This window comes from Phyllobates terribilis, unplaced genomic scaffold (genome assembly GCF_046119375.1).
Source record: "Phyllobates terribilis strain yellow unplaced genomic scaffold, ASM4611937v1 Scaffold_4__5_contigs__length_816908805, whole genome shotgun sequence".
Taxonomy (NCBI): domain Eukaryota; kingdom Metazoa; phylum Chordata; class Amphibia; order Anura; family Dendrobatidae; genus Phyllobates; species Phyllobates terribilis.
In genome coordinates, this window is record NW_027362764.1 from 75,846,409 (window position 1) to 75,918,497 (window position 72,089).

Here is a 72,089-nt window from a genome sequence, read left to right on the forward strand (position 1 = left end):
AGGTCCAGCAGTGGTTTGCAGGAGATCTCAACATTTGGCAATGCAGACAGCTGCCTAGATAGGAGGCTTTCTTTAGGACCCAGCGACTACCTCCCTCTGGCCTGGGTGTATATATACCTGATCTCTCCAGGTTATACTCTTTTCTACTTGGAACTTGACTGAAGCAGCATCACGTCCTCTCTGGAGTCTTTAGGCCGTGTGCCCTGTTGGAGTTTCTTCTATAGCTAAGTTGTTTTCCCCTGTGTTGTCTTCTCCTTTTGTCTTTAGAGTGCTAGCGGAGGTTGACTAGTGTTCATCTTCTTCCACCCCCAGCTGTAACCTTACGACAGGGATAGTAGGGCTAGGCACGTGATCGGCGACAGCTACGGAGGCTGTATAGGGATGTTAGGGGGAGACAGGGTGACGCTAGTCACTTCTTCCTCCTTTCCCTAGTGTCTGGGCTCCCTTTCCCTTCTGTGTTGCACTCACACCTGGCATGACTTTCTATGTTGCACTCAGACCTGGCATGACAGTTATTGAGGCGATTTTCAACCTACAAATAACAGCCTGTCCCCGCCCCAGAACTTCACAGCAGGTCTGCTCATCCCTAGATACGGCCCCTCCCTCCTCTGACCTAAACACTGTTGAGGGCTCTTCTTAAATAGCAGATTTAAAGAGAAGAAAATAGAGTCATCTCTCAGATCGGTGTCTGGGAGGCTGTGGTTGGTGCTGCCAAAAAAGTTGATCATCAACAGATAAAGATACTGACAGACTCCATGAATGGAAGACTTATGACTGTAATTTTTGTACATTTTGAGTTATTTGGTTATAATTCTCACTTTAACAGCTGAAAGTTAACAACTCAGATAGTAAAAATGTACGTTTCTAGTTTATTTGCATAATAATTCTGCACCTAGATATTCTCTTAAGACAAACCCTACCTTTTACTTTCTTAAATATTCAGTTTTCAGGTTTATTAACCCTTTTAGATTCACCAACAGCACTTTAGATGCTCAATAATAATATTAATCATCAAAAATACAAATTGCCTAATAAATGTGCACACACTGCTCATGTATAATAAGCACAGTTATGTCAAAGTACAGGGATAATATAATATATGAGATAGGATAATAATAGGATAATATACAGTGATGACACAGTACAGAGATAATACACACAGTGGTGTCACAGTACAGGGATAATACACACAGTGATGTCACAGTACAGAGATAATAAACACAGTGATGTCACAGTACAGGGATAATAAACACAGTAATGTCACAGTACAGAGAAAATACACAAAGTGATGTCACAGTACAGGGATAATAAACAGAGTGATGGGAAAATAAACACAGTGATGTCACAGCACAGGGATAACAAACACAGTGATGTCACAGTACAGGGATAATAAACACAGTGATGTCACAGTACAGAGATAATAGACACAGTGATGTCACAGTACAGGGATAAAAAACACAGTGATGTCACAGTACAGGGATAACAAACACAGTGATGTCACAGTATACAGATAATAAACACAGTGATGTCACAGCACAGGGATAATAAACACAGTGATGTCACAGTACAGAGATAATAGACACAGTGATGTCTCAGTACAGGGATAATAAACACAGTGATGTCACAGTACAGAGATAATAGACACAGTAATGTTAAAGTACAGGGATAATAAACACAGTGATGTCACAGTACAGGAATAATAAACAGTGATGTCACAGTACAGAGATAATACACACAGTGATGTCACAGTGCAGGGATAATAAACACAGTGATGTCACAGTACAGGGATAACAAACACAGTGATGTCACAGTACAGGGATAATAAACACAGTGATGTCACAGTACAGAGATAATAGACACAGTGATGTCACAGTACAGGGACAATAAACACAGTGATGTCACAGTACAGGGATAACAAACACAGTGATGTCACAGTATAGAGATAATAAACACGGTGATGTCACAGTACAGGGATAATAAACACAGTGATGTCACAGAACAGAGATAATAGACACAGTGATGTCACAGTACAGGGATAATAAACACAGTGATGTCACAGTACAGAGAAAATAGACACAGTGATGTCAAAGTACAGGGATAATAAACACAGTGATGTCACAGTACAGGAATAATAAACAGTGATGTTACAGTACAGAGATAATACACACAGTGATGTCACAGTACATGGAAAATAAACACAGTGATGTCACAGTACAGAGATAATACACACAGTGATGTCACAGTATAGGTATAATAAATACAGTGATGTCACAGTACAGGTATAATAAACACATTGATGTCATAGTACAGAGATAATACACACAGTGATCTCACAGTACAGGGAAAATAAACACAGTGATGTCACAGTACAGTGATAATACACACCGTGATGTCACAGTACAGGTATAATAAATACAGTGATGTCACAGTACAGGTATAATAAATACAGTGATGTCACAGTACAGGGATAATACACACAGTGATGTCACAGTACAGGGATAATAAACACAGCGATGTCACAGTACAGGGATAATAGACACAGTGATGTCACAGTACCGAGATAATATACAGAGTGATATCACGGTACAGGGATAATAAACACAGTGATGTCACAGAACAGAGATAATAAACACAGTGATGTCACAGTACAGGGATAATAAACACAGTCATGTCACAGTACAGAGATAATATAAACAGTGATGTCACAGTACAGGGAAAATATACACAGTAATGTCACTGTAATGCACACAGTGATGACACAGTACAGAGATAATAGACACAGTAATGTCACAGTACAGGGATAATACACACAGTGATGTCACAGTACAGGGATAATATACACAGTGATGTCACAGTACAGGGATAATACACAGTGATGTCACAGTACAGGGAAAATACACACAGTGATGTCACAGTACAGAGATAAAAGACACAGTGATGTCACAGTACAGGGATAATACACACAGTAATGATACAGTACAGAGATAAAAGACACAGTGATGTCACAGTACAGAGATAATACACACAGTGAAGTCACAGTACAGGGATAATACACACAGTAATGTCAGAGTACAGGGATAATATACACAGTAATGTCACAGTACAGGGATAATACACAGTGATGTCACAGTACAGGGATAACACACACAGTGATGTCACAGTACAGGGATAATAGACACAGTGATGTCACAGTACAGGGTAAATAAACACAGTGATGTCACAGTACAGGGATAATAAACACAGTGATGTCACAGTACAGGGATAATAGACACAGTGATGTCACAGTACAGGGATAATACACACAGTGATGTCACAGTGCAGGGATAATATACACAGTGATGTCACAGTACAGCGATAATACACAGTGATATCACAGTACCGGGATAATACACACAGTGATGTCACAGTACAGAGATAATAGACACAATGATGTCACAGTACAGGGATAATAGACACAGTGATGTCACAGTACAGAGATAATAGACACAGTGATGTCACAGTGCAGAGATAATACACACAGTGATGACACAGTACAGGGATAATACACACAGTGATGTCACAGAACAGGGATAATATACACAGTGATGTCACAGTACAGGGATAATACACAGTGATGTCACAGTACAGGGAAAATACACACAGTGATGTCACAGTACAGGGATAATACACACAGTGATGTCACAGTACAGGGTAAATAAACACAGTGATGTCTCAGTACTTGGATAATAAACACAGTGATGTCACAGTACAGGGATAATAGACACAGTGATGTCACAGTACAGGGTAAATAAACACAGTGATGTCACAGTACAGGGATAATAAACACAGTGATGTCACAGTACAGGGATAATAGACACAGTGATGTCACAGTACAGGGATATTATACACAGTGATGTCACCGTACAGGGATAATGCACACAGTGATTTCACAGTACAGAGATAATAGACACAGTGATGTCACTGTACAGGAATAATACACACAGTGATGTCACAGTACAGGGATAATACACACAGTGATGTAACAGTACAGGGATAATACACAGTGATGTCACAGTACAGGGATAATACACACAGTGATGCCACAGTACAGAGATAATACACACAGTGATGTCACAGTACAGGGATAATACACATAGTGATGTCACAGTACTGGGATTTTATACACAGTGATGTCACAGTACAGGGATAATACACAGTGATGTCACAGTACAGGGACAATACACACAGTGATGTCACTGTACAGGGATAATATACACAGTGATGTCACAGTACAGGGATAATACACAGTGATGTCACAGTACAGGAATAATACACACAGTGATGTCACAGTACAGAGATAATAGACACAGTGATGTCACAGTACAGAGATAATACACACAGTGATGGCACAGTACAGGGATAATATACACAGTGATGTCACCGGACAGGGATAATGCACACAGTGATGTCACAGTACTGAGATAATAGACACAGTGATGTCACAGTACAGGGATAATACACACAGTGATGTCACTGTACAGGGATAATATACACAGTGATGTCACAGTATAGGGATAATAAACAGTGATGTCACAGTACAGAGATAATAGACACAGTGATGTGACAGTACAGGGATTATACACACAGTGATGTCACAGTACAGAGATAATAGACACAGTGATGTCACAGTACAGAGATAATACACAGAGTGATGTCACAGTGCAGGGATAATACATACAGTGATGTCACAGTACAGGGATAATAGACACAGTGATGTCACAGTACAGGGTAAATAAACACAGTGATGTCACAGTACAAGTATAATAAACACAGTGATGTCACAGTACAGGAATAATAGACACAGTGATGTCAGAGTACAGGGATAATATAAACAGTGATGTCACAGTACAGGGATAATATACACAGTGATGTCACCGTACTGGGATAATGCACACAGTGATGTCACAGTACAGAGATAATAGACACAGTGATGTCACAGTACAGGGATAATACACACAGCGATGTCACAGTACAGGGATAATATACACAGTGATGTCACAGTACAGGGATAATACACACAGTGATATCACAGTACAGGGATAATATACACAGTGATGTCACAGTACAGGGATAATACACACAGTGATGTCACAGTACAGGGATAATACACACAGTGATGTCACAGTACAGGGATAATATACACAGTGATGTCACAGTACAGGGATAATACACACAGTGATGTCACAGTACAGAGATAATACACACAGTGATGTCACAGTACAGGGATAATACACACAGTGATGTCACTGTACAGGGATAATATACACAGCGATGTCACAGTATAGGGATAATGAACAGTGATGTCACAGTACAGGGATAATACACACAGTGATGTCACAGTACAGAGATAACAGACACAGTGATGTCACAGTACAGGGATAATACACACAGTGATGTCACAGTACAGAGATAATAGACACAGTGATGTCACAGTACAGAGATAATGCACAGAGTGATGTCACAGTACAGGGATAATACACACAGTGATGTCACAGTACAGGGATAATACACACAGTGATGTCACAGTACAGGGATAATAGACACAGTGATGTCACAGTACAGGGTAAATAAACACAGTGATGTCACAGTACAAGGATAATAAACACAGTGATGTCACAGTATAGGGATAATAGACACAGTGATGTCACAGTACAGGGATAATATAAACAGTGATGAAATAGTACAGGGATAATATACACAGTGATGTCACCGTACTGGGATAATGCACACAGTGATGTCACAGTACAGAGATAATAGACACAGTGATGTCAAAGTACAGGGATAATACACACAGTGATGTCACAGTACAGGGATAATATACACAGTGATGTCACAGTACAGGGATAATACACACAGTGATGTCACAGTACAGGGATAATACACACAGTGATGTCACAGAACAGGGATAATACACACAGTGATGTCACAGTACTGAGATAATACACACAGTGATGTCACAGTACAGGGATAATATACACAGTGATGTCATAGTACAGGGATAATATACACAGTGATGTCACAGTACAGGGAAAATACACACAGTAATGTCACAGTACAGAGATAATACACACAGTGATGTCACAGTACAGGGATAATACACACAGTGATGTCACAGATTTAGATGAAGGAATTGAGGGTAAACTGATTAAATTTGCTGATGATACAAAGCTAAGAGGGATAGCTAATACTAGAGAAGAGAGAGAGAGGATTCAAAAAGACCTAAATAAACTGGAGCAGTGGGCAGCAACCAACAGAATGGTTTTTAACAGGGAAAAATGCAAAGTACTACATCTGGGCAATAAAAATGAAAAAAGCATATACAGAATGGGAGGAATAGAGCTAAGCAACAGTACATGTGAAAAAGACTTAGGTATACTAATAGATCATAGACTGAACATGAGTCAACAGTGTGATGCAGCAGCAAAAAAGGCAAATACAATTCTGGGATGTATTAACAGAAGCATACAGTCTAGATCACGTGAAGTCATTATCGGTCTTTACTCCTCTTTGGTCAGACCTCATCTGGAATACTGTGTACAGTTTTGGGCACCACATTTTAAAAAAGACATAGACAAACTGGAGCAAGTTCAGAGAAGAGCGACCAGAATGGTGACTGGTCTGCAAACCATGTCCTATGAGGAACGGTTGCAGGATTTGGGAATGTTTAGCTTGCAAAAAAGAAGACTGAGAGGAGACTTAATAGCTGTCTACAAATATGTCAAGGGCTGTCACATTGTAGAAGGATCATCTTTATTCTCATTTGCACAAGGAAAGACTAGAAGCAATGGGATGAAACTAAATGGGAGGAGACACAGATTAGATATTAGAAAAAACTTTTTGACAGTTAGGGTGATTAATGAGTGGAACAGGCTGCCACGAGAGGTGGTGAGTTCCCCTTCAATGGACGTCTTCAAACAGAGGCTGGACAGACATCTGACTGAGATGATCTAGTGAATCCTGCTTTGAGCAGGGGGTTGGACCAGATGACCCAGGAGGTCCCTTCCAACTCTACCATTCTATGATTCTATGATTCTAGGGATAATACACACAGTGATGTCACAGTACAGGGACAATACACACAGTAATGTCACAGTACAGAGATAATACACACAGTGATGTCACAGTACAGGGATAATACACACAGTGATGTCACAGTACAGGGATAATACACACAGTGATGTCACAGTACAGGGATAATATACACAGTGATGTCACAGTACAGGGATAATATACACAGTGATGTCACAGTACAGGGATAATACACACAGTGATGTCACAGTACAGAGATAATAGACACAGTGATGTCACAGTACAGAGATAATACACACAGTGATGTCACAGTGCAGGGATAATACAAACAGTGATGTCACAGTACATGGAAAATATACAGTGATGTCACAGTACAGGGATAATACACACAGTGATGTCACAGTACAGGGATAATTTACAGTGATGTCACAGTACAGGGATAATACACACAGTGATGTCACAGTACAGGGATAATACACACAGTGATGTCACAGTACAGGGATAATATACACAGTGATGTCACAGTACAGGGATAATACACACAGTGATGTCACAGTACAGGGATAATATACACAGTGATGTCACAGTACAGGAATAATACACACAGTGATGTCACAGTACAGGGATAATACACACAGTGATGTCACAGTACAGGGATAATATACACAGTGATGTCACAGTACAGGGATAATACACACAGTGATGTCACAGTACAGAGATAATACACACAGTGATGTCACAGTACAGGGATAATACACACAGTGATTTCACAGTACAGAGATAATACACACAGTGATGTCACAGTACAGGGATAATACACACAGTGATGTCACAGTACAGGGATAATACACACAGTGATGTCACAGTACAGGGATAATATACACAGTGATGTCACAGTACAGGGATAATCTACACAGTGATGTCACAGTACAGGGATAATACACACAGTGATGTCACAGTACAGAGATAATAGACACAGTGATGTCACAGTACAGAGATAATACACACAGTGATGTCACATTACAGGGATAATACACACAGTGATGTCACAGTACAGGGATAATATACAGTGATGTCACAGTACAGGGATAATACACACAGTGATGTCACAGTACAGGGATAATATACAGTGATGTCACAGCACAGGGATAATACACACAGTGATGTCACAGTACAGAGATAATACACACAGTGATGTCTCAGTACAGGGATAATACACACAGTCATGTCACAGAACAGGGATAATATACACAGTGATGTCACAGTAAAGGGATAATACACAGTGATGTCACAGTACAGGGATAATACACAGTGATGTCCCAGTACAGGAATAATACAAACAGCGATGTCACAGTACAGGGATAATAGACACAGTGATGTCACAGTACAGGGATAATACACACAGTGATGTCACAGTACAGAGATAACAAACACAGTGATGTTACAGGACAGAGATAATAAACACAGTCATGTCACAGTACAGAAAAAATAAACACAGTGATGTCACAGTACTGGGATAATAAGCAGTGATGTCACAGTACAGGGATAATAAACAGTGTTGGCACAGTACAGGGATAATAGACACAGTGGTGTCACAGTACATAGATAATAGACACAGTAGTGTCACAGTACAGAGATAATACACACAGAGATGTCACAGTCCAGGGTTAATACACACAGTGATGTCTCAGTACAGGGATAATATACACAGTGATGTCACAGTACAGGGATAATACACAGTGATGTCAGAGTACAGGGTTAACAAACACAGTGATGTCACATTACTGAGAAAATAGACACAGTGATGTCACATTACTGAGATAATAGACACAGTGATGTCACAGTACAGGGATAATAAACACAGTGATGTTACAGTACAGGGATAGCAAACACAGTAATATCACAGTACAGGGATAATAAACACAGTGATGTCACAGTATAGAGATAATAGACACAGTGATGTCACAGTGCTGGGATAATAAACACAGTGATGTCACAGTACAGGGATAATAAACACCGTTATGTCATAGTACAGAGATAATAGACACAGTGATGTCACAGTACAGGGATAATAAACACAGTGATGTCAGAGTACAGTGATAATAGACACAGTGATGTCACAGTACAGGAAAATAAACACAGTGATGTCACAGTACAGGGATAATAAACACAGTGATGTCACAGTACAGGGACAATACACACAGTGATGTCACAGTATAGGGATAATAAACAAAGTGATGTCACAGTACAGGGATAATAGATACAGTGATGTCACAGTTCAGGGATAAGAGATACAGTGATGTCACAGTATCGAGATAATATACACAGTGATGTCACAGTACAGGAATAATACACACAGTGATGTCACAGTACAGGGATAATAAACAGTGATGTCACAGTACAGGGATAATAAACACAGTGATGTCACAGTACAGGGATAATAGACACAGTGATGTCACAGTACAGGGATAATAGACACAGTGATATCACAGTACAGATATAATATACACAGTTGTATCACAGTACAGGGATAATACACACAGTAATGTCACAGTACAGGGATAATAAACACTGTGATGTCACAGTACAGGGATAGTAAACACAGAGATGTCACAGTATAGAGATAATACATACAGTGATGTCATAGTACATTTATAATATACACAGTGATGTCATAGTAAAGAAATAATACACACAGTGATGTCACAGTACAGGGATAATACACACAGTGATGTCACAGTAAAGGAATAATATACACAGTGATGTCACAGTACTGGGATAATACACAGTGATGTCACAGTGCAGGGATAATACACATAGGGATGTCACAGTACAGGGATAATAGACAAAGCGATGTCATAGAACAGGGATAATAAACACAGCGATGTCACAGTATAGGGATAATAAACACAGTGATGTCACAGTACAGGGATAATGCACAGAGTGATGCCACAGTACAGAGATAATAGACACAGTGATGTCACAATACATGGATAATACACACAGTGATGTCACAGTACAGAGATAATATACACAGTGATGTCACAGTACAGGGATAATACACAGTGATGTCACAGTACAAGGATAATACACACAGTGATGTCACAGTACACAGATAATACACACAGTGATGTCACAGTACAGGGATAATACACACAGTGATGTCACAGTACAGGGATAATATACACAGTGATGTCACAGTACAGGGATAATACACAGTGATGTCACAGTACAGAGATAATAAACACAGTGATATCACAGTACAGGGATAATAAACACAGTGATGTCACTGTACAGAGATAATATAAACAGTGATGTCATAGTACTGGGATAATATGCAGTGATGTCACAGTACAGGGATAATAAACACAGTGATGTCACAGTACAGGGATAATAAACACAGTGACATCACAGTACAGGGATACTAAACACAGTGATGTCACAGTACAGAGATAATATACACAGTGATGTCATAGTACAGGTATAATATACACAGTGATGTCACAGTACAGGGATAATACACAGTGATGTCACAGCACAGGAATAACACACACAGTGATGTCGTAGTACAGGTATAATATACACAGTGATGTCACAGTACAGGGATAACACACAATGATATCACAGCACAGGGATAATACACATTGATGTCACAGTACAGGGATAATAAACACAGTGGTGTCACAGTACAGGGATAATATACACAGTGATGTCACAGTACAGGGATAATAAACACAGTGATGTCACAGTACAGGGATAATAAACACAGTGATGCCACAGTATAGAGATAATAGACACAGTGATGTCACAGTACAGAGATAATAAACACAGTGATGTCACAGTACAGGGATAATAAACACATTGATGTCCCAGTACAGGGATAATAAACACAGGAATGTCACAGTACAGGGATTATACACACAGTAATGTCACAGTACAGAGATAATATACCCAGTGATATCACAGTACAGGGATAATACACAGAGTGATGTCACAGTACAGGGATAATAAACACAGTGAAGTTACAGTACAGAGACAATACACACAGTAATGTCATAATACAGGTATAATATACACAGCGATGTCACAGGACAGGGATAATAAACACAGTGATGTGACAGTACACGGATAATAAACACAGTGATGTCACAGTACAGAGATAATAGACACAGTTATGTCATAATACAGAGATAATAAACAGAGTGATGTCACAGTACAGGGATAATAAGCACAGAGATGTCACAGTACAGGGATAATAAACACAGTGATGTCACAGTACAGGGACAATAAACACAGGAATGTCACAGTACAGGGATAATACACACAGTAATGTCACAGTACAAATATAATATACCCAGTTATGTCACAGTGCAGGGATAATACACAAAGTGATGTCACAGGACAGAGATAATATACACAGTGATGTCATAGTACAGGTATAATATACACAGTGATGTCACAGTACAGGAATAATACACAGTGATGTCACAGCACAGGAATAACACACACAGTGATGTCGTAGTACAGGTATAATATACACAGTGATGTCACAGTACAGGGATAACACACAATGATATCACAGCACAGGGATAATACACATTGACGTCACAGTACTGGGATAATAAACAGTGACGTCACAATACAGGGATAATAAACACAGTGATGTCACAGTACAGGGATAATAAACACAGTGATGTCACAGTACAGGGACAATAAACAGTGATGTCACAGTGCAGGGATAATAAACATTGATGTCACAGTACAGGGATAATTAACACAGTGATGTCACAGTACAGGTTTAATACGCACAGTGATGTCACAGTACAGGGATAATATACACAGTGATGTCACAGTACAGGGATAATACACAGTGATGTAACAGTACAGGGATAATACACACAGTGATGTAACACTACAGGGATAATAGACACAGTGATGTCACAGTACAGGGATAATAAACACAGTGATGTCACAGTACAGGGAAAATACACACAGTGACATCACAGTACAGGGATAATAAACACAGTGATGTCACAGTACAGAGATAATACACACAGTGATGTCATAGTACAGGTATAATATACACAGTGATGTCACAGTACAGGGATAATACACAATGATGTAACAGTACAGGGATAATACACAGTGATGTTACAGTATAGGGATAATACACAGTGATGTCACAGTACAGGTATAATATACACAGTGGTGTCATAGTACAGGGATAATACACACAGTGATGTCACGGTACAGGGATAATAAACACTGTGATGTCACACTACAGGGATAATAAACACAGTGATGTCACAGTACAGAGATAATACACACAGTGATGTCAAAGTGCAGGTATAATATACGCAGTGATGTCACAGTACAGAGATAATAGACACAGTGATGTCACAGTACAGAGATAATAAACACAGTGATGTCACAGTACAGGGATAATAAACACAGTGATGTCACAGTACAGGGATAATAATCACAGGAATGTCACAGTACAGGGATTATAAACACAGTAATGTCATAGTACAGAGATAATATACCCAGTGATGTCAAAGTACAGGGATAATACACACAGTGATGTCACAGTACAGGGATAATAAACACAGTGATGTCACAGTACAGAGATAATACACACAGTGATGTCATAGTACAGGTATAATATACACAGTGATCACAGTACAGGGATAATAAACACAGTGATGTCACAGTACAGGGATAATACACACAGTGATGTCACAGTACAGAGATAATAAACACAGTGATGTCACAGTACAGGGATAATATACCCAGTGATGTCACAGTACAGGGATAATACACACTGATGTCACAGTACTGGGATAATAAGCACTGATGTCACAGTACAGGGATAATAATCACACAAATGTCACAGTACAGGAATTATAAACACAGTAATGTCATAGTACAGAGATAATATACCCAGTGATGTCACAGTACAGGGATAATACACACAGTGATGTCACAGTACAGGGATAATAAACACAGTGATGTCACAGTACAGAGATAATAAACACAGTGATGTCATAGTACAGGTATAATATACACAGTGATGTCACAGTACAGGGAAAATAAACACAGTGATGTCACAGTACAGGGATAATACACAGAGTGATGTCACAGTACAGAGATAATACACACAGTGATGTCACAGTACAGAGATAATAAACACAGTGATGTCACAGTACAGGCATAATAAACACAGTGATGTCACAGTACAGGGATAATAAACACAGTGATGTCACAGTACAGGGATAATATACCCAGTGATGTCACAGTACAGGGATAATACACACTGATGTCACAGTACTAGAGATAATAAACAGTGATGTCACAGTACAGGGATAATCAACACAGTGATGTCACAGTACAGGGACAATAAACACAGGAATGTCACAGTACAGGGATAATACACACAGTAATGTCACAGTACAAATATAATATACCCAGTTATGTCACAGAACAGGGATAATACACACAGCGATGTCACAGGACAGAGATAATAAACAGTGATGTCACAGTACTGGGATAATAAACAGTGATGTCACAGTACAGGGATAATAAACACAGTAATGTCACAGTACAGGGATAATAAACACAGTGATGTCACAGTACAGGGACAATAAACAGTGATGTCACAGTGCAGGGATAATAAACACAGTGATGTCACAGTACAGGTTTAATACGCACAGTGATGTCAGAGTACAGGGATAATATACACAGTGATGTCACAGTACAGGGATAATACACAGTGATGTAACAGTACAGGGATAATAGAATCATAGAATCATAGAATGGTAGAGTTGGAAGGGACCTCTTCGGTCATCTGGTCCAACCCCCTGCTTAAAGCAGGATTCACTAAATCATCTCAGACAGATGTCTGTCCAGCCTCTGTTTGAAGACGTCCATTGAAGGGGAACTCACCACCTCTCGTGGCAGCCTGTTCCACTCATTAATCACCCTAACTGTCAAAAAGTTTTTTCTAATATCTAATCTGTGTCTCCTCCCATTTCTAATATCTAATCTGTGTATATTATCCCTGTACTGTGACATCACTGTGTGTATTATCCCTGTACTGTGACATCACTGTGTGTATTATCCCTGTACTGTGACATCACTGTGTGTATTATCTCTGTACTGTGACATTACTGTGTGTATTGTCCCTGTACTGTGACATCACTGTGTGTATTATCCCTAGAATCATAGAATCATAGAATGGTAGAGTTGGAAGGGACCTCCTGGGTCATCTGGTCCAACCCCCTGCTCAAAGCAGGATTCAATAGATCATCTCAGACAGATGTCTGTCCAGCCTCTGTTTGAAGACGTCCATTGAAGGGGAACTCACCACCTCTCGTGGCAGCCTGTTCCACTCATTAATCACCCTAACTGTCAAAAAGTTTTTTCTAATATCTAATCTGTGTCTCCTCCCATTTAGTTTCATCCCATTGCTTCTAGTCTTTCCTTGTGCAAATGAGAATAAAGATGATCCTTCTACAATGTGACAGCCCTTGACATATTTGTAGACAGCTATTAAGTCTCCTCTCAGTCTTCTTTTTTGCAAGCTAAACATTCCCAAATCCTGCAACCGTTCCTCATAGGACATGGTTTGCAGACCAGTCACCATTCTGGTCGCTCTTCTCTGAACTTGCTCCAGTTTGTCTATGTCTTTTTTAAAATGTGGTGCCCAAAACTGTACACAGTATTCCAGATGAGGTCTGACCAAAGAGGAGTAAAGACCGATAATGACTTCACGTGATCTAGACTGTATGCTTCTGTTAATACATCCCAGAATTGTATTTGCCTTTTTTGCTGCTGCATCACACTGTTGACTCATGTTCAGTCTATGATCTATTAGTATACCTAAGTCTTTTTCACATGTACTGTTGCTTAGCTCTATTCCTCCCATTCTGTATATGCTTTTTTCATTTTTATTGCCCAGATGTAGTACTTTGCATTTTTCCCTGTTAAAAACCATTCTGTTGGTTGCTGCCCACTGCTCCAGTTTATTTAGGTCTTTTTGAATCCTCTCTCTCTCGTCTCTAGTATTAGCTATCCCTCCTAGCTTTGTGTCATCAGCAAATTTAATCAGTTTACCCTCAATTCCTTCATTTAAATCATTGATAAAGATGTTGAACAATACAGGTCCCAGGACAGAGCCCTGTGGTACCCCACTTGAGACATTCATCCAGCTGGATGTGAAGCCATTTACAACCACCCTTTGAGTCCGATCACTAAGCCAGTTATGAATCCACCTAACAGTTGCCTGGTCCATTGCATACTTGGTCATTTTTTCAATAAGGATAGTGTGAGATACTTTGTCAAATGCTTTGCTGAAGTCAAGATATACTATATCTACAGCATTTCCCTGATCCACCCAGTCAGTGATTCTGTCATAGAAGGAAATTAAGTTAGTCTGACATGACTTGTTAGTTACAAACCCACGCTGACTCTGGTTAATCACTTCATTCTTATCCATGTACTTACATACATGTTGTTTAATAATTTGTTCAAAGATCTTTCCTTGTATAGAAGTCAGACTCACCGGCCTATAGTTCCCTGGGTCCACCTTCTTCACCTTTTTGAAGATAGGAACAACATGTGCTCTTCTCCAGTCTTCTGGGACTTCTCCTGTTCTCCAAGAATTTTCAAAGATTATGGAGAGTGGTTCTAAAATTTCTTCTACGATCTCCTTCAGTACTCTGGGGTGTAATTCATCTAGACCTGGAGACTTGAACTCATTTATGTTAGCTAAATATTCCCTCACAATCTTTCTGTTTACAGATAACTTGGATTCTTCTATTCCTTTAAAAGGACAGTGAAGATCAGTTGATGTTACATTTTCTTTCTGAGAGAAAACAGATGCAAAATAGGAATTAAAAAGTTCGGCCTTCTCAACATCCTCTCTTACCATTTCTCCATTTTCATCCTGTAAAAATCCTATAGCATCTTTGACTTTTCTTTTACTTTTGACATACCCCCAAAATCCTTTTTTATAGCTTTTGACATCTCTTGCAAGCCTTAATTCATTGTCAGCTTTAGGTAACCTGATACGTGCCCTGCAGGATCTGCAGACTGCATTATAATCTTCTTTAGATATGCCTCCCTCTTTCCATTTAATAAACATTTCTTTCTTTCTTTTTAGCATGTGTTTAAGTTCTGTGTTCATCCATCCTGGTTTCCTTAAATGCTTCCCATTCTTCCTACTTTTCGGGATTGTTAACGATTGTGCTTTGAGAATCTCATTTTTAAAAATTTCCCATCCTTCCTGGACATTTTTGTCCTTAAGGACATCCAGCCATTGGATCCCTCCTATTCTCTTTCTGAGTCTCTTAAAATCTGCCTTTCTAAAATCTAACCTTGAAGTTTGAGTCTTCACATGTCTTCCTCCTCTAGTTATCCAAAATTCTATAATAGCATGATCGCTGCCTCCTAGGGTCCCAGCCACTTTTACCTCCTCAACCATTTCCTCCCTGTTTATAAGGATTAGATCCAAAGTAGCAGATCCCCTTGTTTTCTCCCCTACCTTTTGGAAGATAAAGTTGTCAGCAAGAGAGGATAAGAATTTGCTTGACCTGTTAGTTTTACTTGAGAGAGATTCCCAACAAATGTCTGGATAGTTGAAATCTCCCATGACCACTACGTCATATTTTTTGGAGAACTTGGTCATTTGATGCATAAAGAGTTCATCCATATCTTCAGCTTGCCCAGGTGGCCTGTAGTAAATGCCTACAATGGTGTCCTTTCCGTTGTTCTCTCCTTGTATTCTTACCCAAACAGTTTCCACAGAACTCCCAGTCTCTGAAGCTTCAATCTCTGTGCAGATATACGCTTTTCTAACATACAATGCGACACCTCCTCCTCGTTTATCAAGTCTGTTTCGTGCAAATAAGTTGTATCCTTTTAGCCTTTTATTCCAATCATGTGTATCGTCCCACCAAGTTTCAGTGATTCCAATGACATCATATTCCTTTTCCTGCATTAGTAGTTCCAATTCTCCTTGTTTGTTGCCCATGCTTTGTGCATTTGTATAAAAACATTTTAGTTTGTGATTGGTTTCTCTTCCTCCCATATTTTTATTATTTAAATTGTTTTGTCTTTGTTCTTCCTTTCCACTTCCAGTAGCAGAGATCTCAATAGTATTTGTCAGCTGTATGGCTTTTTCTGGCCTTTTGCTTCCCTTCCCACATTGTTCTAGTTTAAAGCTCTCCTGATGAGTGTAGCAAGGCGACTTCCAAATACATGTTTTCCAGTCTTCGTAAGGTGCACCCCATCTCTAGCAAGTAGTCCATCGTATAGGTAATTCATTCCGTGATCCAGAAATCCAAATCCTTGTTGACGGCACCATCGACGTAGCCAGTTGTTCACTTGTAGAATCTTATTCCACCTCATTGTTCCATGGCCATCCACTGGGAGGATGGATGAGAAGACCACCTGCGCTCCCAATTCTTTCACTTTCTTGCCTAAGTCTTCAAAGTCACTGCAGATGGTTTCCAGGTCCTTTCTTGCGGTGTCATTTGTCCCCACATGTATTAGCAGGAATGGGTAGTGATCTGTAGGTCTGAAGAGTCTTGATATCCGGTCAGACACATCTTTAATTTTTGCTCCTGGAAGACAGCACATTTCTCTTGAGGTTATGTCTGGTCTGCAGATAGCGGCCTCTGTTCCTCTTAACAGGGAATCCCCCATGACCACCACTCTCCGTTTTTTCTTCACAACATTCTTCTTTCTCCATCCAGGAGGATTCTGAGGGCTTACAAGGTTATTCATTGCTGGCAAAGTCTTATCTTGCTGTATTTCTTCATGGTTCTCCTGCGAGAGAGCCTGGTACTGGTTCCTGAGCAGTATGGGTGCTGACTGCCTCTCGATCCTCCTGCTTCTGTGGGTCACATGCTTCCATTCCTCTGTTTCCTCAGGTGCAGTTCGAATTTCTTCTCTTTCTGAATCATGAAGAGATAATTCTGCTCTGTCTAAGAACTCTTCACCTTCGTTAATGAGTTTCAAGGTAGTTAACCTCTCTTCTAGATTTCGCAACTTTTCCTCCAACAGGGACACAAGCTTGCATTTCTGGCATGTGAAGTTTGGCTTTTCCACTGGCAAGTCTGTGAACATGTAGCAGGATATGCAGCTCACCAAATGGCTCCTGGACTCTTCCATGTTCTTACTGTGAATGCACTGAAAACAGTGAAAAAAGCTTAAAAAAAAGCATCAAAATGCGCGGTTTACCGGTGTCCTCTCTTCAGCTCCAACAGCCAAAATCCAGTGTTCTTTGAGCTCGCGGAGACTCTTCACTTACCCCAAAATGCAGTGGAAATATGCAAATTATCTCCTCAGGACTCCTCCCCTGGTTTGTGTTACACACAGCGATGTAACACTACAGGGATAATAGACACAGTGATGTCACAGTACAGGGATAATAAACACAGTGATGTCACAGTACAGGGAAATACACACAGCGACATCACAGTACAGTGATAATAAACACAGTGATGTCACAGTACAGAGATAATACACACAGTGATGTCATAGTACAGGTATAATATACACAGTGATGTCACAGTACAGGGATAATACACAGTGATGTAACAGTACAGGGATAATACACAGAGATGTTACAGTATAGGGATAATACACAGTGATGTCACAGTACAGTTATAAAATACACAGTGGTGTGACAGTACAGGGATAATACACACAGTGATGTCACAGTACAGGGATAATAAACACTGTGATGTCACAGTACAGTGATAATAAACACAGTGATGTCACAGTACAGAGATAATACACACAGTGATGTCAAAGTGCAGGTATAATATACACAATGATGTCACAGTACAGAGATAATTGACACAGCGATGTCACAGTACAGAGATAATAAACACAGTGATGTCACAGTACAGGGATAATAATCACAGGAATGTCACAGTACAGGGATTATAAACACAGTAATGTCATAGTACAGAGATAAAATACCCAGTGATGTCAAAGTACAGGGATAATACACACAGTGATGTCACAGTACAGGGATAATAAACACAGTGATGTCACAGTACAGAGATAATACACACAGTGATGTCAAAGTACAGGTGTAATATACACAGTGATGTCACAGTACAGGGATAATAAACACAGTGATGTCACAATACAGGGATAATAAACACAGTGATGTCACAATACAGGGATAATACACACTGATGTCACAGTACTGGGATAATAAGCAGTGATGTCACAGTACAGGGATAATAAACACAGTGATGTCACAGTACATTGATAATAAACACAGTGATGTCACGGTACAGGGATAATACACACAGTGATGTCACGGTACAGAGATAATACACACAGTGATGTCACAGTACAGAGATAATAAACACAGTGATGTCACAGTACAGGCATAATAAACACAGTGATGTCACAGTACAGGGATAATAAACACAGTGATGTCACAGTACAGGGATAATATACCCAGTGATGTCACAGTACAGGGATAATACACACTGATATCACAGTACTGGGATAATAAGCAGTGATGTCACAGTACAGGGATAATAAACACAGTGATGTCACAGTACAAGGGTAATGCACACAGTGATGTCACAGTAAAGGGATAATACACACAGTGATGTCACAGTACAGGGATAATACACACAGTGATGTCATAGTACAGTTATAATATACACAGTGATGTCACAGTACAGGGATAATAAACAGTGTTGTTACAGTATAGGGATAATACACAGTGATGTCACAGTACAGGTATAATATACAGTGGTGTCACAGTACAGGGATAATACACACAGTGATATAACAGTACAGGGATAATAAACACAGTGATGTCACAGTACAGAGATAATACACACAGTGATGTCATAGTACAGGTATAATATACACAGTGATGTCACAGTACAGGGATAATAAACAGTGATGTCACAGTACAGGGATAATACACAGTGATGTTACAGCATAGGGATAATACACAGTGGCGTCACAGTACAGGGATAATACACACAGTGATGTCACAGTACAGGGATAATAAACTCTGTGATGTCACAGTACAGGGATAATAAACACAGTGATGTCACAGTACAAAGATAATACCTGTACTTTGACACCACTGTGTGTATTATCTCTGTACTGTGACATCACTGTGTATATTATCCCTGTACTGTGACATCACTGTGTCTATTATCTCTGTACTGTGACATCACTGTGTATATTATACCTGTACTTTGACATCACTGTGTGTATAATATACACAGTGATGTCACAGTACAGAGATAATACACACAGATGTCACAGTACAAGTTTAATACACACAGTGATGTCACAGTACAGGGATAATATACACAGTGATGTCACAGTACAGGGATAATACACAGTGATGTCACAGTACAGGGATAATACACACAGTGATGTAACAGAACAGGGAAAATAGACACAGTGATGTCACAGTACAGGGAGAATAATCACAGGAATGTCACAGTACAGGGATTATAAACACAGTAATGTCATAGTACAGAAATAATATACCAGTGATGTCACAGCACAGGGATAATACACACAGTGATGTCACAGTACAGGGATAATAAACACAGTGATGTCACAGTACAGAGAAAATAAACACAGTGATGTCATAGTACAGGTATAATATACACAGTGATGTCACAGTACTGGGATAATAAACAGTGATATCACAGTACAGGGATAATAAACACAGTGATGTCACAGTACAGGGATAATGCACACAGTGATGTCACAGTACAGGGATAATACACATGCAGATGTCACAGTACAGGTTCAATGCACACAGTGATTTCACAGTATAGGGATAATATACACAGTGATGTCACAGTACAGGGATAATACACACAGTGACGTCACAGTACAGGGATAATAAACACAGTGATGTCAGAGTACAGAGATAATACCCACAGTGATGTCATAGTACAGTTATAATATACACAGTGATGTCACAGTACAGGGATAATAAACAGTGTTGTCACAGTACAGGGATAATACACAGTGATGTCACAGTACAGGTATAATATACAGTGGTGTCACAGTACAGGGATAATACACACAGTGATATAACAGTACAGGGATAATAAACACAGTGATGTCACAGTACAGAGATAATACACAGTGATGTCATAGTACATTTATAATATACACAGTGATGTCACAGTACAGGGATAATAAACAGTGTTGTTACAGCATAGGGATAATACACAGTGATGTCACAGTACAGGTATAATATACAGTGGTGTCACAGTACAGGGATAATACTCACAGTGATATAACAGTACAGGGATGATAAACACAGTGATGTCACAGTACAGAGATAATACACACAGTGATGTCATAGTACAGGTATAATATACACAGTGATGTCACAGTACAGGGATAATAAACAGTGATGTCACAGTACAGGGATAATACACAGTGATGTTACAGCATAGGGATAATACACAGTGGCGTAACAGTACAGGGATAATACACACAGTGATGTCACAGTACAGGGATAAGAAACTCTGTGATGTCACAGTACAGGGATAATAAACACAGTGATGTCACAGTACAAAGATAATACCTGTACTTTGACACCACTGTGTGTATTATCTCTGTACTGTGACATCACTGTGTATATTATCCCTGTACTGTGACATCACTTTGTCTATTATCTCTGTACTGTGACATCACTGTGTATATTATCCCTGTACTGTGACATCACAGTGTTTAGTATCCCTGTACTCTCACATCACTGTGTGTATTATCCCTGTACTGTGACATCACCGTGTCTATTATCTCTGTACTGTGACATCACTGTGTATGTTATACCTGTACTTTGACATCACTGTGTGTATAATATACACAGTGATGTCACAGTACAGAGATAATAAACACAGTGATGTCACAGTACAGAGATAATAAACACAGTGATGTCACAGGACAGGGACAATAAACACAGTGATGTCACAGTACAGGGATAATAATCACAGGAATGTCACAGTACAGGGATTATAAACACAGTAATGTCACACTACAAGGATAATAAACACAGTGATGTCAAAGTACAGGGATAATACACACAGTGATGTCACAGCACAGAGATAAAAAACACAGTGATGTCACAGTGCAGGGATAATAAACACACTGATGTCACAGTACAGGGATAATAAATACAGGAATGTCACAGTACAGGGATAATACACACAGTGATGTCACAGTACAGAGATAATATACCCAGTGATGTCACAGTACAGGGATAATACACACAGTGATGTCACAGTACAGAGATAATAAACAGCGATGTAACAGTAATGGGATAATAATCAGTGTTGTCACAGGACTGGGATAAAAAACAGTGATGTCACAGTACAGGGATAATAAACACAGTGATGTCACAGTACAGAGATAATACACACAGTGATGTTATAGTACAGGTATGATATACACAGTGATGTCAGAGTACAGGGATAATAGACACAGTGATGTCGCAGTACAGGGATAATAAACACAGTGATGTCACAGTACAGGTATAATATACACAGTGATGTCACAGTACAGAGATAATAGACACAGTGATGTCATAGTATAGAGATAATAAACACAGTGATGTCACAGTACAGGGATAATAAACACAGTGATGTCACAGTACAGGGATAATAAACACAGTGATGTCACAGTACAGGGATAATGAGCACAGGAATGTCACAGTACAGGGATAATAAACACAGGCATGTCACAGTACAGAGATAATATGCGCAGTGATGTCACAGTGCAGGGATAATGCACACTGATGTCACAGTACAGGGATAATAAACACAGTGATGTCACAGTACAGAGATAATACACACAGTGATGTTATAGTACAGGTATAATATACACAGTGATGTCACTGTTCAGGGATAATAAACAGTGATGTCACAGTACAGGGATAATACACAGTGATGTCAAAGTACAGGGATAATAAACACAGTGATGTCACAGTACAGGGTAATACACACAGTGATGTCACAGTACAGAGATAATATACCCAGTGATTTCAGAAGTACAGGGATAATACACACAGTGATGTCACAGAACAGAGATAATATACCCAGTGATTTCAGAAGTACAGGGATAATACACACAGTGATGTCACAGTACTGGGATAATAAACAGTGATGTCACAGTACAGAGATAATAAGCACAGTGATGTCACAGTACAGGCATAATAAACACAGTGATGTCACAGTACAGAGATAATACACACAGTGATGTCATAGTACAGGTATATTGAACACAGTGATGTCACAATAAAGAGAAAATAAACGTAGTGATCTCACAGCACAGAGACAATAAACACAGTGATGTCGCAGTACAGGGATAATAAACACAGTGATGTCACAGTACAGGTATAATATACACAGTGATGTCACAGTACAGGGATAATACACACAGTGATGTCACAGTACAGGGATAATACACACAGTGATGTCACAGTACAGGGATATTAAACACAGTGATGTCACAGTACAGGGATAATACACACAGTGATGTCACAGTACAGGGATAATACACACAGTGATGTCACAGTACAGGGATAATTAACACAGTGATGTCATAGTACAGGTATAATATACACAGTGATGTCACAGTACAGGGATAATAAACAGTGATGTCACAGTACAGGGATAATACACAGTGATGTTACAGCATAGGGATAATACACAGTGGCGTCACAGTACAGGGATAATACACACAGTGATGTCACAGTACAGGGATAATAAACTCTGTGATGTCACAGTACAGGGATAATAAACACAGTGATGTCACAGTACAGAGATAATACCTGTACTTTGACACCACTGTGTGTATTATCTCTGTACTGTGACATCAACGTGTATATTATCCCTGTACTGTGACATCACTGTGTCTATTATCTCTGTACTGTGACATCACTGTGTATATTATCCCTGTACTGTGACATCACAGTGTTTAGTATCCCTGTACTCTCACATCACTGTGTGTATTATCCCTGTACTGTGACATCACTGTGTCTATTATCTCTGTACTGTGACATCACTGTGTATATTATACCTGTACTTTGACATCACTGTGTGTATAATATACACAGTGATGTCACAGTACAGAGATAATAAACACAGTGATGTCACAGTACAGAGATAATAAACACAGTGATGTCACAGGACAGGGACAATAAACACAGTGATGTCACAGTACAGGGATAATAATCACAGGAATGTCACAGTACAGGGATTATAAACACAGTAATGTCACAGTACAGAGATAATATACCCAGTGATGTCACACTACAAGGATAATACACACAGTGATGTCAAAGTACAGGGATAATAAACACAGTGATGTCACAGTGCAGAGATAAAACACACAGTGATTTCATAGTACAGGTATAATATACACAGTGATGTTACAGTACAGGGAAATAAACACAGTGATGTCAAAGTACAGGGATAATGCACACAGTGATGTCACAGTACAGAGATAAAAAACACAGTGATGTCACAGTGCAGGGATAATAAACACACTGATGTCACAGTACAGGGATAATAAATACAGGAATGTCACAGTACAGGGATAATACACACAGTGATGTCACAGTACAGAGATAATATACCCAGTGATGTCACAGTACAGGGATAATACACACAGTGATGTCACAGTACAGAGATGATAAACAGCGATGTGACAGTAATGGGATAATAATCAGTGTTGTCACAGGACTGGGATAATAAACAGTGATGTCACAGTACAGGGATAATAAACACAGTGATGTCACAGTACAGAGATAATACACACAGTGATGTTATAGTACAGGTATGATATACACAGTGATGTCACAGTACAGGGATAATAAACAGTGATGTCACAGTACAGAGATAATAGACACAGTGATGTCACAGTATAGAGATAATATACGCAGTGATGTCACAGTACAGGGATAATGCACACTGATGTCACAGTACAGGGATAATAAACACAGTGATGTTACAGTACAGAGATAATACACACAGTGATGTTATAGTACAGGTATAATATACACAGTGATGTCACTGTTCAGGGATAATAAACAGTGATGTCACAGTACAGGGATAATACACAGTGATGTCAAAGTACAGGGATAATAAACACAGTGATGTCACAGTACAGGGTAATACACACAGTGATGTCACAGTACAGAGATAATATACCCAGTGATTTCAGAAGTACAGGGATAATACACACAGTGATGTCACAGAACAGAGATAATATACCCAGTGATTTCAGAAGTACAGGGATAATACACACAGTGATGTCACAGTACTGGGATAATAAACAGTGATGTCACAGTACAGAGATAATAAACACAGTGATGTCACAGTACAGGCATAATAAACACAGTGATGTCACAGTACAGAGATAATACACACAGTGATGTCATAGTACAGGTATATTGAACACAGTGATGTCACAATAAAGAGAAAATAAACGTAGTGATGTCACAGCACAGAGACAATAAACACAGTGATGTCGCAGTACAGGGATAATAAACACAGTGATGTCACAGTACAGGTATAATATACACAGTTGTGTCACTGTACAGGGATAATACACACAGTGATGTCACAGTACAGGGATAATACACACAGTGATGTCACAGTACAGGGATATTAAACACAGTGATGTCACAGTACAGGGATAATACACACAGTGATGTCACAGTACAGGGATAATACACACAGTGATGTCACAGTACAGGGATATTAAACACAGTGATGTCACAGTACAGGGATAATTAACACAGTGATGTCAGAGTAAAAAGATAATACACACATTGATGTCATAATACAGGTAAAATATACACAGTGATGTCACAGTACGGGGATAATGAACACAGTGATGTCACAGTACAGGGATAATAAACACAGTGATGTCACAGTACAGGGGTAATACACACAGTGATGTCATAGTACAGGTATAATATACACAGCAATGCCACAGTACAGGAATGATAAACAGTGATGTCACAGTACAGGGATAATACACAGTGATGTCACAGTACAGGGATAATATACACAGTGATGTCACAGTACGGGGATAATAAACACAGTGATGTCACAGTACAGGGATAATAAACACAGTGATGTCACAGTACAGAGATAATACACACAGTGATGTTATAGTACAGGTATTATATAAACAGTGATGTCATAGTACAGGTATATTGAACACAGTGATGTCACAATACAGAGAAAATAAACACAGTGATGTCACAGTACAGAGATAATAAACAGCGATGTGACAGTAATGGGATAATAATCAGTGTTGTCACAGGACTGGGATAAAAAACAGTGATGTCACAGTACAGGGATAATAAACACAGTGATGTCACAGTACAGAGATAATACACACAGTGATGTTATAGTACAGGTATGATATACACAGTGATGTCAGAGTACAGGGATAATAAACAGTGATGTCACAGTACAGAGATAATAGACACAGTGATGTCATAGTATAGAGATAATAAACACAGTGATGTCACAGTACAGGGATAATAAACACAGTGATGTCACAGTACAGGGATAATAAACACAGTGATGTCACAGTACAGGGATAATGAGCACAGGAATGTCACAGTACAGGGATAATAAACACAGGCATGTCACAGTACAGAGATAATATGCGCAGTGATGTCACAGTACAGGGATAATGCACACTGATGTCACAGTACAGGGATAATAAACACAGTGATGTCACAGTACAGAGATAATACACACAGTGATGTTATAGTACAGGTATAATATACACAGTGATGTCACTGTTCAGGGATAATAAACAGTGATGTCACAGTACAGGGATAATACACAGTGATGTCAAAGTACAGGGATAATAAACACAGTGATGTCACAGTACAGGGTAATACACACAGTGATGTCACAGTACAGAGATAATATACCCAGTGATTTCAGAAGTACAGGGATAATACACACAGTGATGTCACAGAACAGAGATAATATACCCAGTGATTTCAGAAGTACAGGGATAATACACACAGTGATGTCACAGTACTGGGATAATAAACAGTGATGTCACAGTACAGAGATAATAAGCACAGTGATGTCACAGTACAGGCATAATAAACACAGTGATGTCACAGTACAGAGATAATACACACAGTGATGTCATAGTACAGGTATATTGAACACAGTGATGTCACAATAAAGAGAAAATAAACGTAGTGATCTCACAGCACAGAGACAATAAACACAGTGATGTCGCAGTACAGGGATAATAAACACAGTGATGTCACAGTACAGGTATAATATACACAGTGATGTCACAGTACAGGGATAATACACACAGTGATGTCACAGTACAGGGATAATACACACAGTGATGTCACAGTACAGGGATATTAAACACAGTGATGTCACAGTACAGGGATAATACACACAGTGATGTCACAGTACAGGGATAATACACACAGTGATGTCACAGTACAGGGATAATTAACACAGTGATGTCATAGTACAGGTATAATATACACAGTGATGTCACAGTACAGGGATAATAAACAGTGATGTCACAGTACAGGGATAATACACAGTGATGTTACAGCATAGGGATAATACACAGTGGCGTCACAGTACAGGGATAATACACACAGTGATGTCACAGTACAGGGATAATAAACTCTGTGATGTCACAGTACAGGGATAATAAACACAGTGATGTCACAGTACAGAGATAATACCTGTACTTTGACACCACTGTGTGTATTATCTCTGTACTGTGACATCAACGTGTATATTATCCCTGTACTGTGACATCACTGTGTCTATTATCTCTGTACTGTGACATCACTGTGTATATTATCCCTGTACTGTGACATCACAGTGTTTAGTATCCCTGTACTCTCACATCACTGTGTGTATTATCCCTGTACTGTGACATCACTGTGTCTATTATCTCTGTACTGTGACATCACTGTGTATATTATACCTGTACTTTGACATCACTGTGTGTATAATATACACAGTGATGTCACAGTACAGAGATAATAAACACAGTGATGTCACAGTACAGAGATAATAAACACAGTGATGTCACAGGACAGGGACAATAAACACAGTGATGTCACAGTACAGGGATAATAATCACAGGAATGTCACAGTACAGGGATTATAAACACAGTAATGTCACAGTACAGAGATAATATACCCAGTGATGTCACACTACAAGGATAATACACACAGTGATGTCAAAGTACAGGGATAATAAACACAGTGATGTCACAGTGCAGAGATAATACACACAGTGATTTCATAGTACAGGTATAATATACACAGTGATGTTACAGTACAGGGAAATAAACACAGTGATGTCAAAGTACAGGGATAATGCACACAGTGATGTCACAGTACAGAGATAAAAAACACAGTGATATCACAGTGCAGGGATAATAAACACACTGATGTCACAGTACAGGGATAATAAATACAGGAATGTCACAGTACAGGGATAATACACACAGTGATGTCACAGTACAGAGATAATATACCCAGTGATGTCACAGTACAGGGATAATACACACAGTGATGTCACAGTACAGAGATGATAAACAGCGATGTGACAGTAATGGGATAATAATCAGTGTTGTCACAGGACTGGGATAATAAACAGTGATGTCACAGTACAGGGATAATAAACACAGTGATGTCACAGTACAGAGATAATACACACAGTGATGTTATAGTACAGGTATGATATACACAGTGATGTCACAGTACAGGGATAATAAACAGTGATGTCACAGTACAGAGATAATAGACACAGTGATGTCACAGTATAGAGATAATATACGCAGTGATGTCACAGTACAGGGATAATGCACACTGATGTCACAGTACAGGGATAATAAACACAGTGATGTTACAGTACAGAGATAATACACACAGTGATGTTATAGTACAGGTATAATATACACAGTGATGTCACTGTTCAGGGATAATAAACAGTGATGTCACAGTACAGGGATAATACACAGTGATGTCAAAGTACAGGGATAATAAACACAGTGATGTCACAGTACAGGGTAATACACACAGTGATGTCACAGTACAGAGATAATATACCCAGTGATTTCAGAAGTACAGGGATAATACACACAGTGATGTCACAGAACAGAGATAATATACCCAGTGATTTCAGAAGTACAGGGATAATACACACAGTGATGTCACAGTACTGGGATAATAAACAGTGATGTCACAGTACAGAGATAATAAACACAGTGATGTCACAGTACAGGCATAATAAACACAGTGATGTCACAGTACAGAGATAATACACACAGTGATGTCATAGTACAGGTATATTGAACACAGTGATGTCACAATAAAGAGAAAATAAACGTAGTGATGTCAGAGCACAGAGACAATAAACACAGTGATGTCGCAGTACAGGGATAATAAACACAGTGATGTCACAGTACAGGTATAATATACACAGTTGTGTCACTGTACAGGGATAATACACACAGTGATGTCACAGTACAGGGATAATACACACAGTGATGTCACAGTACAGGGATATTAAACACAGTGATGTCACAGTACAGGGATAATACACACAGTGATGTCACAGTACAGGGATAATACACACAGTGATGTCACAGTACAGGGATATTAAACACAGTGATGTCACAGTACAGGGATAATTAACACAGTGATGTCAGAGTAAAAACATAATACACACATTGATGTCATAATACAGGTAAAATATACACAGTGATGTCACAGTACGGGGATAATGAACACAGTGATGTCACAGTACAGGGATAATAAACACAGTGATGTCACAGTACAGGGGTAATACACACAGTGATGTCATAGTACAGGTATAATATACACAGCAATGCCACAGTACAGGAATGATAAACAGTGATGTCACAGTACAGGGATAATACACAGTGATGTCACAGTACAGGGATAATATACACAGTGATGTCACAGTACGGGGATAATAAACACAGTGATGTCACAGTACAGGGATAATAAACACAGTGATGTCACAGTACAGAGATAATACACACAGTGATGTTATAGTACAGGTATTATATAAACAGTGATGTCATAGTACAGGTATATTGAACACAGTGATGTCACAATACAGAGAAAATAAACACAGTGATGTCACAGTACAGAGATAATAAACACAGTGATGTCACAGTACAGGTATAATAAACACAGTGATGTCACAATACAGGGATAATACACACAGTGATGTCATAGTACAGGTATATTGAACACAGTGATGTCACAATTAGTGTTGAGCCACCCCCGTAGTGTTCGAGTTCGGTTCGGTTCGTCGAACACCCGTGTGTTCGCCGAACTGTTCGTCGAACTGTTCGTCGAACACCTTCGAACACCGTTAAAACCAATGGCAGGCAAACAAAAACACATAGAAACACATAGAAAACACCTTCAAAGGTGTCCAAAAGCTGATAAACTGCTCAGAAGACACAACTAACACATGGAAAAGTGACAAGTACATATAGTCATGCGAAAAGAAAAGAGGTGGAGGAGTAAAAGGAGGGGGAGACACAGATATAGGCATGTCATGCCCTTCTAAAATCCAAAAAGTGAGAAGCCGAGACGGCTAGTCCGCTCCTGCCCGTGCCACCTCCGTGTCGCCGGGTTTGTGCCAGAGCCGCGGTGAACCCTGACGGCCAGCCCCCCTCTCCCAATACTGGTGCCTGTCCGCTGGTGGGTCGAGAGAGCCCCCCTGTGGTGGAGGCAGCTCTAAGCTTTTTAATTTAAATTGTCCCTCTAATTTGAATGAATACACTTTAAATCCATTTACAAGGATCTATTGGAGGGCAAGTCTCATGCCAGCAGCCGCGTAATTCCAGCTCCAGTAGCGTCCACTAAAGCTGCTGCAGTTAAAAAGCTTTTATAAGGATCGAGCTCGGCTGTCCACCGCAAGGCATCCTAGTGCCAGTCCCAGCCCCTATGCCTTGGGGTGCCTCCTGATGCTCTTCACTAAGTATCCCGTGGTCCCGAAGCATTTCCTTTGAAAAAATTAAGTGTCCAAACTACAGGTGGTGTAGCTTGCTTAACAGCCGGGATAATCCGCTGACTAGCAGACACTGCTTCTAGGCACAAAGTATTTCCTGGGCTAGATGCAGTTAAAAATTTGTAAGTAGATACTCTCGTTGGATGCTGAGAAAGCATTCCATAGAGTCTCCTGGCACGCCATATATGATTCTCTTAAAAAGCTTGGGGTAGGGGTCTAGGGGACCCTTTTATAGCCAAAATCACGGCCCTGTATCACAATACGTCACCTAGGCTGAAGATAAATGGAACTGTAGCACCGAGGGCTCGGTTGCTACAGACGTATTGCACCTCACCCAGAGGTGTGATATCTCACTCTCAGATAAGGATGGAGTGTGGATCAGGACCCGACACCTGCATGTATTACACCACATTGCCGTGGGGCAGGGCGACCAATATGCCCCTGAGATGGGCACGACAGTCCCTGTCCCTGGCTGGAGTGGGGGGAGGGAACACTGAGGAAGGGGAACCCTGCAGTGCAGAAGCAGGGAGGAAGCAGTTCCTGGGTACATTGAGAAGGGAGTATAAAAGGTGGGCACCATCTTAGTTCAGTGCAGAGAAGTCTGAGCAGAAGTGGCAGGGAGCAGGGGCTCTGCATGAGCTCTGCTCCGGAGGCGGGCCTAGTAACAGAGGCCCAGGCCTGCAAGAGGGAGAAGGAAGGAAGAGGAGCGGAGAAGGCTCCAGGAACGAGGAATGAAGGGATCCCAGGGGTGCGGACGGGCGAGTCGCCACCGCACGCCCGAATCCACCTGCGTGGAGGGGTCAGGCCAAAGGGGGAGACCGGTCCCCGAACTAGTGGAGGCAGGAAACGACCCTCAGCTAGAAACCGGAGGCTCTGACATTTTATGTGGCGCAGCCCCTTGCTCCACCCGCTAGGAAGACACCACATAGGGTCAGGGAAACTGGCGCCAAGTTTACCAAGAGGAGGCCCGAGGCAGCCGGACAGAAGTGTTGGTAAGAAAGGCCAGACAAAGGACACACAAAGGGGGTCCTGTGAAGCGCTCCAAAGTTATCTGGGAGTTGTCTGAGCCCCTCACCTGGTGAGCACAGTACGACGTGGGCAGCCGTTACCTGCAGACGTGGTCTGGATAATAAGAACTGTGAGTAAAGGCCCTGAACTGCATCACTGACTCCGTGTCGTTACTGCTGCTGCCCTGCACCATCACCCCCATCCTCCGCATACACTGCCCTGAGGCTATACTCCTCCCGTGGGGAGTTATGCTACGCTCTGCTGCACCCACAACACCAGCCTTAGCGGTCTGCCCTGTAGCGGCGGTTCACTCTGACCGCAATCCACGGGTGGCGTAGTCAGACATTTAAACATCAAAACCACATAAAGAGTTCCGCCACTGGTTTGACCGCCCTGAGCCACGGAACCGGATCGCCGCCACGAAGACTACAACCACCAGCATCCACCAAAAAGTGTCCGGCTCCGGGTGTCCCAAGGCCCAGGGGGTGCGTCAGAACATTTTCATCACCTTTCACAATCACCAATGGGACAAGGCAGGGATGTCCTCTGTCCCCTCTCTTATACATCCTAGTGACGGAGCACCTGCTCTCATCAATTCGCCATAACCCCAATATTAGGTGGATTGAGGTGGGAGGCACCGAGTACAAGTGCTCTCTATTTGCTGATGATGTCCTAGTATATATCACTCAATCACATATATCCATCCCTGCTGTTATGGCTGAAATAGATCACTTTGTTACATGGTAAAATTTTAAAATCAATGCAGCGAAGTCTGAGGCCCTCGATGTCTCCCTCCCTAAATCCATATAGGATTCCATCCAGTCCAACTTTCCCTTTGCCTGGCCCTCACAGGGTATCAAATACTTAGGAATTCCTATTCATAGAGACCTCTCCCATCTATGTTATCTTAATTTTGGGCCCTTTATTGAACAACTCCATACAGACCACGGTTGGCAAGTTAGAACTGTAAGATTCACTACGTGAACCACTGGTGTTTTGTGGAAAAGCACATGTACACCGCGTTCCAAATTATTATGCAAAAAGTGTTTAGGAGTGATAAGGGAAGAATTTGTTTGTCAGTTAAACTCATTGATGGTGATGTGTGTCAGGGCTCTTTATATCACTGTAAGCAATTGCAGACACCTGTGCTAATTAGTTTGGCAGGTGTGTCCAATGAAAGGCAAGACTACTTAAGAAGGCTGTCTCACATTATTAAGCAGCCTACATTTTCTGCCAAAATGGGAAAGAAAAAGGATGTGTCGGCTGCTGAGAAGCAACAAATTGTGGAGTGTTTAGGTCAAGGCATGACTACAATCAACATTGTGCGATGATCAGGATGAAGTGTCTTGGCAATCAAGAAGTATGTAGCTGATTCACAGTACACACGTGTGCGTGCTGATAAGGGCAAATTGAGGACTCTTTCCTACAGGCAATTACGTCAGGTTGAAACAGCAGCGGCAAAAAAGCCTTGTCATAGCAGCAGACAAGTTTTTGAAGCTGCTTGTGCCTCCAACGTCCCCCGAACAACAAGATGCAGGGTCCTTCAGAGGTTTGCAGCTGTGCATATGCCATCCTGTCGACCTCCTCTATCCACTTCACACAAGCAGAAACGGCTCCAGTGGGCCAAACATTACATGAAGACTGATTTCAAAACTGTTTTGTTCACGGATGAGTGCCGTGCAGCGCTCGATGGTCCAGATGAATGGAGTGGAGGATGGCTGGTTGATGGACACCCCACGCAAACACGGCTACAGCGCCAACAAGGAGGAGGTGGAGTAATGTTTTGGGCTGGAATCATGGGGAGAGAGATTGTCAGCCCCTTTAGGATCCCTGAAGGCGCTAAAGATGAACTCCATAATGTATGTGGATTTTCTCAAACAGCACTTCCTGCCATGGTTCAAGAAGAAGAACCGTGTATTTCACAGCAAGATCATTTTTCTGCATGATAATGCACCATCTCATGCTGCACATAAAACATCTGCATCTCTGGCTGATATGGGCATAAAAGGGGACAAACTTATGGTGTGACCCCCATGCTCCCCTGACCTCTACCCCATTCAGAACCTTTGGAGCATCATTAAAAGGAGTGTCTATGATGGCGGGAGGCAGTTCACATCTAAGCAACAGCTCTGGGAGGGTATTCTGTCCTCATGCAAAACAATTGAAGCAGAAACCATCCAAAACCTGACAAATTCAATGAACGAGAGAGTTCAGAAGCTCCTTTCGAACAAGGGGTCCTATGTGAAAATGTAACATCACCTAGAATAAAGTTTTGAGTTGAAAACTGTTTGATTTCAGTTTCTAACAACCTGCTAATGCTTATAATTTCAAAAATGACCATTTTTTTGGTCTTTATTAAAATGAAAAGGTTGATCGAAAAGTTTGGGGGATCTAAGAGTGTGGCAACCCAGTAGTCATGATTACTTCGAATTCTGACAATATGAGGGTCATGCTGCAGGTAGTGCAGCAAGAAGGCACTTATGTGTCTTGCGCATCTCGGAGCCCCAAAATTATTTTCCAGGCTAGATGCAGCTAAAAATTATTTTTAATTTTAAATCTGGTGAAGCTTATTATAGATGGCCTAATAGGATCAGTGCTGCACACTGCTACAAAGCCCAAATTATTTTCCAGTCAAGATACAGATAAACATGATTAGTAATTTGAAAGCTTAAAACGGTTGGTAGGGTGATTTTAACCAATCATCAAGCTTTTACTCTCCCCAGGATGACACAGGGGTAGAAAAGTCGTTTCGGATCCATGATTTGTTCATCTTTATGAACGTGAGTCTGTCTACATTATCAGTGGAGAGCCGCGTGCGCTTATCTGTCAGCACACCACCAGCAGCGCTGAACACACGTTCAGACAGAACGCTGGCTGCGGGGCATGACAAGATCTCCAAGGCGTAAGTGGCTAGCTCCGGCCATTTATCCAGATTGGAAGCCCAAAAAGAGCAAGGGTCCAGTGACACAGTCGTGGCTTCAATGTTTACTTGGAGATACTCCTGTACCATCGTATCTAGGCGTTGACTATGTGTCAGACTTCTTGTCTCCTGTGGCCTTGCAAAGGATGGGCTACAAAAGTGGTGAAATGATTCTGCAAAATTGATGTAACCAGCAGATACTGTGGTTCTGTTACGGTTTGAGTGCTGAACACTTGACGGTCCCACGGTTGGCAAGTTGGAACTGTGAGATTCACTACGTGCACCACTGGTATTTTGTGGAAAAGCACATGTAAGATTCTGCAACAGTCTCTGCTGATACTCCTGCATGCGTGCATCCCTTTCTATGGCAGGAATAATTTCTGCAAATTTACTTTTGTACCGGGGATCTAACAGTGTGGCAACCCAGTAGTCAGGATTATTTCTAATTCTCACAATTCGAGGGTCATGTTGCAGGTAGTGCAGCAAGAAGGCACTCATGTGTGTTGCGCATCCAGGAGCACCAAGTCCCTGTTGTGTTGGTGGCGAGGTAACAATCATGCTTCCTTCCTCTGTCCTCTCCCCCCAACCTCGCACAACAGAAATGTGATCAAGGTCTCCCTCATCTGATGAGTCTTCCATCAGTTCGTCCTCCACTTCTTCCTGGGCTCCTGCACCTTCCTCACTAGTTTGGCTGCTACCATGCGCCCTGGTAAAACCATCTCCCCCACCCTCACATGCCTGCCGCCTTGGTGCTGCCGACCGTCTGGACCTTGCAGATGTTAGCCCTTCCGCATACAACTCCTCCTCCTCTACTTCCTCCACCTCCTCTTGTGCCACCACCTGACTCCGAATTCTGTTTAACATGTGCTCCAGCATGTAAATCACCGGAATAGTCATGCTGATAATGGCATCGTCAGCACTAAACATCTTCGTCGCCATTTCAAAACTGTGCAGAAGGGTGCATAGGTTCCTGATCTGAGACCACTCCTCCAGCGTGATTTGCCCCACCTCTGAATCTCGTTGGCCCAGGCTATACGTCAGAACGTATTGCACCAGGGCTTGTCGGTGCTGCCACAGTCGCTGCAACATGTGCAGAGTTGAATTCCACCGGGTAGGCACATCGCATTTTAGCCGGTGAAGTGGCAGGCCCAACGACTTCTGTAGAGATGTAAGTCGCTGAGCTGCGGGATGCGAACGGCGGAAGTGAGCACACAGCGACCGTGCCCTCTGCAGAAGGCCATCTAGTCTGGGATAGTGGGCTAAAAATTGCTGGACAACCAGGTTCAACACGTGAGCCATACAAGGCACGTGTGTGACATTGCCCCGGCGAAGGGCCGCACCCAGGTTTGCAGCATTGTCGCACACGGCCTTCCCTGGTTTCAGGTCCAGTGGAGACAACCATTCATGAAATTGGTTCTCCAGAGCTGACCACAACTCCTCAGCTGTGTGACTCACATTTCCCAGACATTTCAATGTAAAAACCGCCTGATGACGTTGAGCCCTACTGCCAGCATAGTAAGGAGGTGTGCAGGATCCCTTCTGCGCAGTTAGAAAGCTTGTGGCATGACCAGACAGGCTTTGGGTGCAGGTGGAAGACCGAGAGGAGGTTGAGGAGGCAGAAGCAGTGGAGGAACTTTGACATAAAGAGGATTGACGCACAACTCGTGGGGACGGCAAGACTTGGACAGCAGCCCCTTGTCCTGCTGTCACCATAGTTACCCAGTGCCCAGTCAGCGACATGTAACGCCCCTGTCCATGCCTACTCGTCCAAGTGTCTGTGGTGAAATGCACCCTGTCACACACAGAGTTTCTCAAAGAAGCGGTGATGTTGTGTGCGACATGCTGGTGGAGCGCAGGCACACCTTTCTTTGAGAAGTAGTGCCGACTGGGCATCTGGTACTGGGGCACTGCGACGGACATAAGGTCTCGAAAATCCTCTGTGTCCACCAGGCGGAAAGGCAGCATTTCTGTAGCCAAGAGCTTGCAGATGGTGAAATTCAACCTCTTAGCTTTCTCATGGCTAGGAGGAAATGGTCTTTTACTTGTCCACATCTGAGGGACCGAGGGCTGGCTATTGTGCTTAGACGGGGTTGATAAGGGTGTCCCCGGCAAACTGCCGGTCTGTGAGGAAGATGCAGGCGGACATGTTAGGTTGCCTTGATCCAAAGGTGGTGCTATCGATGTCGGACAGCGCTCAACACCAGCTGGTGTTACCACCTCCAAAGAAAATGATGACCTGCCAATCACGCTGGCTGTTGCGGGTAAAGAGGTGGCAGGTCTGCGCCCCAAAACAGGTGTGACTGCTGTCCCCCCAGTCACAGAGGATGAAGAGGCCGCGGATGCACAAGATATGGCAGACGGTGATTGGCCCGGCCGGCTAGGCCGCATTGTAGCACACTGAGCTTCCCACTGCAACTTATGCTTCATGTCCATGTGCCGGTTCATGCATGAAGTACTCAAACTATGTATTTTTTGGCCTCTACTTAGCTTTTGCTGACAAATGTTACAGATAACACGAGTTGGGTCATCTTTATCGATCTGAAAAAATGCCCAGGCTATGCAAGGCTTAGCACCCATGCGACCTGAAGAGCCACCACGACTTGTGGTGAGAGGCAGAGTTGTGTTTGAGGATGCAGTTGTTGACGTGCTTCCAGTACTACATCTCTGTCCAGGAAGGCGCAACCTGACCTCGTCGTCACTAGCATCTTCCTCCACCTCCTCTGCTGACCTCATCTCTTGGCTGACTGTGGGTTGACAGTAAGTGGGATCTCCGACCTCATCATCATCACCCTGTGCGTTATCACACCCGTCGTCCTCAGAGCCAACCTGTTCCTGCCCTGACAAAAAACTAAAGTTGTCGCTCCAATCAGGTATTTGAGTCTTATCATCGTCTTCCTCATTGTCTCCACCAACAGGAGTTACAGTTTGGGAATGAGGGTCTACATTATGGTCAGAACCTTCTGCGTCTGGTCCTGGATCCGACTCATAAAGATTCTGGGCATCAGTGCAGATCATTTCCTCGTCTGGATTCACAGAAGCACTGGAGTCGACCTCTGATTCCCAGGCTATAGTATGAGTAAACAGCTCTGCAGACTCAACCATCTGTTCTACCTCATACTCAGACGGGCAGCTGGAGATTTGGGAGCTGTGAGGAAGCAAGTGCGATTTGGGTGACACCTTTGAGGACTGGAGTATTTGTGATGTTGAAGTTGATGTGGAGGAGAGCCCACTTAAAGGAGCACTTGATATCCGTTGAAGCACCTGCTGTTTTTGTGCCTCATCTGGAATTTGTAGCGATTGGCGTGGCCGTAAGAAAGGGATCTTATCACATTGTCCGCTAAAAGAAGTAGACATTTTAGTTTGGCTGGAAGATGGTCTTTCTTCTGCACCTACCCCACGGACACAACCTTTTTTCCCCTTCCCAACACGCCTATTCTCCTTTCCACCAGCAGCAGGCCTTTTTCCACTCATTTTGGTGGTTAACTAATTCACAACTCTGGAGTTGTTTGCACAAAAAAACAATGGATGGTAACCGAGCAGAGCTGAGTGGCCAAACTGTGGTATTAGGCCAAAACTATTGGCTGGGCTAGATGCAGAAAAATATTATTTTTAATTTGCAACCTGATGGAGGTCAGTATAGATGGACTAATAGACCAAGTCCCACACACTGGTAGAAGCCCAAATATTTTTTCAGAGCTAGATGCAGAAAAAAATTATTTTTAATTTGCAACCTGATGGAGGTCAGTATAGATGGACTAATAGACCAAGTCCCACACACCGCTAGAAGCCCAAATATTTTTTCAGAGCTAGATGCAGAAAATTTTTTTATTCAATTTGCAACCTGATGGAGGTCAGTATAGATGGACTAATAGACCAAGTCCCACACACTGCTAGAAGCCCAAATATTTTTTCAGAGCTAGATGCAGAAAAAAATTATTTTTAATTTGCAACCTGATGGAGGTCAGTATAGATGGACTAATAGACCAAGTCCCACACACTGCTAGAAGCCCAAATATTTTTTCAGAGCTAGATGCAGAAAAAAATTATTTTTAATTTGCAACCTGATGGAGGTCAGTATAGATGGACTAATAGAACAAGTCCCACACGCTGCTAGAAGCCCAAATATTTTTTCAGAGATAAATGAAGAAAAAAATTATTTTTAATTTGCAACCTGATGGAGGTCAGTATAGATGGACTAATAGACCAAGTCCCACACACTGCTAGAAGCCCAAATATTTTTTCAGAGCTAGATGCAGAAAAAAATTATTTTTAATTTGCAACCTGATGGAGGTCAGTATAGATGGACTAATAGACCAAGTCCCACACACTGCTAGAAGCCCAAATATTTTTTCAGAGCTAGATGCAGAAAAAAATTATTTTTAATTTGCAACCTGATGGAGGTCAGTATAGATGGACTAATAGACCAAGTCCCACACACCGCTAGAAGCCCAAATATTTTTTCAGAGCTAGATGCAGAAATTTTTTTTATTCAATTTGCAACCTGATGGAGGTCAGTATAGATGGACTAATAGACCAAGTCCCACACACTGCTAGAAGCCCAAATATTTTTTCAGAGCTAGATGCAGAAAAAAATTATTTTTAATTTGCAACCTGATGGAGGTCAGTATAGATGGACTAATAGACCAAGTCCCACACACTGCTAGAAGCCCAAATATTTTTTCAGAGCTAGATGCAGAAAAAAATTATTTTTAATTTGCAACCTGATGGAGGTCAGTATAGATGGACTAATAGAACAAGTCCCACACGCTGCTAGAAGCCCAAATATTTTTTCAGAGATAAATGAAGAAAAAAATTATTTTTAATTTGCAACCTGATGGAGGTCAGTATAGATGGACTAATAGACCAAGTCCCACACACAGCTAGAAGCCCAAATATTTTTTCAGAGCTAGATGCAGAAAAAAATTATTTTTAATTTGCAACCTGATGGAGGTCAGTATAGATGGACTAATAGACCAAGTCCCACACACTGCTAGAAGCCCAAATATTTTTTCAGAGCTAGATGCAGAAAAAAATTATTTTTAATTTGCAACCTGATGGAGGTCAGTATAGATGGACTAATAGACCAAGTCCCACACACCGCTAGAAGCCCAAATATTTTTTCAGAGCTAGATGCAGAAAAAAATTATATTCAGTTTGCAACCTGATGGAGGTCAGTATAGATGGACTAATAGAATGATGCTATGCCCAAAAGATTTTACTTCACTAGGTGCAGTAAAAAAATTGGTATTCTATACACAGGTGGTATATCTTGCAACACAGATAGGCTACTCCACTGACTAACACACTCTGCAATAGGCCAAAAAGGATTAGCTTTGCTAGATTCAGCCAAATGCTGTGAAAAAAACTTGCACAGCACTGGCACAGACCTGCCTGGCAAAAACTGATAGGAACTGATGTAACCTAGTCCTGAAAAGGACTCCAATTACAATTAGTCTTTACTCCCACAATCTATCTATTTAAGAGCACAGACCTGCCTGATAAAAGTCGTAGGAAATGCTGTAACCTAGTCCTTAAAAGGACTGCAATCACAACTATTCCCTACTCCCAAGCTATCTGTATATTTGTGCGAAAATTGGCTTGAAATTAACAAGGTATAGCGCACACAGCAACAGCGGTGCCGTCTAACACGCAGCTGCAGCAGTGAGAAAATGGTGGCGACGGGGAAAATGGCTTGGTCTTATAGGGCAAGGACATGTGACATACACTGCCAATCACACATGCCCTTGCTTGTGTGAAAAAAAGCACTTCGCTCCGTGTGTGCGCTGCTGATAGGCTGACAGATTGCACCTCCCCACTGCAAATGCGGGAAAGAGAAAAAAAAATGGAGATCTTCATTGTTCCTGCAGAGATCCATCCCCTGCCCCTCCCCCCGCCCCGCTGTACACTCAAACTGCGTATTAACATTAATTTTCATCATTACTGAGAAAAAATCCAGTTATGATTTTGGTGCACGAACAGTTATCGAACATAACCTTGAACAGCCGAATTTTTCTCAAATTGTTCGTGTTCGCCGACCGGCTCGAACACCGCCCAAAACAGCTCGAATTTGAGATTGGCGAACAGTTCGAGTAGAACAACGCTCATCTCTAGTCACAATACAGAGAAAATAAACGCAGTGATGTCACAGTACAGAGATAATAAACACAGTGATGTCACAGTACAGGGATAATAAACACAGTGATGTCACAGTACAGGTATAATATACACAGTGGTGTCACTGTACAGGGATAATACACACAGTGATGTCACAGTACAGGGATAATACACACAGTGATGTCACAGTACAGGGATAATACACACAGTGATGTCACAGTACAGGGATATTAAACACAGTGATGTCACAGTACAGGGATAATAAACACAGTGATGTCACAGTAAAAAGATAATACACACAGTGATGTCATAGTACAGGTAAAATATACACAGTGATGTCACAGTACGGGGATAATAAACACAGTGATGTCACAGTACAGGGATAGTAAACACAGTGATATCACAGTACAGGGGTAATACACACAGTGATGTCATAGTACAGGTATAATATACACAGCGATGTCACAGTACAGGAATGATAAACAGTGATGTCACAGTACAGGGATAATACACAGTGATGTCACAGTAGAGGGATAATATACACAGTGATGTCACAGTACGGGGATAATAATCACAGTGATGTCACAGTACAGGGATAATAAACACAGTGATGTCACAGTACAGAGATAATACACACAGTGATGTTATAGTACAGGTATTATATAAACAGTGATATCACAGTACAGGGAAAATACACAGTGATGTCACAGTAAAGGGATAATAAGCACAGTGATGTTACAGTACAGGGATAATACACACTGTTATGTCACAGTACAGGTATAATAGACACAGTGATGTCAAAGTACAGGAATAATACACACAGGAATGTCACAGTGCAGGGATAATACACAAAGTGATTTCACAGTACTGGGATAATAAACAGTGATGTCACAGTACAGGGATAATAAACAGTGATGTCACAGTACAGAGATAATACACAGTGATGTCACAGTACAGAGATAATAAAAACAGTGATGTCACAGTACAGGTATAATAAACACAGTGATGTCACAATAGAGGGATAATACACACAGTGATGTCAAAGTACAGAGATAATACACACAGTGATGTCATAGTATAGGTATAATATACATAGTGATGTCACAGTACAGGTATAATAAACACAGTGATGTCACAGTACAGGGATAATAACACATAGATGTCATAGTACAGGGATAATAAACACAGTGATGTCACAGTACAAGGATTATAAACACAGGAATGTCACAGTACAGGGATAATACACACAGTGATGTCACAGTACAGAGATAATAAACCCAGTGATGTCACAGGACAGGGATAATACACACAGTGATGTCACAGTACAGAGATAATAAACAGTGATGTGACAGTATTGGGATAATAAACAGTGATGTCCCAGTACAGGGATAATAAATACAGTGATGTCACAGTACAGGGATAATAAACACAGTTATGTCACAGTACAGAGATAATACACACCGTGATGTCATAGTACAGGTGTAATATACACAGTGATGTCACAGTACAGGGATAATAAGCAGAGTGATGTCACAGTAAGGGATAATAGACACAGTGATGTTACAGTACAGAGATAATAAACACAGTGATGTCACAGTACAGAGATAATAAACACAGTGATGTCACAGTACAGGGTTTATAAACACAGTGTTGTCACAGTACAGGGATAATAAACACAGTGATGTCACAGTACAGGGATAATACACACAGTGATGTCACATTAGAGAGATAATATACCCAGTAAAGTCACAATACAGGGATAATACACACTGATGTCACAGTACTGGGATAAGAAACAGTGATGTCACAGTACAGGGATAATAAACACAGTGATGTCACAGTACAGGGATAATAAACACAGTGATGTCACAGTACAGCGATAATGCACACAGTGATGTTATAGTACAGGTATATTATACACAGTGATGTCACAGTACAGGGATTATAAACAGTGATGTCACAGTACAGGGATAATACACAGTGGTGTCACAGTACAGGGATAATAAACACAGTGATGTCACAGTACAGGGATATCATACACAGTGATGTCACAGTACAGGTATAATAAACAGAGGAATGTCACAGCACAGGGATAATACACACAGTGATGTCACAGTACAGGGATAATACACACAGTGATGTCATAGTACTGGGATAATAAACTGTGATGTCACAGTACAGAGATAATAAACACAGTGATGTCACAGTACAGGGATAATAAACACAGTGATGTCTCAGTAGACGGATAATAAACACAGTGATGTCACAGTGCAGAGATAATACACACAGTGATGTCATAGTACAGGTATAATGAACACAGTGATGTGACAGTACAGAGAAAATAAACGCAGTGATGTCACAGTACAGAGATCATAAACACAGTGATGTCACAGTACAGAGATAATAAACAGTGATGTCACAGTACAGAGATATTAGACACAGTTATGTCACAGTACAGAGATAATAAACACAGTGATGTCACAGTACAGGGATAATAAACACATAGATGTCACAGTACAGGGATAATAAACACAGTGATGTCACAGTACAAGGATTATAAACACAGGAATATCACAGTACAGGGATAATACACACAGTGATGTCACAGTACAGAGATAATAAACCCAGTGATGTCACAGGACAGGGATAATACACACAGTGATGTCACAGTACAGAGATAATAAACAGTGATGTGACAGTATTGGGATAATAAACAGTGATGTCCCAGTACAGGGAAAATAAATACAGTGATGTCACAGTACAGGGATAATAAACACAGTGATGTCACAGTGCAGAGATAATACACACAGTGATGTCATAGTACAGGTATAATGAACACAGTGATGTGACAGTACAGAGAAAATAAACGCAGTGATGTCACAGTACAGAGATAATAAACACAGTGATGTCACAGTACAGAGATAATAAAAAGTGATGTCACAGTACAGGTATAATATACACAGTGGTGTAACAGTGCAGGGATAATACACACAGTGATGTCACAGTACAGGTATAATATACACAGTGGTGTCACAGTACAGGTATAATACACACAGTGATGTCACAGTACAGGTATAATATACACAGTGGTGTAACAGTGCAGGGATAATACACACAGTGATGTCACAGTACAGGTATAATATGCACAGTGGTGTCACAGTGCAGGTATTATACACACAGTGATGTCACAGTACAGGGATAATACACACAGTGATGTCACAGAACAGGGATATTAAACACAGTGATGTCACAGTACAGGGATAATACACACAGTGATGTCACAGTACAGAGATAATAGACACAGTGATGTCACAGTACAGAGATAATAAACACAGTGATGTCACAGTACAGGGATAATAAACACAGTGATGTCACAGTACAGGGATAATAAACACAGTGATATCACAGTACAGGGATAATATACACAGAGATGTCACAGTACAGAGATAATCAACACAGTGATGTCACAGCACAGGGGTAATACACACAGTGATGTCATAGCACAGGTATAATATAGACAGTGATGTCACTGTACAGGGATAATAAACAGTGATGTCACAGTACAGGGATAATAAACACAGCAATGTCACAGTACAGGGATAATACACACAGTGATGTCATAGTACTGGGATAATAAGCAGTGATGTCACAGTACAGGGAAAATAAACACAGTGATGTCACAGTACGGGGATAACAAACACAGTGACATCATAGTACAGGTAAAATATACACAGTGATGTCACAATACAGGGATAATACACAGTGATATCACAGTACAGGGATAATAAACACAGTGATGTCACAGTACAGTAATAATACACACAGTGATGTCACAGTACAGGGATAATACACACAGTGATGTTACAGTACAGAGATAAAATACCCAGTGATTTCACAGTACAGAGATAATAAACACAGTGATGTCACAGTACAGGGATAATAAACACATAGATGTCACAGTACAGGGATAATAAACACAGTGATGTCACAGTACAAGGATTATAAACACAGGAATGTCACAGTACAGGGATAATACACACAGTGATGTCACAGTACAGAGATAATAAACCCAGTGATGTCACAGGACAGGGATAATACACACAGTGATGTCACAGTACAGAGATAATAAACAGTGATGTGACAGTATTGGGATAATAAACAGTGATGTCCCAGTACAGGGAAAATAAATACAGTGATGTCACAGTACAGGGATAATAAACACAGTGATGTCACAGTGCAGAGATAATACACACAGTGATGTCATAGTACAGGTATAATGAACACAGTGATGTGACAGTACAGAGAAAATAAACGCAGTGATGTCACAGTACAGAGATAATAAACACAGTGATGTCACAGTACAGAGATAATAAACAGTGATGTCACAGTACAGGTATAATATACACAGTGGTGTAACAGTGCAGGGATAATACACACAGTGATGTCACAGTACAGGTATAATATACACAGTGGTGTCACAGTACAGGTATAATACACACAGTGATGTCACAGTACAGGTATAATATACACAGTGGTGTAACAGTGCAGGGATAATACACACAGTGATGTCACAGTACAGGTATAATATGCACAGTGGTGTCACAGTGCAGGTATTATACACACAGTGATGTCACAGTACAGGGATAATACACACAGTGATGTCACAGAACTGGGATATTAAACACAGTGATGTCACAGTACAGGGATAATACACACAGTGATGTCACAGTACAGAGATAATAGACACAGTGATGTCACAGTACAGAGATAATAAACACAGTGATGTCACAGTACAGGGATAATAAACACAGTGATGTCACAGTACAGGGATAATAAACACAGTGATATCACAGTACAGGGATAATATACACAGAGATGTCACAGTACAGAGATAATCAACACAGTGATGTCACAGCACAGGGGTAATACACACAGTGATGTCATAGCACAGGTATAATATAGACAGTGATGTCACTGTACAGGGATAATAAACAGTGATGTCACAGTACAGGGATAATAAACACAGCAATGTCACAGTACAGGGATAATACACACAGTGATGTCATAGTACTGGGATAATAAGCAGTGATGTCACAGTACAGGGAAAATAAACACAGTGATGTCACAGTACGGGGATAACAAACACAGTGACATCATAGTACAGGTAAAATATACACAGTGATGTCACAATACAGGGATAATACACAGTGATATCACAGTACAGGGATAATAAACACAGTGATGTCACAGTACAGGGATATTAAACACAGTGATGTCACAGTACAGGGATAATACACACAGTGATGTCACAGTTCAGGGATAATACACACAGTGATGTCACAGTACAGGGATAATACACACAGTGATGTCACAGTACAGGGATAATACACACAGTGATGTCACAGTACAGGGATATTAAACACAGTGATGTCACAATACAGGGATAATATACACAGTGATGTCACAGTACAGGAATGATAAACAGTGATGTCACAGTACAGGGATAATACACAGTGATGTCACAGTACAGGGATAATATACAGAGTGATGTCACAGTACGGGGATAATAAACACAGTGATGTCACAGTACAGGGATAATAAACACAGTGATGTCACAGTACAGAGATAATACACACAGTGATTTTATAGTACAGGTATTATATAAACAGTGATGTCACAGTACAGGGAAAATACACAGTGATGTCACAGTAAAGGGATAATAAGCACAGTGATGTTACAGTACAGGGATAATACACACTGTTATGTCACAGTACAGGTATAATAGACACAGTGATGTCAAAGTACAGGAATAATAAACACAGGAATGTCACAGTGCATGGATAATACACAAAGTGATGTCACAGTACTGGGATAATAAACAGTGATGTCACAGTACAGGAATAATAAACAGTGATGTTACAGTACAGAGATAATACTCAGTGATGTCACAGTACAGAGATAATAAAAACAGTGATGTCACAGTACAGGTATAATAAACACAGTGATGTCACAATACAGGGATAATACACACAGTGATGTCAAAGTACAGAGATAATACACACAGTGATGTCATAATACAGGTATAATATACATAGTGATGTCACAGTACAGGGATAATAAACACAGTGAATTCACAGTACAGGGATAATACTGTTATGCACACGCCCGGACTGACTGGCGTGTGCGGGAGAAGTGGTTCCACTGGACCATGAACCGGAGAGTGCCTGGAGGGGCGTGACTAAGTATCTGGCCGATCCGACCAAGATGGCACGACGGCATACGACGCCAGTGCACCAGGGAAAAACCGGGCAGAGGGACCAGGTGCTACTCCAGGTCAAACTCCGGACACGGGGGTTGACCCACACAGGGATTACTGGAACAGGCAGGTGAGGCTGGCACAGACTGGTGGATATAAGCGAACACGGCAGGTATGCAGACGGGTGGATACAGGCGAATATGCAGGCAGGGAGGTACTGGCCGAAAGGACGGGCTGGAGCACAGAGAGGACAAGACCCAGTACAGACTGGGTCACAGAAACAGAACCGCAGATGCGGTAGCCAAACACAGCAGAGAGGGAACGCCCGAAGCGGTGGGCAAGAGCAGAGCAGGACGGGACTGCCGGAGCAGCGAGCACAAGCAGAGCAGGACAGGACTGCCGGAGCAGCGAGCAGAGCAGGACGGGGCTGCCGGAGCAGCGAGCAGAAGCAGAGCAGGACAGGACTGCCGGAGCAGCGAGCAGATGCAGAGCAGAAACCGCAGGAGCGGCAAGCAAGGCAAGAGCAGAGTGGAAACCGCAAGAGCGGTAAACAAGGCAGGAGCAGAGCGGAAACCGCAGAGCGGCTAAGAAGGCCGCAGCAGAGCGGAAACCGCAGAGCGGCAAACAAGGCAGGAGCAGAGCGGAAACCGCAGAGCGGTAAACAAGGCAGGAGCAGAGCGGAAACCGCAGAGCGGCTAAGAAGGCCGCAGCAGAGCGGAAACCGCAGAGCGGCAAACAAGGTAGGAGCAGAGCGGAAACCGCAGAGCGGTAAACAAGGCAGGAGCAGAGCGGAAACCGCAGAGCGGTAAACAAGGCAGGAGCAGAGCGGAAACCGCAGAGCGGTAAACAAGGCAGGAGCAGAGCGGAAACCGCAGAGCGGCAAACAAGGCAGGAACAGAGCAGAAACCGCAAGAGCGGCAAACAAGGCAGGAGCAGAGCAAAAACCGCAAGAGCGGCAAGCTAAGCAGGAGCAGAGCGGAAACCGCAGAGCGGTAAACAAGGCAGGAGCAGAGCAGAAACCGCAGAGCGGTAGGCGAGGCAGAAGCAGAGCGGAAACCGCAGAGCGGCTAGAACCGCCGGAGCGGCGAACGAGACAAGGCAAGGGGATAGGACTCTGTTCACAAAGAACAGACGGAGAAGGAAAGGCAGAACCAGAAGCACACAAAGTACTTACAAAGAAGTAGCGAGCGTACACTAAATTCACAACAGAGGTACAGAGACGACGAGAAGGAATTTAGGAGCAAGTTCAGACTCTGCAGAAAGACGCAGAAAACAGACATAGAGGGAAAAGGGAGAAAAGGCTAAAGTAGAAACGAGGCACAGACAACTGGGAACAGAGGAACGGGAACAAATACAGCAAGGCTGGAACACAAACAGGACACTGTTCAGACAGGAACAGATACCGCAAGGCACAGACAGGCAGATCTAGGAATACGGCCCCTAGAAGGCGAAAGAACAGGCTGGAAGCGTGTTCACAAGAACAGACCACAGTTCAGACACAGAACTGGAAAACAGGCAGGAAAACAGGATAGGACCTGGCACGTCAGAGACAAAAAGCCAACTGACAGGACACAATGCTCAGGCGCCATCTTGAGGAAGAAGGTGGAATAAATACCCAAAGATGGACAGCAATAGGCTGAAGATGCAACAGGGGCGTGTCCGCAGCAGCTACAAGAAACAGGAAGTTCAGCGGGCGTCGCCCTATGCAGCCGAAGTAGAGCAGAGCAGAGCACAAGGAAAGAAGCCAGACCAGGAAGCTGGGCGGGAGATGAAGTTTGCGATCTTGCATGATGAGAGATGGAACACCATGCAAGAACGCCGCCAGGTATGCTACAGTACCCCCCCCCTTACGCCCCCTCTTCTTCAGGCCTGCAAGGATCTTCCGCAGGGAATTTGGGGGCCAATCCCTCTCTTCAAGGAGATTACTTCTATTGTCCACAGGAGGAGACAAAACTGGTCTCATAATCTGGATGGCTAGGATGCGACTTCCCATCCAGCCATCTTCAGCAACAGATGAAACGGGTGAAGTACCAGAAACAGCACACAAAAAAGTCTCTCTACATTTATTTTTAGGCAGCACCCCAAAAAGTTCAGGAGACAACTGGAGGTCCTCCGCCGGGTTGGAGGGGTGCAGAGACTCGGGGGTAGCCTCTGCTTCGGGGTACATCTTGTCAAGCTCACAGGATGAAATGGGCAAAGTATCAGGTACAAGGTGTAGAGAAGTCACTGCCTCTTTGTTATGTGGTGGTACCCCGGAGGATTCAGGAAACAACTGGGGGTCCTCCGCCAGGTTAGAGGGATACCGAGACTCGAGGGTAACCTCTGCTTCGGAGTACACTAGGTCAGACTCACTGGAAGAAGCGGGCGAGGTATCAGGTACCGAGTAAAGGAGAGTCTCTGTCCATTCGTTATCAGGTAGCACCCCGAAGGGTTCAGGAGACGACTGGAGGTCCTCCGCCTGGTCGGAGGGGTGTAGAGACTCGGGGGTAACCTCTGCTTCGGAGTACACTAGGTCGGACTCACTGGAAGAAGCGGGCGAGGTATCAGGTACCGAGAAAAGGAGAGTCTCTGTCCATTCGCTATCAGGTAGCACCCCGAAGGGTTCTGGAGACGACTGGAGGTCCTCCGCCTGGTCGGAGGGGTGTAGAGACTCGGGGGTAACATCTGCTTTGGAGTACACTAAGTTGGACTCACTGGACGAAGCGAGCGAGGTATCAGGTACAGAGAATAGGAGAGTCTCTGTCCTTTCGCTACCAGGTAGCACCCCAAAGGGTTCTGGAGACAACTGGAGGTCCTCCGCCTGGTCAGAGGGGTGTAGAGACTCGGGAGTAACTACCACTTTGAGGCACCCATTGTCAGGCCCACAGGACTGAGCAGACGAAGTATCGGGTACCGGGTGTAGGGAAGTCTCTCTCCAATTGTCATCGAGTGGTATCCCGGAAGATTCAGGAGGCAACAGGGGGTCCTCCGCCAGGTAGTAGAGGTGTACAGACTCGGAGGTAATCACAGCTTCGGAGCATCCTTGGACATGCACACTGGTTAAAGTGGGTGTAGTATCTGATGCCAGGTGCAGGAAGCTCTCCTGTGTGGACTCTGGATGGGTAGCAGTCTCTTCTGGCAGGAGAACTGGTGCACCACCCACGCACATCACCCGCTGGGGCTTCTCCGGGATACAGGGAGATGAAGCTTCAGTACGGACTTCAAGGTAGGGGTCAGGAGGTCTTTGGGAGGACAGACTCTGGCGTGACGGCTTGCCTCTACGTCTAGCACGTCTGGACTGCCTCTTGAGGTTGGGAGAAGTATTCCGGAGAGTGTAGTCATCCTGAGTGGATTCTGGGCAAGCAACAGTCTTTTCGGGCAGGAGAACTTGTGCGCTACCTATGCCCATTACCCGTCGGGGCTGCTCCGGGATACAGGGAAGTGAAGCTTCAGCAGGGGCTTCAGGGTTAGGATCATCGAAAGCCAAAAGGAAGGCCACCAGGAAGGCCTGTAGGTCAAGAACGATAGGATCCTGTGCTTCCCATAGGGGGTTGATCCATTCCAAGGCATCACCCGCTAGGTTGGACATTATAAATCCCACCTTAACCCGATCGGAAGAATAAGCATTGGCATAGAGCTGGAACTGCAGCAAGCATTGCCACACAAACGCACGGCATTGTTTTGGATCCCCGTAGTACCGTGGTGGATCCGCGGGAGCAGGTGCAGCTTCAGCAGGGACTCCAGGATTGGGGTCATCGAAGACCATTAGGAAAGCCACCAGGAAGGCCTGCAGGTCAAGGACGATAGGATCCCAAGCTTCCCATAGGGGGGTGACCCACTTCAAGGCATCACCCGCTAGGTAGTCAATTATAAATGCCACTTTAGACCAATCAGAAGGAAAAGAAAGAGGGTAGAACTTGAAGTGTAGCATGCATTGCTCCACAAATGTACGACTTAGTTTTGGATCCCCATAGTACTGGGGCAGATCCACAGGAACGGGTGCAGAAAGCTCCATCTGGACGGGTGCGTAATTCGCCTGGAACTCAGCTAGAGAAAAAAAAAAATATTTATTTATTTTTAATGCACGTATTTAGCTGGAAAACGCCTCAGAGAGTGAAGGCCGTGGGGCTCAACGGGAACCATGGCCTGAGCATGCTGTTGTGCACACGCCCTGACTGACTGGCGTGTGCGGGAGAAGTGGTTCCACTGGACCATGAACCGGAGAGTGCCTGGAGGGGCGTGACTAAGTATCTGGCCGATCTGACCAAGATGGCACAACGGCATACGACGCCAGTGCACCAGGGAGAAACCGGGCAGAGGGACCAGGTGCTACTCCAGGTCAAACTCCAGACACGGGGGTTGACCCACACAGGGATTACTGAAACAGGCAGGTTAGGCTGGCACAGACTGGTGGATATAAGCGAACACGGCAGGTATGCAGACGGGTGGATACAGGCGAATATGCAGGCAGGGAGGTACTGGCCGAAAGGACGGGCTGGAGCACAGAGAGGACAAGACCCAGTACAGACTGGGTCACAGAAACAGAACCGCAGATGCGGTAGCCAAACACAGCAGAGAGGGAACGTCCGAAGCGGTGGGCAAGAGCAGAGCAGGACGGGACTGCCGGAGTAGCGAGCACAAGCAGAGCAGGACAGGACTGCCGGAGCAGCGAGCAGAGCAGGACGGGGCTGCCGGAGCAGCAAGCAGAAGCAGAGCAGGACAGGACTGCCGGAGCAGCGAGCAGATGCAGAGCAGAAACCGCAGGAGCGGCAAGCAAGGCAAGAGCAGAGTGGAAACCGCAAGAGCGGTAAACAAGGCAGGAGCAGAGCGGAAACCGCAGAGCGGCTAAGAAGGCCGCAGCAGAGCGGAAACCACAGAGCGGCAAACAAGGCAGGAGCAGAGCGGAAACCGCAGAGCGGTAAACAAGGCAGGAGCAGAGCGGAAACCGCAGAGCGGCTAAGAAGGCCGCAGCAGAGCGGAAACCGCAGAGCGGCAAACAAGGCAGGAGCAGAGCGGAAACCGCAGAGCGGTAAACAAGGCAGGAGCAGAGCGGAAACCGCAGAGCGGTAAACAAGGCAGGAGCAGAGCGGAAACCGCAGAGCGGCTAAGAAGGCAGGAGCAGAGCGGAAACCGCAGAGCGGCAAACAAGGCAGGAGCAGAGCAGAAACCGCAAGAGCGGCAAACAAGGCAGGAGCAGAGCAGAAACCGCAAGAGCGGCAAGCTAAGCAGGAGCAGAGCGGAAACCGCAGAGCGGTAAACAATGCAGGAGCAGAGCGGAAACCGCAGAGCGGTAGGCGAGGCAGAAGCAGAGCGGAAACCGCAGAGCGGCTAGAACCGCCGGAGCGGCGAACGAGACAAGGCAAGGGGATAGGACTCTGTTCACAAAGAACAGACGGAGAAGGAAAGGCAGAACCAGAAGCACACAAAGTACTTACAAAGAAGTAGCGAGCGTACACTAAATTCACAACAGAGGTACAGAGACGACGAGAAGGTATTTAGGAGCAAGTTCAGACTCTGCAGAAAGACGCAGAAAACAGAGGGAAAAGGGAGAAAAGGCTAAAGTAGAAACGAGGCACAGACAACTGGGAACAGAGGAACGGGAACAAATACAGCAAGGCTGGAACACAAACAGGACACTGTTCAGACAGGAACAGATACCGCAAGGCACAGACAGGCAGATCTAGGAATACGGCCCCTAGAAGGCGAAAGAACAGGCTGGAAGCGTGTTCACAAGAACAGACCACAGTTCAGACACAGAACTGGAAAACAGGCAGGAAAACAGGATAGGACCTGGCACGTCAGAGACAAAAAGCCAACTGACAGGACACAATGCTCAGGCGCCATCTTGAGGAAGAAGGTGGAATAAATACCCAAAGATGGACAGCAATAGGCTGAAGATGCAACAGGGGCGTGTCCGCAGCAGCTACAAGAAACAGGAAGTTCAGCGGGCGTCGCCCTATGCAGCCAAAGTAGAGCAGAGCAGAGCACAAGGAAAGAAGCCAGACCAGGAAGCTGGGCGGGAGATGAAGTTTGCGATCTTGCATGATGAGAGATGGAACACCATGCAAGAACGCCGCCAGGTATGCTACAAATACACACAGTGATGTCACAGTACAGAGATATTAGACACAGTTATGTCACAGTACAGAGATAATAAACACAGTGATGTCACAGTACAGGGATAATAAACACATAGATGTCACAGTACAGGGATAATAAACACAGTGATGTCACAGTACAAGGATTATAAACACAGGAATGTCACAGTACAGGGATAATACACACAGTGATGTCACAGTACAGAGATAATAAACCCAGTGATGTCACAGGACAGGGATAATACACACAGTGATGTCACAGTTCAGAGATAATAAACAGTGATGTGACAGTATTGGGATAATAAACAGTGATGTCCCAGTACAGGGATAATAAATACAGTGATGTCACAGTACAGGGATAATAAACACAGTTATGTCACAGTACAGAGATAATACACACAGTGATGTCATAGTACAGGTGTAATATACACAGTGATGTCACAGTACAGGGATAATAAGCAGAGTGATGTCACAGTACAGGGATAATAAACACAGTGATGTCACAGTACAGAGATAATAAACACAGTGATGTCACAGTACAGGGTTTATAAACACAGTGTTGTCACAGTACAGGGATAATAAACACAGTGATGTCACAGTACAGGGATAATACACACAGTGATGTCACATTAGAGAGATAATATACCCAGTAAAGTCACACTACAGGGATAATACACACTGATGTCACAGTACTGGGATAAGAAACAGTGATGTCACAGTACAGGTGTAGCGTCGGCGTCCCTGCCCTCTGCTAGGCAGGGACGCTGTTCCCCTCACCTCTCCGCTCCGAGCCCGGCGTCCTCCTCCCGCTCTGCTGACTAAGGAGTCCCCGAACAATGGCCGGAGGACTTCACCATATATAAGGCACCTCCTCCAAAATGAAGGTGCCCGAGCAATGTTGTTGCACTGTTCACTACTCTGCTTCAACCCTCAGGTCCCGTTTCCAGTTACCTGCCAGTTACCTGACAGATTGCTGTCTGATTCCTGCCTGTTATCCGCTTACCTGCTTGCTAGCCTGAGGTCCGACGGTCTGCCTTCCGACACCTGTCAGTCTGTCTATGGACCAGCTTGCCCGCTCACCTGGGAGCGCTCACCTCTGCTAGGCAGGGACGCTGTTCCCCTCACCTCTCCGCTCCGAGCCCGGCGTCCTCCTCCCGCTCTGCTGGCAGCGCGCGCTCCTTCCCGGCCACGGTGCTTAGGGCGCGCGCGCTCCCCCCCTCTTAAAGGGGCCGCGCGCGCCGTCCTAAGGAGTCCCCGGCCAATGGCCGGAGGACTTCACCATATATAAGGCACCTCCTCCAAAATGGAGGTGCCCGAGCAATGTTGTTGCACTGTTCACTACTCTGCTTCAGCCCTCAGGTCCCGTTTCCAGTTACCTGCCAGTTACCTGCCAGTTTCCTGCCAGATTGCTGTCTGATTCCTGCCTGTTATCCGCTTACCTGCTTGCTAGCCTGAGGTCCGACGGTCTGCCTTCCGACACCTGTCAGTCTGTCTATGGACCAGCTTGCCCGCTCACCTGGGAGTGCTCATCTGCTACCTGTCTGCTAGCCTACCCGGAGGCTCCGCCGTCACGTGCTGTGACCACCTGCCAGTCCAGAGACTCTTGCCCGCTCATCTGGGAGCGCTCATCTGCTACCTGCCTGTTAGCCTACCTGGAGGCTCTGCCGTCACATGCTGTGACCACCTGCTTATCCAGAGACTCTCGCCTGCTCATCTGGGAGCACACATCTGCCATCTGCCTGCTAGCCTACCTGGAGGCTCCGCCGTCACATGCTGTGACCACCTGCTTATCCAGAGACTCTCGCCTGCTCACCTGGGAGCACACATCTGCCATCTGCCTGCTAGCCTACCTGGAGGCTCAGCCGTCACAGGTCGCACCTACCCTTTACCCAGAGACTGTCCCGGTCACTTGCCGTGACCTCCTGCCCGTTCACACAGAGACTGTCCCGGTCACTTGCCGTGACCTCCTGCCCGTTCACCCAGAGACTGCCCCGGTCACTTGCTGTGACCTCCTGCCCGTTTACGCAGAGACTGTCCCGGTCACCTGCTGTGACTACCTGCCTGTCTTCCCTGGTCGGCACCCGCTTCCTTACAAGGACCGCCCCCTTGTATAAGTTGCTCAGAGGTTCCGCCTCCCAGACCCGTTACAACAGGGATAATAAACACAGTGATGTCACAGTACAGGGATAATAAACACAGTGATGTCACAGTACAGAGATAATGCACACAGTGATGTTATAGTACAGGTATATTATACACAGTGCTGTCACAGTACAGGGATAATAAACAGTGATGTCACAGTACAGGGATAATACACAGTGGTGTCACAGTACAGGGATAATAAACACAGTGATGTCACAGTACAGGGATATCATACACAGTGATGTCACAGTACAGGTATAATAAACAGAGGAATGTCACAGCACAGGGATAATACACACAGTGATGTCACAGTACAGGGATAATACACACAGTGATGTTACAATAAAGAGATAAAACACCCAGTGATTTCACAGTACAGAGATAATAAACACAGTGATGTCACAGTACAGGGATAATAAACACAGTGATGTCTCAGTACACGGATAATAAACACAGTGATGTCACAGTGCAGAGATAATACACACAGTGATGTCATAGTACAGGTATAATGAACACAGTGATTTTACAGTACAGAGAAAATAAACGCAGTGATGTCACAGTACAGAGATAATAAACAGTGATGTCACAGTACAGGTATAATATACACAGTGGTGTAACAGTGCAGGGATAATACACACAGTGATGTCACAGTACAGGTATAATATACACAGTGGTGTCACAGTACAGGTATAATACAAACAGTGATGTCACAGTACAGGTATAATATACACAGTGGTGTAACAGTGCAGGGATAATACACACAGTGATGTCACAGGACAGGTATAATATACACAGTGGTGTCACAGTGCAGGTATTATACACACAGTGATGTCACAGTACAGGGATAATACACACAGTGATGTCACAGTACAGGGATATTAAACACAGTGATGTCACAGTACAAGGATAATACACACAGTGATGTCACAGTACAGAGATAATAGACACAGTGATGTCACAGTACAGAGATAATAAACACAGCGATGTCACAGTACAGGGATAATAAACACAGTGATGTCACAGTACAGGGATAATAAACACAGTGATGTCACAGTACAGAGATAATAGACACAGAGATGTCACAGTACAGAGATAATCAGCACAGTGATGTCACAGTACAGGGGTAATACACACAGTGATGTCATAGCACAGGTATAATATAGACAGTGATGTCACTGTACAGGGATAATAAACAGTGATGTCACAGTACAGGGATAATAAACACAGCAATGTCACAGTACAGGGATAATACACACAGTGATGTCATAGTACTGGGATAATAAGCAGTGATGTCACAGTACAGGGATAATAAACACAGTGATGTCACAGTACGGGGATAATAAACACAGTGACGTCATAGTACAAGGATAATAAAAACAGTGATGTCACAGTAGAGAGATAATACTCACAGTGATGTCATAGTACAGAGATAATATACCCAGTGATGTCACATTACAGGGATGATACACACAGTGATGTCACAGTACAGGGATAATAAACACAGTGATGTCACAGTACAGAGATAATACTCACAGTGATGTCATAGTACAGGTATAATATACACAGTGATGTCACACTGCAGGGATAATAAGCAGAGTGGTGTCTCAGTACAGGGATAATAGACACAGTGATGTCACAGTACAGAGATAATAAACACAGTGATGTCACACTACAGGGATAATAAACACAGTGATGTCACAGTACAGGGATTTTAAACACAGTGTTGTCACAGTTCAGGGGTAATTAACACAGTGATGTCACAGTACAGGGATAACACACAGTGATGAGACAGTACAGAGATAATATACCCAGTGAAGTCACAGTACAGGGATAATACACACTGTTGTTACAGTACTGGGATAAGAGACAGTGATGTCACAGTACAGGGATAATAAACACAGTGATGTCACAGTACAGGTATAATAAACATAGTGATGTCACAGTACAGAGATAATACACACAGTGATGTTATAGTACAGGTATAATATACAGAGTGATGTCACAGTGCAGGGATAATAAACAGTGATGTCACAGTACAGGGATAATACACAGTGATGTCACAGTACAGGGATAATAAACCCAGTGATGTCACTGTACAGGGATAATACACACAGTGATGTCACAGTACAGGGATAAAATACACCGTGATGTCACAGTACAGGGAAAATACACACAGTGATGTCACAGTACTGGGATAATAAACACAATGATGTCTCAGTACAGGGATAATAAACACAGTGATGTCACAGTACAAGGATTATAAACACAGGAATGTCACAGTACAGGGATAGTACACACAGTGATGTCACAGTACAGGGATAATACACACAGTGATGTTACAGTACAGAGATAATATACCCAGTGATGTCACAGTACAGGGAAAATACACACAGTGATGTCACAGTACTGGGATAATAAACACAATGATGTCTCAGTACAGGGATAATAAACACAGTGATGTCACAGTACAAGGATTATAAACACAGGAATGTCACAGTACAGGGATAATACACACAGTGATGTCACAGTACAGAGATAATAAACCCAGTGATGTCACAGCACAGGGATAATACACACAGTGATGTCACAGTACAGAGATAATAAACAGTGATGTGACAGTATTGGGATAATAAACAGTGATGTCCCAGTACAGGGATAATAAATACAGTGATGTCACAGTACAGGGATAATAAACACAGTTATGTCACAGTACAGAGATAATACACACAGTGATGTCATAGTACAGGTGTAATATACACAGTGATGTCACTGTACAGGGATAATAAGCAGAGTGATGTCACAGTACAGGGATAATAAACACAGTGATGTCACAGTACAGAGATAATAAACACAGTGATGTCACAGTACAGGGTTTATAAACACAGTGTTGTCACAGTACAGGGATAATAAACACAGTGATGTCACAGTACAGGGATAATACACACAGTGATGTCACATTAGAGAGATAATATACCCAGTAAAGTCACACTACAGGGATAATACACACTGATGTCACAGTACTGGGATAAGAAACAGTGATGTCACAGTACAGGTGTAGCGTCGGCGTCCCTGCCCTCTGTTAGGCAGGGACGCTGTTCCCCTCACCTCTCCGCTCCGAGCCCGGCGTCCTCCTCCCGCTCTGCTGACTAAGTAGTCCCCGAACAATGGCCGGAGGACTTCACCATATATAAGGCACCTCCTCCAAAATGGATGTGCCCGAGCAATGTTGTTGCACTGTTCACTACTCTGCTTCAACCCTCAGGTCCCGTTTCCAGTTACCTGCCAGATTGCTGTCTGATTCCTGCCTGTTATCCGCTTACCTGCTTGCTAGCCTGAGGTCCGACGGTCTGCCTTCCGACACCTGTCAGTCTGTCTATGGACCAGCTTGCCCGCTCACCTGGGAGCGCTCACCTCTGCTAGGCAGGGACGCTGTTCCCCTCACCTCTCCGCTCCGAGCCCGGCGTCCTCCTCCCGCTCTGCTGGCAGCGCGCGCTCCTTCCCGGCCACGGTGCTTAGGGCGCGCGCGCCGTCCTAAGGAGTCCCCGGCCAATGGCCGGAGGACTTCACCATATATAAGGCACCTCCTCCAAAATGGAGGTGCCTGAGCAATGTTGTTGCACTGTTCACTACTCTGCTTCAGCCCCCAGGTCCCGTTTCCAGTTACCTGCCAGTTATCTGCCAGTTTCCTGCCAGATTGCTGTCTGATTCCTGCCTGTTATCCGCTTACCTGCTTGCTAGCCTGAGGTCCGACGGTCTGCCTTCCGACACCTGTCAGTCTGTCTATGGACCAGCTTGCCCGCTCACCTGGGAGTGCTCATCTGCTACCTGTCTGCTAGCCTACCCGGAGGCTCCGCCGTCACGTGCTGTGACCACCTGCCAGTCCAGAGACTCTTGCCCGCTCATCTGGGAGCGCTCATCTGCTACCTGCCTGTTAGCCTACCTGGAGGCTCCGCCGTCACATGCTGTGACCACCTGCTTATCCAGAGACTCTCGCCTGCTCATCTGGGAGCACACATCTGCCATCTGCCTGCTAGCCTACCTGGAGGCTCCGCCGTCACATGCTGTGACCACCTGCTTATCCAGAGACTCTCGCCTGCTCACCTGGGAGCACACATCTGCCATCTGCCTGCTAGCCTACCTGGAGGCTCAGCCGTCACAGGTCGCACCTACCCTTTACCCAGAGACTGTCCCGGTCACTTGCCGTGACCTCCTGCCCGTTCACCCAGAGACTGTCCCGGTCACTTGCCGTGACCTCCTGCCCGTTCACCCAGAGACTGCCCCGGTCACTTGCTGTGACCTCCTGCCCGTTTACCCAGAGACTGTCCCGGTCACCTGTTGTGACTACCTGCCTGTCTTCCCTGGTCGCCACCCGCTTCCTTACAAGGACCGCCCCCTTGTATAAGTTGCTCAGAGGTTCCGCCTCCCAGACCCGTTACAACAGGGATAATAAACACAGTGATGTCACAGTACAGGGATAATGAACACAGTGATGTCACAGTACAGAGATAATGCACACAGTGATGTTATAGTACAGGTATATTATACACAGTGCTGTCACAGTACAGGGATAATAAACAGTGATGTCACAGTACAGGGATAATACACAGTGGTGTCACAGTACAGGGATAATAAACAAAGTGATGTCACAGTACAGGGATATCATACACAGTGATGTCACAGTACAGGTATAATAAACAGAGGAATGTCACAGCACAGGGATAATACACACAGTGATGTCACAGTACAGGGATAATACACACAGTGATGTTACAATACAGAGATAAAACACCCAGTGATTTCACAGTACAGGGATAATAAACACAGTGATGTCACAGTACTGGGATAATAAACTGTGATGTCACAGTACAGAGATAATAAACACAGTGATGTCACAGTACAGGGATAATAAACACAGTGATGTCTCAGTACACGGATAATAAACACAGTGATGTCACAGTGCAGAGATAATACACACAGTGATGTCATAGTACAGGTATAATGAACACAGTGATGTGACAGTACAGAGAAAATAAACGCAGTGATGTCACAGTACAGAGATAATAAACAGTGATGTCACAGTACAGGTATAATATACACAGTGGTGTAACAGTGCAGGGATAATACACACAGTGATGTCACAGTACAGGTATAATATACACAGTGGTGTCACAGTACAGGTATAATACAAACAGTGATGTCACAGTACAGGTATAATATACACAGTGGTGTCACAGTGCAGGGATAATACACACAGTGATGTCACAGGACAGGTATAATATACACAGTGGTGTCACAGTGCAGGTATTATACACACAGTGATGTCACAGTACAGGGATAATACACACAGTGATGTCACAGTACAGGGATATTAAACACAGTGATGTCACAGTACAAGGATAATACACACAGTGATGTCACAGTACAGAGATAATAGACACAGTGATGTCACAGTACAGAGATAATAAACACAGCGATGTCACAGTACAGGGATAATAAACACAGTGATGTCACAGTACAGGGATACTAAACACAGTGATGTCACAGTACAGAGATAATAGACACAGAGATGTCACAGTACAGAGATAATCAACACAGTGATGTCACAGTACAGGAGTAATACACACAGTGATGTCATAGCACAGGTATAATATAGACAGTGATGTCACTGTACAGGGATAATAAACAGTGATGTCACAGTACAGGGATAATAAACACAGCAATGTCACAGTACAGGGATAATACACACAGTGATGTCATAGTACTGGGATAATAAGCAGTGATGTCACAGTACAGGGATAATAAACACAGTGATGTCACAGTACGGGGATAATAAACACAGTGACGTCATAGTACAAGGATAATAAAAACAGTGATGTCACAGTACAGAGATAATACACACAGTGATGTCATAGTACAGGTAAAATATACACAGTGATGTCACAATACAGGGATTATACACAGTGATGTCACAATACAGGGATAATACACAGTGATATCACAGTACAGGGATAATAAACACAGTGATGTCACAGTACAGGGATAATACACACAGTGATGTCACAGTACAGAAATAATACACAGTGATGTCATAGTACAAGTATAATATACACAGTGATGTCTCAGTACAGGGATAATAAACACAGTGTTGTCACAGAACAGGGATAGTACACAAAGTGATGTCACAGTACAGAGAAAATAGACACAGTAATGTCACAGTATAGAGTTAATAAACACAGAGATGTCACAGTACAGGGATAATAAACACAGAGATGTCACAGTACAGGGATAATAAACACAGTGATGTCACAGTACAGAGATAATAACCACAGGAATGTCACAGTACAGGGATAATACACACAGTGATGTCACAGTACAGAGATAATATACCCAGTGATGTCACATTACAGGGATGATACACACAATGATGTCACAGTACAGAGATAATAAACAGTGATGTGACAGTACTGGGATAATAAACAATGATGTCACAGTACAGGGATAATAAACACAGTGATGTCACAGTACAGGGATAATAAACACAGTGATGTCACAGTACAGAGATAATACTCACAGTGATGTCATAGTACAGGTATAATATACACAGTGATGTCACACTGCAGGGATAATAAGCAGAGTGGTGTCTCAGTACAGGGATAATAGACACAGTGATGTCACAGTACAGAGATAATAAACACAGTGATGTCACACTACAGGGATAATAAACACAGTGATGTCACAGTACAGTGATTTTAAACACAGTGTTGTCACAGTTCAGGGGTAATTAACACAGTGATGTCACAGTACAGGGATAATACACACAGTGATGAGACAGTACAGAGATAATATACCCAGTGAAGTCACAGTACAGAGATAATACACACTGTTGTTACAGTACTGGGATAAGAGACAGTGATGTCACAGTACAGGGATAATAAACACAGTGATGTCACAGTACAGGTATAATAAACATAGTGATGTCACAGTACAGAGATAATACACACAGTGATGTTATAGTACAGGTATAATATACAGAGTGATGTCACAGTGCATGGATAATAAACAGTGATGTCACAGTACAGGGATAATAAACCCAGTGATGTCACTGTACAGGGATAATACACACAGTGATGTCACAGTACAGGGATAAAATACACCGTGATGTCACAGTACAGGTATAATAAACACAGGAATGTCACAGTACAGGGATAGCACACACAGTGATGTCACAGTACAGGGATAATACACACAGTGATGTTACAGTACAGAGATAATATACCCAGTGATGTCACAGTACAGGGAAAATACACACAGTGATGTCACAGTACTGGGATAATAAACACAATGATGTCTCAGTACAGGGATAATAAACACAGTGATATCACAGTACAGAGATAATACACACAGTGGTGTCATAGTAGAGGTATAATGAACACAGTGATGTGACAGTACAGAGAAAATAAACGCAGTGATGTCACAGTAGAGATATAATAAACACACTGATGTCACAGTACAGGGATAATAAACACAGTGATGTCACAGTACAGTTATAATATACACAGTGGTGTAACAGTACAGGGATAATACACACAGTGATGTCACAGGACAGGTATAATATACACAGTGGTGTCACAGTACAGGTATAATACACACAGTGATGTCACAGTACAGGAATAATACACACAGTGATGTCACAGTACAGGGATATTAAACACAGTGATGTCACAGTACAGGAATAATAAACACAGTGATGTCGCAGTAAAAAGATAATACACACAGTGATGTCATAGTACAGGTATAATATACACAGTGATGTCACAGTACAGGGATAATAAACATAGTGATGTCACAGTACAGGGATAATACACACAGTGATGTCACAGTACAGAGATAATAGACATAGGGATGTCACAGTACAGAGATAATAAACACAGTGATGTCACAGTACAGGGGTAATACACACAGTGATGTCGTAGTACAGGTATAATATACACAGCGATGTCACAGTACAGGGATAATAAACAGTGATGTCACAGTACAGTGATAATACACAGTGATGTCACAGTATAGGGATAATAAACACAGTGATGTCACAGTACAGAGATAATACTCACAGTGATGTCATAGTACAGGTATAATATACACAGTGTTGTCACAGTACAGAGATAATACAGAGTGATGTCACAGTACAGGGATAATATACACAGTGATGTCACAGTACAGGGATAATAAAAATAGTGATGTCACAGTTGAGAGATAATACACACAGTGATGTCATAGTACAGGTATGATGTACACAGTGATGTCACAGTACAGGGATAATACACAGTGATGTCACAGTACAGGGATAATATACACAGTGGTGTCACAGTACAGGGATAATATACACAGTGATGTCACAGTACAGAGATAATAAATACAGTGATGTCACAGAACAGGGATAATACACAAACTGATGTCACAGTACAGAGATAATATACCCAATGATGTCACAGTAAAGGGATAATACACACAGTGATGTCACAGTACAGAGATAATAAACACAGTGATGTCACAGTACAGAGATAATAAACACAGTGATGTCACAGTACAGGGATAATAAGCACAGTGACGTCACAGTACAGGGATAATAAACACAGTGATGTCACAGTACAGAGATAATACACACAGTGATGTCATAGTACAAGTATAATATACACAGTGTTGTCACAGTACAGGGATAATACAGGGTGATGTCACAGTACAGGAATAATATACACAGTGGTGTCACAGTACATGGATAATAAACACAGTGATGTCACAGTACAGAGATAACACACACAGTGATGTCATAGTACTGGGATAATAAACAGTGATGTCACAGTATAGGGATAATACACACTGATGTCATAGTACAGGGATAATACAGAGTGATGTCACAGTACAGTGATAATATACACAGTGGTGTTACAGTACAGGGATAATAGACACAGTGATGTCACAGTACAGGGAAAATAAACATAGTGATGTCACAGTACAGAGATAATACACACAGTGATGTTATAGTACAGGTATAATATACACAGTGATGTCACAGTACAGGGATAATACACACAGTGATTTCACAGTACAGGGATAATAGACACAGTGATGTCACAGTACAGGTATAATAAACACAGGAATGTCACAGTACAGGGTAATACACACAGTGATGTCACAGTACAGGGATAATACACACAGTGATGTCACAGTACAGAGATAATGCACACAGTGATGTCATAGTACTGGGATAATACACACAGTGATGTCACAGTACTGGGATAATAAACACAGTGATGTCACAGTACAGGGATAATAAACACAGTAATGTCACAGTACAGGGATAATAAACACAGTAATGTCACAGTACAGGGATAATAAACACAGTGATGTCACAGTACAGAGATAATACACACAGTGATGTCATAGTACAGGTATAATATAGACAGTGATCTCACAGTACAGGGATAATAAACACAGTGATGTCACAGTAAGGGGATAATAAACACAGTGATGTCACAGTACAGGGATAATAAACACAGTGATGTCACAGTACATGGATAATAAACACAGTGACATCACAATACAGGGACAATAAACACAGTGATGTCACAGTACAGAGATAATACACACAGTGATGTCATAGTACATGTATAATATACACAGTGTTGTCACAGTACAGGGATAATACAGAGTGATGTCACTGTGCAGAGATAATAAACACAGTGATGTCAACAGTACAGGGATAATACACACAGTGATGTCACAGTACATGGATAATAAACACAGTGATGTCACAGTACAGGGATAATAAACACAGTGATGTCACAGTACAGAGATAATACACACAGTGATGTCATAGTACAGGTATAATATACACAGTGTTGTCATAGTACAGGGATAATACAGTGTGATGTCACAGTACAGGGATAATAAACACAGTGATGTCACAGTACAGGGATAACACACTCAGTGACGTTGTAGCTTCGGCGTCCCTGCCTCCTGCTAGGCAGAGTCACCGTTCCCCTCACCTCCCTGCTCCGTCCTCGGCGTCCTCTTCCCGCGCTGCTGGCAGTGCTCGCTGCTTCAAAGGCACGCGCGCTCCCTCTCTCTTAAAGGGGCCGCGCTCGCCGTCCTAAGGAGTCCCCAGCCAATTGCCGGTGGAGCTCCCATATATAAGGCACCTCCCCCAAAATGGAGGTGCCCGAGCAAAGTTGTTGCAAAGCCTTTCACCTCTGCTTCAGCCCTCAGGTCCCGTTGCCAGTCTGTTTTCCAGCTCTGTCTACCTGCTTGCTTTCCCTGCGGTCCGACAGTCTGTCTACTAGCATCCGCCAGTCTGTCTATGGACCAGTCCACCTGCGGATCAGGAGGCACCTGCCTGATACCTGCCTGATACCTGCCTGAGACCTCCTGCCAGCCAGCCGAGAGACTCTTACCCGCTCACCTGGGAGCGCTCACCTGCTACCCGCCTGCTAGCCTACCTGGAGGCTTTGCCGTCACTTGCCGTGACCACCTGCCTGTCTAGAGACTCTTACCCTGCTGTCACTTGCCGTGACTTTCCCCGTCACTTGTCGTGACCACCTGCCCTTCTACCCAGAGACTGTTCCTGTCACTTGCCGTGTCTACCTGCCCGCCTTCCCTGGGAGCCACCCGCTTCCTTACAAGGACTGTCCCTTTGTATAGTAGCTCAGAGGTTCCACCTCCCAGACCCGTTACAGTTTACTCGGGCCATGGAACCCGGTGGCACCCAAGCTCCCTCGCTCTCGGACCTATGTCATGAACTTTCCCGTCAGAGGTCCCAACAGGACTCCATCTTGGGCCACCTGCGTAGTGTTCACTCCCGCCTGGACACTCTGACTGCCTCGTCGGGAGCTGCTTCTACTCGCACAACTACTACCCCGGCAGCGCCGTTGCCCATCAATACCATGGCATCCCTTCCCGGTCCCCGCCTTTCCGCCCCACCTCGTTTTGGTGAAGATCCCGATCAGGCACGGGGCTTCATTAACCAGTGCACCCTGCACTTCAAACTTTTGGCACACCAGTTTTCCACCGACCAACACAAAGTGGCCTTCATCATGTCCCATCTCACTGGGGAAGCGCTGGCTTGGCTAAATCCCCTATGGGAGAGAGGAGACCCCCTGGTGTCCAACCTGCCAGCCTTTCTCACGGCCTTCTGGAAAGTCTTCGACGAACTAGGACGACAGACCTCTTCCGCCTCATCTCTGCTACGCCTCCGTCAAGGGAGTCTCACCGTGGGCCAATATGCCATACGGTTCCGTACCCTTGCTTCGGCGCTTGCCTGGGATAACGACGCCCTGGAGTCCGTCTTCTGGGAGGGTCTATCCGGCCGGATTAAAGATGAACTTGCCGGTCGGGACATTCCTACCACTCTCGACGACTTAATAACACTTGCCACCCGGATTGACATCCGGTTCCAGGAGAGTACCAAAGAGGTCACCCGTGAGAGGAGGTTTCCTCGCCTTGCTCCTACCTTCCAGAATCCCGTCACTTCCTCTGTTACTCCCCAGGCGCACTCACCTGAGCCAATGCAGGTCGACCAGACCAAGATGGTCAAAACCCGTCAAGAGTCACGCCGTGCCGAGGGGAGCTGCTTCTACTGTGGCAGTAAGGAGCACCGGATCCATTCCTGCCCGGAGAGGTCGGGAAACGCCTGTGTCTAGGATTGCTCAGAGAGGTCGTCCTAGACAAGAATAAACCCTCTCCATCTCTGATGCTGTCGGTCTCTATCATCTGCGGGGAGAACCGTTACTTTGAAGTAGCTCAACTTGATTCTGGAGCTGCCGGAAATCTCATTTCCCAGTCCCTGGTAGAGAAATACCGCATTCCCACCAAACCTCTGGCCGAACCCTTATCTGTCGCCTCCGTGGACGGGGGTCTCTTACCGCATCCCATTCAACTTATCACCGAACCCATAACTCTGCAGGTGGGAATGCTGCACTCTGAGAGCATCTTCTTCCATGTTCTACCTGGACTCTCTCATGCTCTTTTGCTTGGCCTACCTTGGCTCCAGAGACATGCACCCGTGCTTGATTGGCAGACCGGAGAAGTTCTTCGCTGGGGACAGGACTGCCATAAGACTTGTTTAGCTCCCGTTCGTCCTGCCCGTCCTTCTCCTCCCCCAGCCAATCTACCTGGCCTGCCAGTACCCTATTGGTCTTATGCTGATGTCTTTAATAAAAAGGAAGCAGAGACATTACCTCCTCATAGACCATGCGATTGCCCTATCGACTTGGTACCTGGCGTTACTCCGCCCCGAGGGCGTATCTACCCTTTGTCCGCTGCTGAGACCCGGTCCATGTCTTGATATATCGAGGAGAACCTGGCCCGGGGATTTATCTGGAAATCAACCTCCCTGGCGGGAGCAGGCTTCTTCTTCGTTAAAAAGAAGGACGGCTCACTCCGTCCCTGCATAGACTATAGAGGCCTTAACCAGATCACGGTGAAGAATAAATACCCCCTTCCGCTCATTCCTGAATTATTTGACCGTCTGAGGGGTGCTCGAATCTTCACCAAGCTGGATCTCCATGGGGCCTATAACCTGGTTCGTATCCGTCAGGGGGATGAGTGGAAGACGGCATTCAACACCTGGGATTGCCACTATGAATACCTCGTAATGCCCTTCGGTCTCTGTAATGCTCCCGCCATCTTTCAAGAGTTGGTCAATGATATCTTCCGTGACCTTCTCTACTCCTGCGTGGTGGTATACCTGGACGACATCTTGGTCTTCTCTCCGGATCTCACTACACACCGGAGGGATGTTCGTCAGGTCGTGCTCAGGCTCAGGCAAAACCACCTCTATGCAAAATTTGAGAAGAGCCTCTTTGAGCAGACCTCGCTTCCATTTCTGGGCTACATCATCTCTCAGACCGGTCTATGAATGGATTCTGAGAAACTTTCTGCCATCCAGAAGTGGCCCCGACTGGAGGAATTGAAGGCTATCCAGCGGTTCCTGGGCTTCGCCAACTACTACCGCCTCTTCATTCCGCACTTCTCTTCCCGGACTGCCCCTATCTCTGCGCTCACCCGTAAGGGCGCTAATCCCAAAGAATGGCTGCCCGAGGCAGAGGAGGCCTTCCTGTCTTTGAAACAGGTTTTCTCCTCCGCTCCTGTGCTGCACCGTCCAGACAGCAACAAACAATTCTTCTTAGAAGTAGACGCTTCCTCCTCCGGAGCCGGAGCGGTGCTCACCCAAAAGTCGTCATCCGGAAGAATGGTAACCTGCGGCTTCTTCTCCAAACTCTTCTCATCTGAGCGCAATTATTCTATAGGAGACTGAGAATTGTTAGCCATTAAGTTGGCACTGGAGGAGTGGCGTTACCTGCTCGAGGGGGCTCTTCACCCGGTAATTACCTACACGGATCACAAAAACTTGGCTTATCTCCAGAGTGCCCAAAGACTTAACCCGCACCATGCCCGATGGTCCTTGTTCTTCGCCCGCTTTGATTTCATTCTTCATTTTCGCCCGGCAGACAAAAATATCAAAGCTGATGCCTTGTCCTGATCCTTTTTGTTCTCCGATCTAGAGGAGGAGCCAAAGCACATCGTCGACCCCGCCAAGGTAATGCTGGTGGCTCCCGTGGATCTAAATCGTCTTCCACCCGGTAAGACGTTCGTAACAGTACCTGATCGTGAGAAAATCCTACATTGGGGACATTCGTCTAAGCTAGCTGGCCATGCTGGCCAGAAAAAGACCCTCCTGCTTATTGCCTGGCATTACTGGTGGCCTACCCTGCACAAGGATGTAATAGACTTTGTCTAAGCCTGTGCATCACGCGCCCGCAACAAGGTTCCTAGACATCTGCCAGCCGGCCGCCTTCTGCCTCTTCCCATACCTGCTGCCCCATGGCAGCATATAGCCATGGACTTTATAACGGATCTCCCTATCTCTGCTGGTTGTACGGTCATTTGGGTGGTCGCTGGCCGCTTCTCTAAGATGGCTCACTTCATTCCCCTGCCGGGTCTTCCGTCTGCATCTGAATTGGCTAAAGACTTTATCCATCATATTTTCCGTCTTCATGGTCTCCCTCTCCACATCGTATCCGACCGAGGAGTTCAGTTCACCTCTCGCTTCTGGAGAGCCATGTGTAAACTGCTGGGGGTCACCTTGGACTTCTCCTCAGCTTATCACCCACAGTCCAATGGTCAAGTAGAGCGAATCAACCAAATTTTAACCAGTTACCTCCGGCACTTTATTAATGCCCACCATTCCGACTGGGTGGATCTTTTACCGTGGGCCAAATTTTCCTATAATAATCACGAGAGCGAGTCTTCCTCCAAATCCCCGTTTTTTATTGTTTACAGTCAACATCCTCGGATCCCGTTTCCCGTCTCCGCCTCGGTGGATAATCCGGCCGTGGAATCTCTTGTTAGCGAATTCTCCTCCATTTGGGAAAGTACCAGATCCGCACTTCTTCTGTCCTCCGAGCGGATGAAGAAACAGGCTGAGAAAAGACGTCTGGATCCGCCCCAATTCCGTCCTGGAGATAAAGTCTGGCTCTCATCCAAATATGTCCGGCTCAAGATTCCTTCCTACAAGGTCCCTTCCAACTCTACCATTCTATGATTCTATGATTCTAAGTTAGGGCCTTGGTTTATCGGCCCACTGGAAGTTATCAAACAAATCAACCCGGTGGCCTATAAATTGAAACTCCCGGTCAACTTGCGGATCCCTAACTCCTTCCATGTATATCTCCTCAAACCTGTGGTACTTAACTCCTTTTCCAAGTCTACAGGGACGCCTCCTGCTCCGGTCTCCGCTGAAGACGAGTTTGAGGTAGAGAGCATTCTGGCCACCAAAAGGGTAAGAGGAAAGACCTTTTTTCTAGTGGATTGGAAGGGGTTTGGTCCTGAGGAAAGAACGTGGGAGCACTGGGAGAAAATCCATGCCCCGCTCACCCTTGATAAATTTCTCTCCGTCCTAAAAAAGGGGGGGCCTAAAGGGGGGGGGTACTGTAGCGTCGGCGTCCCTGCCTCCTGCTAGGCAGAGACGCCGTTCCCCTCACCTCCATGCTCCGTCCTCGGCGTCCTCTTCCCGCGCTGCAGGCAGCGCTCGCTGCTTCCCGGGCACTGTGCTTAGGGCGCGCACGCACTCCCTCTTTCTTAAAGGGGCCGCGCACGCCATCCTAAGGAGTCCCTGGCCAATTGCCGGTGGAGATCCCATATATAAGGCACCTCCCCCAAAATGGAGGTGCCCGAGCAAAGTTGTTGCAAAGCCTTTCACCTCTGCTTCAGCAATCAGGTCCCGTTGCCAGTCTGTTTTCCAGCTCTGTCTACCTGCTTGCTTTCCCTGCGGTCCGACAGTCTGTCTACCAGCATCCGCCAGTCTGTCTATGGACCAGTCCGCCTGCGGATCAGGAGGCACCTGCCTGATACCTGCCTGATACCTGCCTGATACCTGCCTGAAATCTCCTGCCAGCCAGCCGAGAGACTCTTACCCGCTCACTTGGGAGCGCTCACCTGCTACCTGCCTGCTAGCCTACCTGGAGGCTTTTCCGTCGCTTGCCGTGACCATCTGCCTGTCTAGAGACTCTTACCCTGCTGTCACTTGCCGTGACCACCCGCCTGTCAAGAGACTTTCCCCGTCACTTGTCGTGACCACCTGCCCTTCTACCCAGAGACTGTTCCTGTCACTTGCCGTGTCTACCTGTCCACCTTCCCTGGGAGCCACCATCTTCCTTACAAGGACTGTCCCTTTGTATAGTAGCTCAGAGGTTCCACCTCCCAGACCCGTTACAGACGTCACAGTACAGGGATAATAAACACAATGATGTCACAGTACAGAGATAATAAACACATTGATGTCAAAGTACAGGGAAAATAAATACAGTGATGTCATAGTACTGGGATAATAAATAGTGATGTCGCAGTACAGAGATAATAAACACAGTGATGTCACAGTACAGGGAAAATAAACACAGTGATGTCACAGTACAGGGATAATAAACACAGTGATGTCACAGAACAGAGATAATACACACAGTGATGTCATAGTACAGTTATAATATATACAGTGATCTCACAGTACAGGGATAATAAACAGTGATGTCACAGTACAGGGATAATACACACAGAGACATCACAGTACAGGGATAATAAACACAGTGATGTCACAGTACAGAGATAATAAACACAGTGATGTCATAGTACAGGTATAATATACACAGTGTTGTCACAGTAAAGGGATAATACAGAATGATGTCACAGTACAGGGAAAATAAACACAGTGATGTCATAGTACTGGGATAATAAACAGTGATGTCACAGTACAGGGATAATACACAGTGATGTCACTGTACAGGGATAATAAACACAGTGATGTCACAGTACAGGGATAATAAACACAGTGACGGCACAGTACAGGGATAATAAA